Raw genomic sequence first — 72089 nt, forward strand, 5'->3', positions numbered from 1 at the left:
TTTGAACTTTTCAAATTGCACCAGGCAGAAGGAAGCGGAGTCAATAGATGCTCTTTACGCTTGCCATGGAGCCCTTACAAGCACTTGCATGGATGACGACCAGCCCAAGGAAGTTAGAGCTCAATTGATTCAAGGGTGCAGGTCAGCAAACCTGAGATGACTGATACTACGACAATCAGGAATAACACTGAAAGACATGCTGATTTTGGCTCGCACGCATGACCTGTCCAGTGCGAGGGCAAAGGAGATGGGGGTGGCACTCAATAAAGGAGTTGGAAGTGGGTCCTCGCAGAAGTCTCCAACAATAAAAACTGAAGCAGTGGATGCGCTTCGAAGCCGGCCCATGAGCTGCAGACGGAGAACAAATTTGAGCACAGATGCATCGTGTAGGGTCAGTGGCCTAGTAAACCATCCATTAGAAAGATGCCCGGCGACTGACCAAACGTGCTCAGCATGGCACAAACCAACCCACTTTGCGAGAGTCTGCCATGTGACAATCACGAGCACAACGGTACCATCTCCGAGTGGCAGCACGCATGACTTGCAGGTGGCGGGCGGGTGCGGGGGTGAGGGAGGTGCGGGGGCGATGTTGCGCAATGTAAAAAAAATAAATATATACACTTACCTTGCCCCAGGGTCCCACATTTCTGCTCCTTGCTCTTACTCTCCTCGTGGGACAGAAACCCAGGAAGAACAGCCAGGCTCCCGTGACCAATCACAGTGCTACAATGCATCGTTGTGATTGGTAAGCATCCATGATCCCCTGACCAATCACAATGCTGCAATGCAGCGTTGTGATTGGTTTTGAGCATCCTGGTTCGACGCTCAACCAGGGAATAGGGGCCTGGGCTTGTTCTCCATGCAGAATGTAATGCAGCCTGCATGGAGAATGGGGAAAGTGCACATGACTGGTTTGGGCAGCCCGAGAGGGCCGACCAAACAGTCACTGCACACTTAGGAGTGGGCAAACCACTCCTCCCCTGCTCTGTGAGCAGAGCAGCCCCGCCAACCAACCCGCCTGCATAGGAAACATAAAATGATAATAACTGAAAGTTATTATGATTTTATCTTTCCTTTCCACTGCTCAAAAGCAGTGGGGCGACGCTCCTCTGCCATAGCGGAGGAGCCGCCCTGCTGATTGACACTGGGGCCTCTGTAAATGTGATGGCTCACCGGCAGTACCTGCGGTTACATCCACGCCTGCCCCTTAGCCCGTCGCATATCAGAATATATGCCTATGGAGGAAATAAACCATTGGCTCTAGTGGGCATCATGGAAGCGCAAGTCCACCATGGAGACTGAGAAGTAAAGGCATGCTTCCACATCTTGGTAGAAGGAGAAGGCACACTGGTTGGGTGCCACACATCCGAGAATTTGGGCCCCGTGTTTTTTGCCAAGGAAATCCATGCTCTCCAGGTGGATAACATACTGAAACAGTTCACAGAACTATTCATGGGGCTAGGTTGCTGTTAAGCCGCACAGAGACAAAACAATAGAGGTGACTGCTCTAAGACATCGACGTGTGCCGTTTCATCTGCGCCAACAGGTGGATGCGTAGTTGCAGAAGCTGGACAAAATGGATCTGATTGAGAAGGTGTTGGGATCCACCCTGTGGATATCTCTGCTCATGATGATAGAAAAGCCCAAATAGCCATGAGCCATCAGACTGTGCATCGATATGAGGTTACCCAACAAGGCAATTTACAGAGCGTCACATAGCACCAACAATGGATGATATCATTACTGACCTTAATGGGGCAAAATGTTTTTCTAAACTAGATTTAAAGGTCAGTTACCACCAGATGGTGCTCCACCCTGACAGCAGATATATAATGACCTTCTCAAAGCACCTAGGGCTGTGCCGCTATAAGCGAGTGAACTTTGGAATCTCCTCAGTGGCTGAGATTTTCCAAAATACAATAAAAGAGACCTTGTCAGGGTTAAAGGGAGTATTGAATATCAGTGATGATATTCTAATCTTTTTGTTCACCCTAGACGATCACCACGAGTGCTTTAAGACCACCTTACAACGCCTAAAGGAAAGTGGGCTGACATTACATAAAGACAAATGCTCCTTCTTTGAAACAAAAGTGGAATTCTTGGTGTTTGTGTTTTCCTAGGTCGGCCTACAAGTGGATCACAGAAAATCAGCTACCATCAAGGAGGTCCCCGCCTCCAAAAACCCAACAGAGGCCCGCAGTTTTTCAGGCATGATGGAGTACTGTGGGTGGTACCTCCCCAACCTGGCTCCATGGCTGGTGGATGTTAAATGGTCTATATGCCCGTTATTTCCCCCAGGGCCTGGCCAGCTGAAATTGCTTACGAGTTCACAGGGTTTGTGAGGCGTGCTCCCACCATAGCATTTGTAGTCACCAGCTGTGTCATGTTACAGATTCTCCCGCTCGGAACTGAGGGGAGGCATTTCCCTTAGATGGGGAGAGGATGCAGGTGTGGCTGATCTACTGCTGTGTCCCCGTAATGGTGTTTTTACATTAGGGTCATAGGACCACAATATCCTGCTTGCCCAGCATATTTACAGTTTTAATCTTTCCCATTCACACCGCAAATAAAGGGATACATTGGGGTGGATGAAGAATTTTTATTTAATAGTTTATAACCCCCTCCCCTCCCCCAAAAAAAAACACTTCTTCAAAGAGCTCCCTGGAATATGGTAGAGCCCATCCTGATCGTTAGGAGTTAGGATGAACACGATGATGAAGCATTCCACTACTAGAGTGGGTGAGGGTTGTATAAAAAAGGTTTTTCCTTTTCCCACCACTGAGTGCGGTGGAGTATAGGTGTAGTTCAATCTTCTTACCACTTTGCCACCTAAAGAGTAGGATACCATATAGGTGATTGGTTATTGTATAGGGAGTATATATCCTTTCTCCTTCCATTGATGAAATGATCTCTCTACCCTTCTGGGGCCAGGAGTGGCCCTCCTGCTCCTAATTGCTCAAGCTATAAGTGGCATCAACTGACGTTCTGGTATGCGTGACAAAAGACAGCATGCATTGTGTGCAAAAAAAAAAATGATACAGAATCTATCATATAGCTTCATCCTTTTGAAATAGAAACACATTTTGAAACGCTCCAAACTTCCCATTATTTATTTAGTGATAGCACTGGATCTATCAGAAACTTTGAACACAAGATCAAACTCAAACCTAAAGCTGTACCAGTGGTGCCGGTTCCTCTCTGTGTTAGAGATGTTCTCAAAGTTTTGTTGCAGAAATTGACATCTTAAGGCATTAAACAATCTACTAATTCAGCTGAATGGGTTAGACCCATAGTTATTGTTCAAAGAAATTCTGATGAAATCCAGTTATGTGCTGACAACCACACTGCTAACAACAACATTGTGGTTGATTGTTACCCTTTGCCCAAAGTACATGAATTATTAGTCAACTTAGGAAGAGCAAGATTTTCACTCATTGATTTGTGCTCTGCATATCATCAGACCCCCTTAGCAGCAGAATTGCAGGACTTAACCACATTCATAACACCGTTTGGTGCATTCAAATGTTTACGCTTTACATTTGAAATAGCCTCTGTGGCAAGTGTTTTCCAGAAAGGTATGGACACCATTTTGTATGGCATAAATGTAGTCAAGGCCTTCGAGGACAATGTCTTAATTTTTGCACAGAGTGCAGGGCCGGACTGAAAATGCCGGGCACCGGGCAATCCCCCAATAGGCTGCCAGGGGTGGGGGTCATTTTTTTGTCCGGGGGACGGTTTTCTTGATGGGGGCCATTTTTGGTCCGGTCACGTTAAAAATCAGAGAAGTTCACTAAGAGTAGTCAGTCACTACTCTGCGCCTTTCCTCACTCCGTGTAGTGGTAAAAAAAGCACAACTATCATGGAGTGGAGTGGATTCTCTCCTGCAAAAATCCATAAATAATGGAATTGTGCACCATTCAATAGGGGGGGTCTCTGCTGCTGCACTGGTGGTGACATGCACTGCAGTGTGGGGGAATATGACACTATCTTGAACCAGGTCTTTTCAATTTTCAAGGATTTATATATTTATTTATTGAATTTATAAGGCGCGACAGCTACCCAAAAAGAGTTTCTCGGCGCCTGGACGGAACTGGGTGCAGAAAAAAAGTGATGAAAAGAAGTTACTGGTTAAACAACCAGATCTTCAAGGATCTGCGGAAACAGGTGTAAATGGTTAATTTGCGAATAGCGAGAGGGAGAGTGTTCCAGAGGTTTGGACCAAGATATGAAATAGACCTACCACCCATCCTGGCAAGTTTGAACCTGGGTACCGTAAATTTTTCAATAGTAGGGACACAAAGATGACGAGTGGGGACATATGGGCAAACAAGAGAGTGCAGAATATTGTGGTGCAGAACCCCATTTGATCTTAAACATGTAGCTCAGGGCTTTGAATTTTATAAGGTTTTCCACCCTGAGCCAGTGTAGGTCACGGAGATAGCCAGAGATGGGAGTGGTTCTGGGGACTCTGCAAAGAAGTCTTGCTGCAGAGTTCTGAACCAGCTGCAGTCTACTGGTCACAGCCTTATTTGCACCCAGAAAAAGGACATTCCGGTAGTCCAGCCGTGAGGTGATAAGGGCATGGACCACTGTTTTCTGGGTGGCATTAGGTAGCATCCTAAGGATTTTTCTGAGCCATTTTAAGATGGTAAAACAAATGGCTGTGACCTTGACTGCTTGATGATGCATGGTCAAGGAGTCCTCAGTATAAACGCCCTGGTTCCGTACATGGCTAGAGGGCCGCGGAAGAGCACCCATCTCGGCAGGCCAATGTAGCGGGCCCCAAAGACCTTTCTCCTTACCAAGGATTAAGACCTCAGTTTTACCACCGTTTAGTTTCAGATAGTTCTGGTTCATCCATGTTGCAATTCGCCTGAGACCCAGCTGAAGGCAGGATGTGGAGCAAGGGTCAGAACGTGAGAGTGAGAAGATGATCTGAGAGTCATTGGCATAAGCGAAAAGGGTCAGACCGGCTTGTTCGGCAATGTCAGCTAGAGGCCTGACATACAAGTGAAAAAGCGTGGGGCTCAGTATGGAGCCCTGGGGTACCCCATAGGGTGATGGGTGGATATTGGAACTATCTGTAGCAGTTAAAATCTGAAATGTACGGCCTTCCAAAAAAGAGACAATCAGTCCAGGGCTGAGCCACTAATGCCAAAGGACCTCAGTGTGTTGATTAGTATAGGGTGGGAGATATTGTCGAACGCCGCGCTGAGGTCTAGCAATATGAGCGCGATGGTGTCTCCGACATCCAGATGATGACGTAGCATCTCTGAAACCCCCAGCAAAGTAGTTTCTGTGGATAACCCGGTTCTAAACCCAGATTGAGAAGGGTGGAGGATTGTGTTAGTCTCACTCACATGTAGACATCACTCTCAGGTTTGACTAATGTATGTTTTTGGTGCAAGAACTTGACTACTTGGGTCACAGTATCACTTCTGAGGGCATTAAACCCACATTTTTGGTAATTCAAGCAATTCAGGAGGCTATGTCACCTAAGGATAAAGATATCCTTTGCTCTTTTGTTTAGATATTAGTGACTATTAATTCAAGTTCATACTGGGTTATATATTAATTATTTCATGTGTTGCGTGCCCTATTCAAGAAAGGTGTGAAATTTGTTTGGGACAAATATATTATTAATGCTTTTACCAAAATCAAGGGATAACTTCTGCAACTGCGTTTCTCCTTTTTGGTCAGGAAAGCAATGTTTTCTAACAGTTGATGCCAGTCTGGCTCGATTAGGTGCAGTATTGTTCCAATGGATTTAAGGTAAGGAGCAAACTGTGGCTTTTCCATCTTGCTGTTTGAGTTCAGCTGAGTGTAACAATAGTACCATTGAAAGGAAGGCCCTAGCCTGTTGTTGGGCTGTGGAGAAATGTAAAACATTTTTACGGGGTATTAGGTTTGAAATATATACGGATCACGAACCATTGATTTACATGTTGGAAGGTGATGGTGTTGGAAATGTATCTTCGAGACTTATAAGACCTCTCTCGCAGTTACAAGAATAAGTGTTTTACATCAAATATATCCCTGGTGGTAAGAACAGCAGGGTGGACTGCCTTTCCAGAATGCCTCTGGAATCAGACTTGTCAACGGAGGTACTGATGAAGTTGAATATGTGGTGGCTTATGTGGAAGATTTATTTGAAGGTAAAGGAGCCAAATCTATGTCTGATTGGTTGGAAGCTTTGCGTTTGGATGAGGCCTTGAAAAACGTTATCACTTTTGTTAGGTCTGGTTGGCCTGATGAATGGAATCTGGATGTGGATGTGAGACCTGTCGCCAAAGCTTCACCTTCACAGGAATTGTCTATTGATAAGATGTTCCAGTGAGGAATGATTTAAGTATAACCCCAATTTTGCTCTGTGATTCCCTGATTAAACTAGCCCATGCAGGTCATTTGGGTACTGGAAGCACATCTAAAAATCTGACGCAATATTTTTGGTGACCATAATTGGCCAATCAAGTCAGGAATTGGGTTAAAAATTGTAGAATGTGTGTCCTCTGACAAACATTGGAGGACTTTTAAGTCTCCAATGCATTCTGTGCCTTTACCTGGTGGCATTTGGGTTATAGTACCATTGCACTCTGTAGGGCCTTTTGCTATGTTACCTGTGGGAAAGAGGTTTTTATTGGTGTTGATTGCTTACTTTACGAAGTGGGTTTATTTTGAGTTTGTGGTAGCCCCTAAAGCCACTTCTGTAATTAAGTTTCTGGAACGAGCATTTCAGATTGAGGGGGCCCCTAGAGAATTGATTACGGATAACGGAACACATTTTACATCTATCAAATGAGGATGTTTGTTGAGAGTAACTTTATCAAACATCTACGGTAGTGCTGTGTTCGCCCACTTCAAATGGCCTAGTGGAGAGAATGAATACATTTTTTTAAGAAGGTGTTCAAACTGCTGTGGTTATTGGTTTGAATGCAGAGTAATTTTTAAGGCAAAAAGTTTGGATGTATTCTATTACTCCACATAGCATTACTAGTGTTTCTCCATTTAATTTGTTAACTAAAAGATTACCCAGAGTGGATTTATGTCCAGACTGGCTGAGAGATCTTGTTTCCAAAGAGGTTGTTTGTTCTGACAAGGATGTGGCAGATAAGGTGTCATGCAAAGAGAAAGCTTCTAAAAATAATTTTGACAAGAAACACAGAGTTAAAGAGATTCCCATTGACGTTGGTGATTGGGTTCTCATTAGGAAACCTTATAGGATTAAAAAAGGTGAATCAAAGTTCATGTCTCCACTTAAAATGTTGAAAGTGAAATGAATTTGATTTGATGGTTGATGGTGGTGACTTGCTGCATTTTGATGGAACATGATGGTTACATGTCCTTGGCACGATTTCAGATTGCTCCACTGATGTTGAGACAGGCTATCTTTAAATGTTGACGCTTCTACTACTTTAGAGGTTTTTCAAAGGACTTTAGATGGTGAAGGGGTTGTAGGTAATGCTACGGCTGGTCATCAACACGTACCTTAGAGTAGTTGTTTGGAAAATGTTGGCTCTAGGCAAGTTCGAAATATATCTTTACCTGCCTGATTTAAAAACGTTTATTTCCATTAAATGTGTATTTTTTTTTTGTTTTGTTTATTTTGTAAGTGGGAAGATGATGTACAAGAAGTGCATGTTGTGTTGTTTTGACTTTGAGTGTTATTTACTGTATGAATGGTTCCTCGACCTGCACCTTAAGCCTGGTAATGTGCTTGTAGGATAAAAAAATGTAGCTGTCGTCAAGAATTTTCAATTCTATTAAGGACACGGAGGCGAGGATTATGCTTCTCTTTCTTTACTGAAGCAAAATACAGCAGCCAATTAACTTCAAACAGCATAACCCCGGAAAGACTGCCCCTCCATATATGCACCAATCACATTACCCCCACAGGTATAAATGTCCAGGAAACCATTGTCCATCCTCTTTCTTTGCAAACCATTAACTCAGTCCATCAACTTGAACCATTGAACTCAAACTCTGTTGATTAACTCCATTGACACGAACCATAACGACCCAAACTATAACTTCAACGAAGATCCATCTTTCACTTGACCATGACAAAGTTTCTTCCTGACTCTTCAAGTCGCCTTGTTCTGATCTCCTGAAAAGAGAATATAAGTCGTAACATACCAGTATGTGGATACACTTCGATCAATATATATGGGTGGGAAAAAACCCAACATTATTCTAGACATATCTTTAAGACATATATCGCTTTTAGTCATGAATAACCATTAACATATGTTTTACAATTCAGTTCTAGGGTGGGATAATCCTCGCCTCCGTGTCCTTAATAGAACTGAAAATTCTTGACGTGCCAGGTAAAAAATGTTTATTCCTTGTCAGTCCTCTGGGGCTTGGTATTATGCTAGTTTAAACCATAGATGTCACATCAACAATCTAAACCCTTCTTGGGGTCTTTGGCAAATTTCTTCATGAAGGTAGCCATATTGGGCTCTAGTTCTGGGGTGTCTGCCACCTTGCCTAGAAGCGAGGGTCTAGGACATTCGGATTTGAGAGTAGTGTGCACTTCACGCTCAAAACCCTGTCTGAGGTTCTCTTGGACGTAGTGTGCCACCTCTACGCACAGCACCCATTCCTTCAAACTTGGGTGAATTATGTTTTAGGATCAAATAATAGGTTTTTATTAGAGATTTTAGAGCTCACGCTGTGAGTTTTGCGTTTACGCTTTGTTGCTCTATTAGGCACCTTGGTGTCTTGAACAGACTCAGATGTGTACGATGCGGTTAGAGAAGACTCCTCCGCCTCCCTTGGGTTTGAGAGAGAGGAATTACCAGACGGCCCAAAAGGGAGGGAGCCGTCATAGCCGTGGTCATTGAGGACAGTAGATGCCACTTGGGATAAGATTTCAGCTGAGGGGTGGAATGAGGGTTCGCCTATTGCGGCATTAATAGCCTGTTTCCCATAACTTTTTAGGGGTAAAGTAAAGGGTTGCAAAGCTTTTATCAAAGCCCTGTTAACTGATCCCTGAATATGGGTATCCAGGGCTTCTACCAACTGCTCCTCCAGTTGGTGCTCATAGGGCACTCTTCATACTCAGCGTAATCACCATAATCTGTCCCTTGGTCAACCTCCCCGGCGTAGTTCGCCATCTGGTTAGTGGAGGGGCGGAGGAGGTCCAGGGGTGACAAATTTCTTTTAGTCCTAACTAGCTTGGTCCTAAACTTACTGTAACAATTATTCTTTTGTTATATTCTTTTTGTTTGAATGTGGAGGGAGCCACCCCTTAAATACTCCCCGGAGGTAAACCCTTATGCGTTTATTCGCCCCGTCGGGCGTTCAATGGGACCGAGGATCTTGGTAGGCAGGCAGCACATATGCGAGGGGCCGATCAGTAGAGAAAAACCCGATCCTGCTGCTCGCGCATGTGCGTAGACCGTGGCAATAGAAAGGAGACTGCCTCCTTGAGCGCACAGACCGTATGTCATGCCCCTACGCCACAGGCAGCCACCGATACCAGTAGGCAATGAAAATACTGTTGCACACAGTGTCAAATACTTTCAATAAGCATGAAAATAATTGTACCATAAATCATTAACAATAACTATAAGCAATGAAAGTAATGTTGCATGTACTTGAATCGATGCTGAAGCAGCAAAGAAACAGGACGGACTATGGTTTCCTGGACATTTATACCTATGGGGGTAATGTGATCGATGCATACATGGAGGGGCAGTCCTTCCGGGGTTTTGCTGTTTAAAGTTTAATTGGCTGCTGTATTTTGCTTCAGTAAAGAAAGAGAAGCATAATATGAAGCCTCTGTGGACTGACATAGATTTCAATGTTCTGGACTGCTCAGGAATGCTTGGTTCTCAACTACCCCCTTTGGCATTTGTGGAACCTCTGCCTTACTGGACGGTTGCAGGATGTGGGCTCTCCATTTATTATTAATAAATTCTTCTACGTACTGCTGTGCCCTTTTCATCACACTCTCCCAAATCTATGACCAGATGGAGGCAGGTGCAGACTTTTGTCAACGGTATTGTACAATGTTAAAATTATACCCGGTCACACTCTCGTTCTACCTGCAATTCTTTATTTATACTCAAAATTAGATTATGTGTCACCGCAGACCCCTCCGATATGTTTGTGATTCAAGAGTCCATGACTTCCAGAGAGGTGTAATAGTGCTACTTTGCACATTAATGGGGTTAGGCTCGCTACGCCTCTCGGCAGTCCTGCCAAGTATCACGCATCAGATGTGACACTACCGCATTTCAGTGTGGTGTGCCGGATCACCGCACTGAAATGCATTGTCACGCATTTTAATTATGCCACTGACTCTGCTGTAACTAGCGCTGAAAGTAACTGGCAACGCCAGGCTGCTAGCGCCCACCTGCAGCCTGCGCCGGCTCTGCTGCTCTCCGCAGATTTGCCGTCCGGGGCACTGCCACCAGCACAGGCTCAGTACAGTTTGTTAATCTTGTGCACTGCTGCATTGTAATTCCCGCCCGGCGTGGCTGTGTCACTCACTGACTAGAGCCAGGCCAGGCCTGAAGTCACCCGGACAAGGTAGTGCTCTGCCCAATTATACCGAGGCACCAGGGCTGGGCCTGCCCCAGTCGGCCAGTGGCTCTGTGATAACTGGATGTGGCGCCGCCGGGGCAGGGACTATGTGACCTCACCTCCTGGAAAGAAGTGAGGATTCAAGAAGCGAAACTGGGAAGGCGTGCGTGACCGGCAGCTAACTAGATCATGGCCGACTGCCTTACCGCCAGCTCTGGTCAGCTCTGGTGACAGTTTTGGATACCCTACGTTCGCGTGTCGACATGGGAAGAGTGGCATTTCTTGTGCTGCTCGACATGTCGGCCGCGTTCGATACGGTTGACCATGCTGTGCTACTAAGCAGGCTGCAGAGGGCCTGGGTGACCGGTCAGGCCCTGGACTGGTTGTCTTCCTACCTCTGCAATAGGCAACAAGCTGTGGCTTTGCCACCTTTTCGGTCAGCTGTCAAAAAAGTAAATCAGGGCGTGCCTCAGGGCTCGGCTATCAGCCCGATCCTATTTAACCTGTATCTTCGCCCGTTGATAAGATTGATTAAGTCATTCGGCATATCGGTCATCAATTATGCCGATGACACTCAACTTATTTTTTCTTTTGAAGGCGAGGATGCGGTTTCTAGGGAAACATTTCACCGTTGCATGACCTCTACGGCAGACTGGCTGCGCCAGAACTCACTCCAGTTTAATGGATCGAAAACGGAGGTTCTCCATTGCACTTTGGATCGGCTGCCTCGCCCTCTACCTGAGGAGTTCTGGCCTACCTCCATCCTAGGCACTGTGGCGGCTGCTGAGTCTGCGCGCAATCTGGGTGTCATGTTTGGGCCCAACCTTCAGTTGGATGCCTTTGTCAATAAAACCACGGCGACATGCATGCTATTGCTCCGTACATTACGGAAAATTCTTCCGCTATTTCCACCTTCAGCTAGGATTGAAATAGTGCGTAGTATCATTCTCAGTAGGTTAGACTACTGCAACGCACTGCTTCTTGGGGCTCCTAATATTCTGCTCTTGAAGCTGCAGCGGGTTCAGAATATGGCAGCTAAGCTGGCCCTATCTCGTCCTCGCTCTGCTTCTTCTTGCCTTGCACTTTCGGATCTTCATTGGTTGCCGGTTCAGCAACGGATCTGTTTTAAGGCTTCTTGCTTGGTCTTCAGAGCTCTGCATGGTCTGGGTCCAGTGATGTTGCAAGATCTCTTCTCCTGGTACTTAGCCTCTAGAACCCTGAGGTCCTCTTCGGCATTCTTGGTGACGGTCCCCAGGATAAAAAGGGTAAGGATGGGCGGCCGCTCTTTCAGCTTTATGGCTGCCAAACTTTGGAATTCCTTACCGCTATTCCTGAGATGTAGGCAGGATTTGCTGTGTTTTAAAAAGGACCTTAAAAGTCATCTTTTTCCAAGGGCTGTGTATTGTATGTCATATGTAGGTAGTGTTGTGGTCAAGCGCCAGGATACCCTTTGGGTGACAGTTGCGCTCTATAAATATGCGTTACTACTACTACTACCGCCGCGGTGTGGTTCCCAGCTTCCTTGAACACACACACCTGCCTGTCTGAGGTAGCCTGTATCATGCCCAGTGGCCGGCATTGCTGTGGGCGAGGTCCGAGTCGGTTGCGTCTGCTGGACACCTGCACCACTAACAAGCTATTGCCGACCCTTTCAGCGTCACGCCCAGCCTAGCTTAGCCCTGATGACACACAGGCAAGCAGATTAGACACACACGTACGCCTTCACTTTTTTATTAATGTGTTCAAGTTTATTTTATTTAGGCCGGCCAGCCACACCTGGGGGGAAAAACATAATTCCTGATATCAGGCTCCCCCCGGCTTCCGCAACCACGTGTATCCAGTGTCTTCACCAAGCGCGGCCGTTGGAACTATTAGGCAGTCTGAACTGGCATCTTGTTGTTTATGGGGTCACTTGCAAGGGCACCTGGCCGTAGCTGGTTTCCCAGCTTGCCAGCACCTGCCCAACTCGTGTCCGCTCACATAGTTGGAGCTGTAGGCCTTGCAGGCGGGCATGTGTAGCAAAGCGGACATGGTGATGTATCTAGATGATTTTGTGGCATGAACCACGGGAAGTCAGATGAGAGCATATCTTTAACATGGCTCTCATGCTCCTGGCCTCCCCCGCCTCCAGACAACATAATGACTGTCTGTCTGTGATGCTGCTTGCCGCTCTTCTTGTTGTTCACACCCATACATACCTCTTACAGATTTCTTTTATGGCTAAAACTTTGGTTAAACTGTGCCCGCCCTCTGTACTACGTCGTCAGCAGCAAAAGAGAGCCATGCTGCAGCTGGGAGCATCTGCCATCCTGACACTGCAATAATGAAAAGGTCCGTAAAAAAATAATCATGTCCCATTAACAGCAGCACTGTGCATTTGTTCTGAGGTATAGTTTTCACCCTTAGACCAAATATTTACCTCTAATTATATTATTATCCGAATTGAGTTATATTCTTAGTCTTAATGAGCCGCACTCATTTTAATTGGTGACTACTTCTGCAGTCATCAAGAGCCTTTACACATTTTGGGTCTGTAAACGAAAGGAATATTGGTGAAAGCTGTTGTCAAAAGAGATCTCACTTTGCACTTCAGTCTATGGGTTATGAGAAAGGCTGAATACAAGAATAAGTTATGAAAAAATGAAACTTGCATGAAAAAAGATATTAGGAGCTGTCTTTAATTCGTTACTAAGTGTTACATATAAGGCAACGAAACATTACTCATTAAATACCCTTAAAGCCTATAAATCGCACACATGAGCAAACTGAAAACCTGGCAGCTCTGTCCATACCAGCCACAAAGCAGAGCACCCACCCCTAACTAAAACAACTACTGAAACTACAGAAAAAACACTGGCTGGTGAGATCCAGGCAGAGAAAGGCACAGCAGAGTTACCACAGGGCTCTTTCTGTCACCGCTAAACAACATCCTGTTGCTTCCTCCAGCGGCAATTGCTCCGACCAACTGCCATCACCAGTCAACCCGGTGTACTCTATATCAATAGTGCACAATCTGCATGGTGCGGCTAAGATAATGTTCTGAGCAGCTGCAGTGCCTGCCTGCCCTTCATTACCGAGGACTGCAGTCACACATTCTGTCTACCATTGGTGTCCTTCCATTTCTGGTGCTTTGCAGCAGTTTTAAGATATTCTTAAGAGTTTTTCTTTGCTTAGTGGGAAGTCATTGCTAATATTTGTATGTTTCCTTCGTCTCCATTGCTTGCTTTTACTTGTGAGTAAGTGTCACTCATAGTTCTTGAAATGTCACTCATAATTGCACTGAAACTATGAAAATGTCTCACATAGCAATCTGAAACCTTGGCACTCGGCAAGCCCTCATTAGGGCTTTCAGAGCCTTGCAGCCTCGTGAGTCATATTCGGGAGTCATATTAGGGCTTTCAGAGCCTTGCAGCCTCGTGAGTCATTGTCAAAAGAGAAGTGCGGAAGTTCGGAAAAGGGACTACACGTGCACACTATACCCGAGCAGCAAGGAACCATAATCACGGAACTGAATGCGCATGCGCGCGTGAGGCTCCTATCCCTTGATGCAATAAACATGAAGCACGTTGACGGACGTCATAGCTATGGGATTTGCTGTCTTTGCGTTCTTCCCAGTACGATGCCATCCGGCAGCCGACTCTCATTGGTTGGCAGTTGTTGTATGAGTTCCTCCGTGGACCTATAGTATGCGCCTTCGTGGCTACCGGTGTTACTGTCAAAAGTAGGTGTTTGAGTGACAGACTGCTACCCCAGTCGTGTTAACATGCGTGTCCCAAGATACGCCTGCTTGCTGAATCGACGAATGAGGATACCCTGTTGAAAGCGGGCGGGCTCTGATTTGCTTCCGGAAACTCCTCCCAGTTACCGGTGTCGCCCTGTGATTGGTCGGTTCTTGTTGAGGGAAGTGTGCTGCCAGTCTCATTCCGTTGCCGCCGTGCACCGTCTGATGGGCTGCGACATGGCGGCTCCCGTTGGAGCCCTCGGCATGCTGCTGTCGCTGCTCCTTTGCCTGGGCCCCGTCCGTGCCTCCGACTCTTACGAGTACGTGACCTGCGGGTCAGTCATCAAACTGCTGAACCAGCGGCACGGAGTGCGGCTGCACTCCCACGACGTCAAGTACGGCTCAGGTGAGTGGCACGCGGAGAGAGGGCCCCACGCCGGGCACGGGAGGTGTGGGGGCGTGAGGGCACCTAGATGGAAGAACGGGGATCGCGGGGGGCAGGGACAGAGAAGTAGGGGCGTCTTGTGACAGAAAGGAAGTGGTCCTGTTTTACAGCACAGCTAACTGACGTGTACCACTTCGAGCCCTGGACGAGGAAAGAATGAATTTCATTTAATTGATGCTGGAATTCTTGATGCCTGAACACCGTAGAGGAGGAGAGGACGATTGTGGCTTTTAACAGTTCTAACTTCCTATAGGTAGTCCCTCACACTCACGCCTTTCTTGCTGAAGGTTGTTTCAGGTTTCTATTTTACCAAACTGCCTTCCAGGATATGTTTCGATAGTGTAGTTTTTTTTCTGGAGGCCTCCAAATAGAAATTATTGGTGAACTGCTCTGCATTCTGTCTTGATAGTTATGGGCAACAATTAAGAGGCAGGACTGAGCAGGAAAATACACATGTGTATGTTTTGGTAGTTCCTCATCATGGATGTTCATCATAGTCGACCCATACACTGTGTTTAGGGAACATTGAGGGGGTTGGGGTGCGCAGGGCATTATGAGTAATTCCTTAATGAGGCACAGTAGTAATGGCCCCTGCAGCATATGCCTATATTCTCTCTTAATCGTTGGGAAATGTTACAAGCTACTTTGGATGAAAGGCAACATATAGAGAACAGAAAAAAGTATAAGCATTTAATGACATGACCTCTTCAAATGTTGTTTTTCATCTTTTATTTTCTGCTATGTACAGTATGCAGATGACAAAACCAGCCAACGCGTTTCACCCAAAAATGGGCTTTTTCAGGGCAAAGGAATAGTTGGCGATGAAAAAATCCGTCATGTGTGGGTTAAGATGCGGCGACAACTGTTGTTTCTGAGTAGAGAGAAACTAAGGTCTCGAGTAGATGGGGGATTCTCACAGAGTAAACCAGAATCCCATAAAAACCGCTACGTGTCGTTGGAGCCGTGTCCGGAGGCCGTCTTTTAGGCAGTGGAACATTAAAGTTATTTATGTGTTAAATGAATGACTTGCATACCACCAGCCTTTAAATGTTCTATGGCCATTGATGGGCACTAGACAACATTACAAATGTTAGGAAATCCAAGAACTGTAACCATGGTGACAAATGCTTCCCATACCAGAGGGAGTATTCATCTAAACCAATGAAGGCGAGGCTACAGGAATCAATAACAAAATGCAACCAGAGACATACATCTGTTAGAAGTAAAAGCAGTGTTTGTTGCAATAACACCAAATCTATTTTTTTTTTTAAACAAGCCAGGGAGAACAAAGAGTTACGGACTGTCAAAGGTAGCTTATGGCATTTTTTTTTTTTGGTATAACAATTTTTATTGCAAAAGGCATAGCATACACAGCTGGTTAGTGCCTATAACCCTGGGGCCGGCAGCGAGTAGTAATCATAGAAAATACAGAATTGTACACAGCCTGCTTGCCGACATCCCGGAGGTTAGGCGGCGATCACAGATCATGACATAATGATAAGACCTGGAACACGATCAGAAGACAATAAAGTTAAGCATTTGTTTAGTTTTTTTCTGTTTTTTCAAACCAACTACAGTCACATAATGCAAACATACAAAAGATAAAAAGAGCAGAGTCATAAATTAGTCACTATTGGTGTAGCAAGTAGGGATCAACATCGCCATGCAGACACATCAGCAATTAACGCAGGAGTCGTCCCACAGGTCCAGCACGTGACATAGCTAATTCAGCAGTTGGAGAATCACACAGTTCACCCCTGTATGCGTTCCAGTGGCCCCACTTCCTGTCCCACACCTTAGGGCAACCCCGTATCTTGTACACAGTCTTTTCTGCAACCATGCATCGGTCCATTTCAGCCACCCACCCCACCACCAGAGGTCTGTCATGGGAGCCCCATTTCATTGCGATGGAGTGTTTAGCCAGCAGGAATCCCAGAGCTGCCCACTGCAGTTCCTGAACATTGAGGTCGTTGGTCTCCCATATATCTATAATACATGGCCTAGGCGACCGTGGCAGTGGCTTGCCCAAAGAGTCGCCCATCTTCTGGAGAACACGGCCCCAAAACTGCTGCACCCTCGGGCAGTCCCACAGAATGTGAAAAAAGGTGCCAGGTAAGTGACAGCCTCGAAGGCACAGCGGGTCAGGGCGCCGCCCAATTTTCGCCCAAAGTGAGAGCGGACATGTATGCCCTATACAGGACCTTCAACTGGATCAGACGAAACCTATGGCAGATAGCCGCTTGCCTAGGGGACATGAGAGCCGAACGCCAGTCTTCCTCATCTAGGGGGCCTAGGTCCGCCTCCCATTTGGTCCGCAGTGACGGGAAGGAGTTGGGGAGATTATTGCACAGTTTGCGATAGGTGTAGGAGATAGCCTTCTCGGGGAGCGGTTCAGATAACAATCTATCCTCTAGGGGTGAAATGGGAGGGATCGAGGAGAGATCTGGAATGGCGGTCTGGACGGCATGTAAAATTTGCAGATAGCGAAAAAATTCGGTGGAAGCTAGGGAAATTTAGTCTGGAGGGCGCCAAAGGACAGGATGGAGCCCTTGTGAACAAGGACTCCCATCTCAGGCTTATGGCATTTTTAAATAGGAAAGTCGAAAACCACTTTAACATGTATTAGTGAACTTATCAGGGGGGTGAAATGTAGAAGCATACAGGTTCAGTGGAGAAAATGGCATATTTCACAAGTGAGCTCAATTTGCGGTTCTTTAAAAGGTTTTCCAGAGCATGGAGAACCTTGCACAGACATCTATTTACGAGCAATACAAAATTCCAAACTTTGCCCGTAGGTATTTACACTCTCAGGCTCGGGAGAACGCACTCTTCTTGATCTATTGGTTTGGCATATTTGCTTACGATTTCCTCTCAATTCCAGTGCTGCATCTATCATCATCAGATAATACACGGTCTCATACATGACCTTAATTCGGATTGAATTGGTACCCCAAAGGGCCCTGTTGGGTATATGGGGCCCTCAGACCTCACGAGATACAAGACGATTTTGGTGAACATGGGGTATGTGGTGGCGAAACGGAACATTGCTCAGAAGTGGGGATGTGAGACATCGCCATCGTTCAGGAAATGGGAAGTAGGTATGAAATGAAAAACTATTGGAAAATAGGTCTCTAAGGGCAGGAGCTGCGAGGAAAAAAGTAGGAGACGATTTGAGTGATCCCAAATACAGGAGCTATAGAGGAATAGGAGGGTGAATATTGGATAACATGCTATAAGTAGCACAGAGGGAAGAAGGATGGATGATGGGATGGCACACCTCAGGTTTAGCGTATAATGAAAATCTAAAATGAGACCACATGTAAATGGGTGACTTTATCATGAACGGGGGGTTTAAGGGAGAGTGAAATTACCAGAATCGTACTGTTTGCATAATGATCTGCTGATGTGTTAATGTGGTGCTCATACACTTGCTGCTCGTTATATATGGAGCCGAAACGTCATGCGTCAGACTCTGTGTCATTAAAGAAGAGTTGCACTTAACTGGTCCGTGTCCGAGGTTTCTGTGCAGCGCTGCGAGTAGGCGAGAGGCTGCCTGTGAAACGCGGTAAACGGTGATATATATACACACACACACACACAAACAACAGTAACCCACTTGAATCAAACACAAACTGGGATGAAAGGTTACCAGCCTTTAATGAAAAGGTATGGACACAGTTCAACATGCCAGTAGATTAAAAACAGCCTTTTTTCAGCCTAACGCTTTTCGAGTATTCTCTTCTTCAGAGGCTTGGCGTAAAGTACATGCTTTGGCGAACACTCTCCGCCATTATATATGCATAATGATACGCCCTCATTGGGGCTGCTCAAATGAGACCGTGTTCAGGCATTATGGAAGTTGACCACCCCAGGATCAAAGGGGGCCACGAGGATTGGATTCACCGCCTTCAACGTGGAGCTGGTATGCAGGATTGAGGACCCTTACACCTGCTGGGGCTCACTCTGAGCCTGTATGGTTACAAAGCAGTTATGACAGTGCGCTGGGAAAACAGTTGGATTATGAATACTTCAACTCCCATAATGCCTGAACGCCGTCTCATTTGTGCAGCCCCAATGGGGGTGTGTCATTATGCATATATAATGGGGGAGAGTGTTTGCCAAAGCACGTACCTTCGCCAAGCCTCTGAAGAAGAGAATACTCGAAACGCATCAGGCTGAAATAAGGCTGTTTTCAATCTACTGGCATGTTGAACTGTGTCCATACCTTTTCATTAAAGGCTGGTGACCTTTCATCCCAGTTTGTGTGCATCTCAAGTGGGTTGCCGTCCAGGTAAATTACGCAAGTGTTGCTTGTTGCTTGTTGGTTAAAGAACTTTTGTTGAACGTGCATTGCATGTGTTTCTTTTCATCCAGAGAAGACCAAGCAGATCAGTTTGTAAAGTAAACAGTAAAAACAACAGTGGGTGAAAGCCCACAAGATGACCTGAATATTCCTCTCTTCTCCTCTGTCAAGCGCAGAGCTCGGTAAGACCCAGGCACTAGTCCACACTTTGCAGCTGTGCTGAGCGATGTGGGTGAGGAGATCTATGAAACTTTTTTATCCAGTTACCCAGCTAGTCACACAGGGTACTCCAGTTAGAAACACTAGAACTTGTAGACCTAATTGTTTTTGCTTCTTTTGTTTTTTGAACTAGGAAGTGGGCAGCAGTCTGTTACTGGTGTTGAAGCCTCTGATGATGCCAACAGCTATTGGAGAATTCGAGGGAAAATAGATGGTGCCTGCTTCAGAGGAACCCCTATTAAATGTGGGCAGGCAATACGTTTAACACATGTTAATACAGGGAAGAACCTGCATACGCACCACTTCTCTTCGCCACTGTCCAACAATCAGGTGAGATATCTATTTCAACAAACACTAGACCCTCTGTGTGCACATGCACTACTTCTCCCTGCTCGAGTCGGGTAGGTTATCAAACAGAAGGGCTTGTTTGCCCACAAACCACCAGTGCTACATCTGCAGCCCGCCTTGATGCATTCAATAACAATGCAAGGCAGCTGGGATCAGCAGAGGTACAGAGGAGATTGCTGTAAGCTCTTTTTAGCCTTTGTTCCCTTCATGCTTCTATTTCATGCATCCTGTACTTTACACACTGTTCTTTTCCTAAGCCGTCTGTCTCCCTTTCCTTGCCACGACAGGTCCTGAAATATTGAGGTGTCTTTCCCCTCTGTGCTGTTCTGCTATGCTTACCCCCAAGTGTGTGTACCTGTTCTTTAATGTTGTTCTCCCCCATGTCAAGGCCATACTCCCCTTCATTGCACTACTCTGCCCTTGATGCAGTCTGTACAAGGTTCGCTTTACTCTCCATCCCTAGTTTTGTCTTTCACTGCTTTCTTAAATCTTGCAGAGAAGTTGAGAAAACAAAGATAAATATTTAGAGTTTGTTTGTGTCATAGACCTGGAAGACCATTCTCTCCATGTTCCAGTTGCCAAAAAACGAAGTTCTACTGTGCCTGAAACTATATGAGCTATAGTGGCTCAAATTGTCTGTGTGTAAAGCCTCTTGTTTGGTTCCCTAAGCAATCCACTTTAATGGTCCAGTGTGTTTGAAGGGCAGGTTTTCATCTTATTGCCCTTCTTGTACTTTATGCGCGTCCAATCAAGCTTTGCTTAACATTCCCAGAATCAAGAAGTGTTGCATGAGTGGTACCGGTTTCTTTCCACTACCAGTCGAATACGCTTTTTTTTAAAAAAAAAATCAGGCATACTCAATCCTAGACTTTTTGGGAATTATTACATTACTGGATGCTGGCTTTTGTGTTAACTTTAGGTAGGGTTTTAACACAGCAGTAACAAACATACAGAGTCTGGATATGTAATTCAACTTTGACCAACCCAAAGTTTCTATGGTCCCGAAATGTACTACTTTGGGGCACAGACAGACACAAACCAAGATTATTATTTTTTTGCTTTGCAGGGAGACACCGTTTTCTATTCACAACAATTGTTGCACCTTTTGTAAAGCCTTGTCTGATTGTTTATCAGATCTTCTTTTCACTGTACAGCGTTCTACCCTTTGTAATGTTCTGCCTTTCCCATTTAGTGTATTCAGAATACCCAATAGGAGGCTTATGAGAACTCTGCCAGAGTGTATCGAGGACCAGTGGAGTTGGCGCTTGGGGAACTCAGAAGGCACATTAATGCTTTTTGTGGCCACTCTGCAATAGTTCTTGTGGTGGCCAAAAGACTGGAGAGTAATGAAATATTTTCCAGTTTCAAATGCTGTTTGCATCTAATACCATGGTTATGAATGCATACCTGCTAAAATGGGGTGTTCAATTGACCATGCTTTAGATTCAAGAGACCTGGTTACCTATGCTGACATGCAGGGCCGTTCATATTCCTTAAAGGCCTTTAATGTTTATTTTGAAGACAATACAGCTAACAGCAGTGACGATTAATTACCTAAACGGGTTAGGAGAAACGAGATGTCAGACACACTAGGGATGTTTGGGCCTTCTGTGCTAATATAAACTATGCATAACATTTCATTAAAACATGTTAATTTGAAGAATCCAGTCCATCTTTGTCATTGAAGTAATACTGAATTTCTGCTTTCATCAATCCATATTGCCTCAACCCATCCCTTTTTTTCTTCTTTCTTTTAAATCCTGCCTCCCATGCAGAACAGGCACATCACACTGGCAGTGAATAGGGCTCTTCGCTTTTACATAGACAGCTTAACAGGTTTTGCTTGGGTCAAGATGGCTGCCCTTTGTGGACAGCAGAGGCTATTCCTTGCACTGGCTATCATACCTTGCATTAGTTACTAAATTCAGCCTCGCTTGGGGTTGGAGTACCACTGTATGGTTGCTTTTCTTCTCTCTCTGACATCATGGTTTTATTTCACATGTCAACCTCGGACAATATCTTTAATACTATCCTTTTCTCGGAAGCCACCTGTTCCCCGGGTGTGGTGCTTGCTGGTTTCCTGCTCTCAGGATTCACCAACAACCTTACTTCCACAGCCCCTACAGTTGCCATCGGAGTCCTCCTTGTTGCTGCCCAGAAAGCACGTTTCCAATTTTTCTGAAGCACTATACTGTGACTCTATAAAGAAATTATTTAGCCTTATTTTCTCTGTCAGTACTGGAACTCGTATTGAGCCTTTCAAACAACCTAAAAAAAGATCTTGAAGTGCAATATAAATGTTTTCTGAAGAGAATCTGAAGCAATTACCCAACCATTAAAACATTAAAGGCTGGTGCCACTTCTTCACCCATCTCCTACTAATCTGAAGGTGGGATCAATCCTGAGGGAATGGGTAGATTGGAAAAAATAGCCCCAGCCCCATTTCAGTCAAAATGTAGATTAGGAACAATTCTAGGGAAGGAAGGGGTCAGGTTCAAGTTCTGAAACACTTGCCGCACCACTAAGAGAGCCTTGCTCCTGGCTTCCACCCTGACATCCCTAGTTTTGGCCAAGACTATACAAACATTCTGCAAGTTACTTTTCTGGGACCATAACTAGTGAAATTAACTGAGTGACTAGACAAGCTGTAGGAGGGACAGGACGGACAAGGGAACTGATGTCTGGCTACACGCCAAAATAGTTTCCCATGCACAAGTAATTATCTTGATTCAAAAGGAAAACCCAGGGCCTCTAAGCCTGCAGTTGTTAGTCTAATCTAAAATAGTACAGTATCCCAGTGGTCAAGGAAGGAGATAGTGGCAAAATTGTGGACTGTTACGTTTCCTGAGTTGCTTACCTGGACTTTCTACTGGGAAATAGAGCAACTAAACTTCCTTCCTGTTTAGTCCCAATAATACCTCTGCCCATTATCATCTACCTGGTTAGCTTCTTCTGAGGGACCTCCTATTACTCAAGTAAGCTCACCACCTCCTTTTTGAGCAAGTTCCCAGTAATTTCTCCCTGAATCATCTACCTGCATTATCTCTCTCTTACTCTAGTCTCCAAACATAATATTTGCCTTGAAGCTGTTGGAAGTCTTCTGACATTTTTTAAAGACATGTTTTGATCCCTTATCTACCCTACTTGACCAAATGCATCAGCGACATCCAGCCAAGTTCAAAATAATGTAGAAACCATGTTCTTATTTTGGTGCCTCATCCATCTGGCACAGGCTTGTGATAAACTGTCATGTAAGCATGGCATTTTTAAGCACAAGCAGAGGTCCACTTACAAATGTTTGAGAGTCTCTTCTGCCCTTTTTGTTCCCTTGCTTTAAAAAATGTCCATGTAAGAACAGACACTTAGGGCCTCATTTTGGTCTGACCACCAACAGCCCCTCGGTCCAACCACTGGATTACAATGCCGGCAGTTGGATCCATAGTGGTCTCTCCCTCTCCCTCTCTCCCCCTCTCTCCCTCCCTCTCTCCCTCTCTCCCTCCCTCTCTCCCCCTCCCCCCTCCAAGCTGGAAGCATGAAAGGGTTGTGGCGTCTCGCGGGCAGAGGACAGCAGATTGAAGAGATTGTAGTCGAGGGTGTCAGTGGGTGGTGAAGGAGTAAGTATTGAAATGTGGTTTGCAAGTGGCATCTACATACAGTATTGGAATAAGCCAAAGCAGACTCTTCTCCATCAAAGAATGTTATAGGTGGTATTATTTTGATATTCAGAGTCAGTTGTTGCCGCGCTTTTTTTGATATATCATAAATGATTCCCTAGGTAAACTGCATTGTGTTTGAACATCTGTGGCCTGAAAAAACCAAATAAGCGCTAGTAGGTCCTCCTCCATCTTAATTATTTTTTACAATTATGATATTCTTCTTCTGTGGGAAACTCACCTATTCTATGAAGAGAGGTTGCTATTAAAGCTGTGACAAGTAAAAAAAACATCTGGGTGACCTCACAAACTTTAAATATGAGAGATCCCAGAATTTTAGTATTTCATCAACAAGAGAATTCTTCCTCCAGGTACTCGACAGATCCTGGTGGGTCATTTAGCAGTGTTGCAATCATGGGAAATTCTTTTTTCTGTCCACACATCCTATTGATGTCATTCTAAGCTTTTGTCGATGATCTTATTGATGGATCTTGTCATTTTCAAGGAGGCCATTAAATGAGGAGGAGCTTCAATGTAATTCTTGAGCTGGTTCACAACAGAACCTCTCTTAATAAGCAGAGCCATGGCCAAAATAGTCATAATGAGCAGAGGCATGGCCAAGAAGACGTTTCTACCTTTGAAAATATTCCGTTTAATATGTCTAGCAAGCCAAATTCTGAGTAAGTGTGTCTACTTTTCACATCTTCATGACACCCATTCGAGAATTTATATTATTTTAATGACTGAGGAAATAGTGATTTTTTTTGCAGATATCACAATTGCAAATCATGTAGTGGTCTGCTTGTGTCATTCATTGGCCTATCTTTTAAAGCAATATGATGGTCCGTTACAGCCTTTCAGAAAACAGACCATTGTTTGTGCATAGAACCTAGTCCGTTTATCTCCACTAATCTCTGTATTTCTGAGATAATCATAGTATCTACGATATATTAAAAACTGTGGTCCGTGGTCACTATTTATTCATCCATAAAATATGGGATGCAGTTCTTTCCCATTGAACACAACTAATTAATTTTGTTACAAATACGGTATTCAGCATTTCTGGAGAGCCAGCAGTTACCAGCTGCACGTTCAGTTATTTATCCTACTTAGATTTGTGCCCATTTGCCAGCAGAGTACATTGAGGATGAGAAAGGAATAGAAGAATATGGACTGTTCCCCACTCAGGCTGTGTCCTGAGCTTTTGCACGGATGTAAATAATATGGAGCACCACTCGATTTCTCCTGAGAGCAGGCAAAACCTCAAAGTTGTTTGCTTCATACCACATCCCTTACTATCAGATAAACAAAGGAGATTTTATTCTACTCTATGAGCCCACAATGTGCCTCAGGTCTTGGAATCCTGTCACCCCATTTCCCTCTTGAACATAGATTGGAACAATATCACCAAGGTAATGACTAATTGTAGTTTGTTGCTTACCACGTACTGACCCATCCTTAAGTGTGCTAGTTGTTTTATATTTTATCTTGAATAATTTGAGTGTTTTTGTAAAGCACATTGAATCTTTGAGGTTGCTCACAACTTTTAGGGAAAAGGAATCAGACGTACACTGTTTCGATTGCCATGCTTGTTCATTAAGAGACTGGTAGGGTAAAGTTAGCGCTCAGCGCTAGGCCCCTGAAGTGTGGCTCCACTGTAACACTGAGCCTCACTAAGAAACCTTAAACCGTTCCCAAGTTAATGGGGATATTGCCAGCTAAGTATACGAACAGACGTATAAGAGTGTGAAAGTCTAACGGTATACGTGGAGGAGTATTGTGGGAGAATTGAATTGAATATAAGATTTGTAGAGCGCGAACTTAGCCCAAGGGCATCAAGGCGCTAACGACTGAACAACATGCAGGCAGAAAAGGCACACTCGGACAGACATCTAGGGGAACAACCAGGTCTTTAGCAGTTTGGCTGCAGCAATTGAAAAGGATCTCCTGGCCCATCTCCTCCTTTTAAACCTAGGAACAGTAAGAAGATGTTTGCTTGCTGACCTGAGATTCATAGTGGGGACATAATGGCGAAATAGGGCTTTAATACCATCAGGACCAAGGCCATAGTAAGGATTATGAGTGAGGCAGAGGGTTTTGAACATGATGCTGCGGTCCATCGGGAGCCAGTACAGAGAAAGAAGAGAGGCAGAGACTGAATGGTGTTTAGGCAAGTCAATCACCAGCCAGGCTGCAGCATTTTGCATCAGCTGCAGGCTTATTTGTTAATGCCCAAAGAAGGGGCATTACAATAATCCAATCTGGGCAATATTACAGCAATGACAAATTGTTTGCGTGCCGTAAGCGAAAGGGACTGCAAGATCTTCCTTATAAGCCTTATTAGCTTCAAGCTTCTTTCGTGTTGCCTATCGCCGGGGTTCCGCGACCCGGCGATAGGTAACATGAAAGAAGCTTGAAGCAGCTTGCTGTTTTCCCGTGAGCATCACGGCTCGACTTACCTCGTTTATATACGGGTAACGCTATCAGCGAATTGCCATTTTTCAGATCCTATTATAATTTGGATGCCATGAATAGAAAATAGCACAGTGGAACCGTACAATTTTATTGAATCCTGCGTGAGCACATTGGGTTCCATAAGTATTATATTTTAAAGCCTTCTGCATGGTTTTGGGAGGTATGCGGACAGCCAGACTTTACCGCAAACTGTAAGGGACTATCTCAAGATACTGCCCTCATCTATACAGAAGTTATTATCAAGGGGTGTGTATTTTCTTTTGACCCCCTTGACATGACAGAATATTCTTGACAAAGATGGTATAAACTGCTGAATACATCGAAACGCGTTGACGCACTTTCAAAGTACAATTCAAGATTCCAGCACTTGTGTTGAAATACAGATTTTATCTTTGTATATGACAAAGTGTATGCATAGGATTTCGAATGTACACATTGTATTGAACAATTTTTATGTTGTACATGTTTCTGTCTGTCGTTCCGATTATGCGGGTCATAATTGATTATGTACTAGTTCAATTTTAGTTGTGAATTTTATACTCTGTACATGTATCTGTGATTTGATTTTAGGATATACATTAGTTGTATTTTTAATTTTACGTGTGAATTTTTTATATTTGTAATAAAAAACACAAAAATATTTTTTACATATAGTTTTATTTTGATTGTTTTTATATTTTTGAACTGTGGATTGGTATCAAGGGAACTTTTGCTTACATAGGTGGTGGAACCTCAATTCCCTTGATATAATTAAGGGGTACCTCTCTCTTTTCATACATTCAATATCTACAGATACTTGACTCTTTGGAGGGTAAATTATTGAGCATACAATATAATGCTGACCATTTGATTCTTGCTAAATTAAGGGGGATAAAGGGTGTCAATTGGAAAAGGAAACACACATATAGAACATAAGGGTAGTTTTGGAGGCAGGCTAATGGATCCTTCTGAGTTTTGAGAAGTGGAAACATTTCTATGGTACTACGCTTTCAATTGGTTTTGATTCTTTGCCACGGTCAGTCTTTTATATCACGTTTGGTGCACCTTTGATTAATATTCTATGATTAAGATGCCATGGGGCAGAGGAAAGCTGATGGTATATAATCTCAAGCTGTAGGCTTCTGGGAGGATTTTGGAGAGGTACTTGTGATTTAATTTTAATGAATGTCAGAGCTTCTTGTATTGCTTTATTGGTGCTTTAGAAAACCTCAAATGTTAATGGGTTACTGGCATAACCTTGTGTTTATTGGTTCATGACCCCCACTGGCTATAATCACCAAAAAGGAAAACACTTATTCACTTTTGTTTATTCAGTATAAAAATGAAATATAGAATGTTTCTAGAACAGATTGAATATGTTGCATACATAATGGCAATATGGAGAAGTTCAAAAGGAACAAGGGGGAACAAATCTTTGACTTGAATGTGCCTGGGTACCAGGGACAAAAAATTTCTACTAACAATTTTAACAGTTAAATCACGGTTTTAGCTTGGGAAGAGAGCACAAAGACTATTTTGTGAAGTGGAGGGATAAAATAATTGACCAGATCTCTCAATTTGTGTACTTAAGTAATAAATCATTTTACCGCGTTTTAAAAAGAAATGTGAATGAATTGAAATATGTAGTCTAAATGTAAACTATTTGAAACCCCTAAGGTACATTAAATAAACAGGGTGTCCCACCTTTTATGTGCTGGCAAAATGTGTTTTATGTCATTAAATGAATACATAATTTTTGAAAGGGCGAAAACTGTAATAAATTAAGTTGGACGTCCACAACCACTGGTCCTTCCACAACAAATGGTAATTTCTATCTTGAAAATTGTAAACCGACTGACCACACTCATACCCTTAACCATATCAATTCTCCTCTTGCATGCAAAAATTGTTGAGATTCATCAGAAACTGATTCAATACGACCTAACAAGACAACGCTCCTAAATGCAATTTTCTGTTCAGTACTGTAGTACTGTATCACTGTACGTTATCTTGACCATCAAATGGCATTTCAGTCCTGACCTTCATGCTTCTTGGCTGCTGTTATGATCATATTAGTATAACTAGCAGCCCGTCTTGACGTTGTCCGGGAGCAATCCGGCTTCTGGGCCCCCTCCCGCCCCGACGTTGTCTCAGGCTTCAGGGCCCCCGGCCGCCCCGACGTTGTCCGTAGGTCCCCCGGAGCGCACCCGCCACTTTCAGAGCCCCCAATGAGCCGCACACGGGCCGCTTCACCTAGCTTCACCTACCTCAGCCGCCGCTCCTCCCCGCCTGTCCGCCGCTCCTCACCGCCTGTCCGCCACTCCTCCCCGCCTGTCCGCCACTCCTCCCCGCCGCTCCTCCCCGCCTGTCCGCCACTCCTGTCCGCCGCTCCTGTCCGCCGCTCCTCACCGCTCCTCCCCGCGCTCCTCACCGCTCCTCCCCGCCACTCCTCCCCGCGCTCATGTCCGACGCTGCTCCTCGCGCTCCTGTACGCCGCTCCTCCCCACGCTCCTGATGTCAGCACGCACATCGGGGCCGGCGCTACTTCCAAGGGACTACTTTTTTTTTTTAATCGTAAATATTTTAAAGAACGTATATTTTATTTTTTTGTATAGCCTATGTCCATCTGCAGACCTTGACAATTACAACGATGTATTGGGTGTTTGGTTTGGCGCTGTGGTTCCCGAGTTTACCCGCCTCAAAGGTTCAAAGTTCTTTCTTTATAATAGTAGTATAGATTTCTATCATCGATTTGTTCCCTAATGCAGATGGCCTGGACTGTAACAATATCAGGCCCATGTCCAACATTCCCACCGTGGCGAAGATCCTATAGAAATGTGCTCTGGTCCAACTTTGCAAACATATCGCTCAATTTCAACTTCTAGACCAATTCCAACCTGGCTTCGGCCAAGGCCACTCCACCAAATCAGCACTCATGCACATGTCAAAGACTCTCTAAAAATACTGGATAAAACTAAAGTGTGCCTTCTCATTTTCCTTGACCGATCTTCTGAGGTTGGTACTGTTTAATTCGATAGTTTACTAGATTTACTTGGGCATAGGATGGGGCTGTCAGGAATTGTACTAAACTGGTTCACTTCATTCCTCCACAACAGATCCCAAAGAGTTAAGGTGAATAAATCCCTTTCCGTCGCAATAGCCTTCACCCCAGGGTTTCCACAAGGGTCCTCTCTTTCACCTAATCTCTTCAACCACTTCATTGAGCCTCTAGCAGAATCCTTGAAAGCCTCCACCATTCTATATCACTTGTAAGCAGACGACTCCCAACTATATCTGAAAATCTCCTCCCCTGATGAAATCAGGTCCCTCAATGTAACTATAAAATACTCAAAATTGGCTAATGCATAACCATCTCAAACTAAATGCTATCATAACAGAATTCCTCCTCATCCTCCCACCTAACTACAAACCCAAGATTGTTTTATGGATGAAGCATATATCTGCCCTCAGCTGCTCTCCTCACATTATTGATTCAGCGACATCTCTAGGGATAACATTAGGCAATTATTTGAACATGAAGGATCACAAGAGTGCTGCCACCAAAGGAGCAAACAACCAAATGAACATTCTAAGGAAATTAAAACATTTCCTCCCTCATGACCATTTCAGATCAGAGGTCCAAGCCATAGTTCTTCCTATATAGGATTATGGAAGTGCAACTCTTTGTGGACTTCCTAGATCCATGTTGGCGCCTCTAAGGGCCTAGCTTAATGCTGTTGCCAGACTCGTTCATGGAACTAAAAGACCGCTTGGGTCATGTTCTCGCTTTATAAAACTTCCAATATCCAAACTATGTTGCTGCAGTTCCAAACCAACCAAACCTTGGTAGACAGTACTTTCATGCGGCTACTAGGAATGAGGGCGTCATGTATTGCAATAGTGCCTCATGCAACTCTACACATGCGTCCACTACAAGAATGCTTAGCACGTCAGTGGAATCCGTCACAGGGTCAGTTAACAGACCTAGTGTTGGTAGACAGCCGCACCCATTGCTCTCTGCAGTGGTGGAACCCACACAATTTATTAAAAGGGTGGCCTTTCATCGACCCTGTTACACAAGTCGTGCTAACCGCAGACTCCTCTCTCATGACTTGGGGAGCACATATCCATCTTTACACAATTCAGGGTCTCAGGGACGACAAACACAAACTACTCCTCATCAACTATCTAGAGCTTTTAGCAGTATTTCTAGCAAAGAAAGCTTTTCAGTCTCGTCTCACAGACAGAGTTGTTCTAGTCCGCACGGACATGACAGCAATGTACAATGTACAAAAGCATGGGGGGGCCACACTGTCTCCAACTCTCTCACACAACTTGGAAATGAGCAATACATCACAAGATTCACGTTCTGGCAGAACACCTCCCAGTAAACCATCAAATTGCCTACCTCCTTAGCAGAAGGAGACAACAAATAAACGAGTGCGAACTTCATCTCCAAGTTCTCCTTCCATACTTTCAACAATGGGGATATCCTCCAATAGATCTGTTTGCCGCAGCAGACAATGCATAATGAGCAAACTTCGCCTCCGGGTTCCCACACCCTCTATCCAAAGGCAATGCCCTATGGATGAATTGGTCAGGGATATTTGCCTAGGCTTTTCCACCTCTCCCTCTCCTTCCATTTCTGGTTTGGAGGCTCAGGCAAACATCCCTCACACTGATTCTAGTAGCTCCCGTATGGGCCTGTCAGCCTTAGTACACCACCCTTTTAGAGCTCTCAGTAGTTCCACATCAAAAACTAGATCTCACCTCCAGTCTCCTCATTCAGAACCTTGAAGAAATCAAGCATCCAAATCCCAAGGAGCTCAACTTAGCAATTTGGCTCCTGAAGTCAAAGAGTTTGGATATTTAAATATGCCACCAGACTGTATGACTATTTTGAAGGAAGCAAGAAAACCAACTACCAGAGCTTGCTATGCAGCAAAATTTGTTGCCTACTGTAATAACACAATTCTACCTCTAGATGCTTCCGTTCAGAACATTGTTTGTTACCTTCTGCACTTACAGCAATCTGGGCTAGCTTAAACATCAATTCAGTTGCATCTAGCAGCAGTAGCTACATATTTGCAAAACAGACAGCATTTGTCTTTGTTCAAAGTTCCTGGCATTAAAGCCTTTATGGAAGGCTTAAAGAGAGTTATACCACCAAGAATCCCCCCCGGCACCAGTGTGGTATCTTAATGTTGTACTTACAATACTTGTGGGTTCACCCTTTGAACCACCTCAAGTGTCCTTTACAGTTTCTCTGGTGGGAGGTTGCATTCCTCATTGCATTTACTTCATTAAGGAGTGTTGCTGAGCTACAAGAATTAACCTTAGAAGAACCCTTCTTTCAACTCCATAAAGACAGGGTCGTTCTTCGCACCAATCCCAGATTCCTTCCCAAAGTAGTTTCTGCTTTCCATATTAACCAATCAGTTGAGCTACCTGTGTTCTTTCCTCAACCTGATTCAGTAGCAGAACGGGCTCTTCACACACTTGACATCAGAAGAGCTCTATTGTGTTATATTGAAAGACAAAAGACTTTCGTAAAACAAAGCAACTGTTTCATTTACACTACCTCATAAGGGCAGTCCTATTTCTAAATCTGGCATTTCAAGATGGATTGTGAAGTGCATTCAAACTTGCTAAGCAAAAGCTAAAAGAACTTTATACGCCCTAGAGCGCATTAGAGGGTATAGATGGGGATGTTACCGAAAAAGGCTATAGATGCCCCTAATTTGCAAGTAGAATGCACTAGACAAAGTAGCGTTGCTCTGAGAATTTTGATGACTGACTCCTCAACCCGTTACACAATTCCCATAGCCAAATTTTTGGTGGATGTGGTGCATAAGATCCAAATCTGCTGCTAACAATAGCAATTAATTATTATTTAGTGTACTTATAGAGCGCAGTCCTGTCACCCAAAGGGCATCCTGGCGCTTTCAACTTCAGCAGTTGCACTATTCGCTTACTCATTAAGTGTGTAAAGTCAATGGCTATCAACATTGGCACCACTGTGGTTTGTCTGGGTTGTCAGTAGAATGCTCTTTATGAGCATGTTTCACATAGCCATTGTAATTTTCACAATATTTAACTCTTGCTGGCCACTAATCTATCAACGATATGAGGAGCCTTCTTCATCATTTGATGTGGCGGACCCCACACTCTTCCCCCCCCCCTCCCCGCCAGAACGGGCAGACATTACACCACCTCTTAGAAACCTTTATACATTCAAGTCTCGCCCGATATATCCTGCTATTACGGTGGTAGTAGCACACTCTCCTATACGCAGCCCAGCTCCAGAATATTACAATGTCTTTTTTTTTTTATTTTTTTTTTTTTAACCTTCCTACAATGATAGCCTCTTAATTTCTTTGTTTGCGGTAGATTGTTAGGAGATGTTTATTAGAAAATGAATGTCTTATTGGTGCACTTTCATCCTCTCTCCTTCCATTCTATGGTACAGTATTACTGTTGGGGATCGTAGAGACTGTGCATTGGTTTTCATTGCGCCTTCTGACGATACATATGTCATGTATAAGAAAACTATATGCGACCAACGATATTGATGCATGGAACTAACAAATACCATTACATGTCGGAGACCACGCTGCAGAAATAACAATAGATCATGGTACTGCACAGATTGCCGATTATCGAACTTGGATGTGGGAGTTGCAGGGTGCATTGTCTAGACTTCTGCGAAATGTAATGATAATCTGCACATAGATGTCACATGGTTGTGCGGAGTAGTCCTTCATGTTATTTTTTACTTTGCCTAAGTTGTACTGTATGCAGGGTGTCATGTGAAGGAAAACAATGTATAGTAAGAAGTGATGATATCAAAGAAATCAAAAACCAATAAAGATATAAAAAAAATGAGTAGTCTCTTTCATAGTGCCTGGAAATATCGAAATTACAATAATCAGGGCTTTGTCTTGAGCTCCACATGGGGCGATATCTGTATGCTATTGTTTATCCTGAGCTTTGGTGCTGCTTATCCACCTGAAATATTGATCTCTCCAACCTTATTGGTGTTTTAATCTATATGTTTTGATTTTATTTAACTGGTTTCTGCTAAAAATGATTGCTGATGTTTGTAAGATCTATTAGCTGCTTCCCTCTGTGTTGTGGTCCCCATACTATTTTAATTGTTTTATTGTGTATATCTATCTTGCTCCAATCCGCAATTTTTTTAATGTGCTGTAGTGAGGTTCTCCCTTTAACTAGAAGGACCTTTCCATTCTCTCATGTACATGGCATGGCAACGACAAGCTTACTTTATTACCAGACTTTTACTAAAGACCTTTTAGTACAACCTAGTTATTTCAGCTCTATTGGCCATAGTGGCTTTAAGTTGGCCTCTATTGGCTGCTGTTCATTTAGTTCCCCTTCAAATTTTCTGTTTCTAGCTTTCTGAATATTTTCAGAGTATCCATCACAGCAATGTTTTTGCCACATGTTACTTTCTTGAAAGCCTCCCGACCTCACAATAAGCATATACTGCAATATTCTGCAGTATATGCTTCCATTTACATTTTGAGAATCTCGTCTCAAGAGAAATAAATAATTTGCCAACGACCCCACACTCTGTCTCAGTTGCTTATTGATTTGTATTGTGCTTGGTACTTGACCTGAGACAGTTATTAACCATAGGCTAACTTTCAGAATTGGGATTATGGGTGGGAGAGCATTACTTTCCTAAAATATAGTCTATTCTCAAATGTGCTCTATAAGAGAAGTGTATTCTGTGTATTCTCTATTGTGTTCTTGCTGAATTTATCTCAGCCATATGGAGTTTAGAATGATGTTGATCTTGTTTGAGAAGATGGTTACCTCTCTTCACTCGACCAGGCAGATCTATTAAGTTCCCTATCCCATACTGTATTGAAAACTTCTGTACTTCTAATTTCTTCACGGGCGAAGCTACAGCGCTAAGAAAGTCTACTAAAAACATTCCTGCCGTGCAATTGGGAAATACCCTGTGGCTAATGTTGAATGAGGTTCATCAGGAAGCTTCCTTTGTCTTTCTTGTTCTTGAGAATTTGGAGGGGTGAATCTTTGAGAATAAAAATAGCCCCACATTATGATTCCATTGCCAATGAGCATAGCGCTGTATGGTGTTAGTGTTTTGTTTAATTATATACTAGCCTGTTATAAATGGATTGTCTCCTGTGAACAAATTTCCTTGGGTCACTCGTCTAATACCGCAGATAAGCAAGTCCGTATTTTTAGCCAGATGCTTCTGAACCTTTGTAAATCCTATGCATCATGCACTAGACTTCGAAGTCTGGGCTTTGCTTGCTGTAGAGCCATAACGCTGTTTTCTCATCATAAACGATTGTCAAACTTTTTCATTATCAAACATTCTCAAAATCCTGTGATTTAAATAAGCTGCTATTTGTTAATGGCAGCCTTAACACTAAATAGGAGCAGTCTATTTCAGTGGTCTAATTCATGAGAGTATGCAGCCTGACACAACTCTGAAAAATAAGTTCTTTGAGCAGAAATGGGATGCTTCTTCGTCACTTGCTGCCTGTGAAAGCATGAGGACGACACTAAGTTAATCCGTGCTGCAAGGGAAATGCTCTTACCGATAAGTGCGCCTGACAATTTAGCCACATCTTGAATGGGAGAAGTTCTCAGTTGTGCAGTCCATATGAATTTACGCTACCAATCCTCCTTGTCACCAGTTGCAGTTCACTTCTGTTTTATTACGTTCAATTTGAGGATACCATTATTCATTCATCTTTGGATGCCCAAAAGCCAGTTGTTGCAATTGCTTAGGAAGCCTGGAGCATTCTGACCTGAACAAACAATTGTTAGATTATAGTTGGCTTTAGGACACAGTAGAGCTACTATAATATCCAGTGAGCTAAGTTAATGGATGGACATGGATGTTATTAAACTCCAATAAGAGTCCAGGACTTTGTTGAACTCCACACTGTACCTGGTAGTTGCAAAAAGATGGCAAGAACAGGATCTGTATGTAATCCCTTAAGAAAGAAGCCAAACCAGATGGCCAAAAACAAGAGAGGAACATTTCCCTGTTCTAGAGATTGGTATGGTCCATGGTTTGACATGCAGTAGAGAGGTTTAACAATATACACCTGCTCTGTCCTCACTAGCTGAAATGCTCTTTATTAAATCAATAGCCAGCATCACTGTGGTTTCTCTTCCCCATCCTGGGGCAGTAGCCTAGCTGCCAAGGGTCCAAGGTGTCAAAGTCCTCAAGATGGGTGGATCAGAGTGTATTCCTTATTCTATGTGACTGATCTGTCTTAAGTATTTGGAATCAAAACGGTGTGTGACATGGGACTATATACTCAGGGGAGACATTTGTATACTGACACCAATCTGGCTGCCAAAATTAAAAATAGAATTTGTAAGGTGGGGGGGGTGTGTGTGTGTGTGTGTCTGTCTGTCTGTCTGTCTGTCTGTCTGTCTGCCTGCCTGCCTGCCTGCCTGCCTGCCTGCCATCATAGAAGTATATTATTGAGCTTATAGTTAGATAGAACGGCCATACAAACTACTGCTTCTGTCGTCATTTTATATGGGGTGTCTAAAAGTGATAGAATCTTAATAGTTAAATTTATGAAGCTGGCATTGCTTATTTTTGATATAGTGGATGACAATTGTGACTAATAGTTCTCTGAATAGCTTCAACTGTATTTTTGTGGGTACTCTTTTGTCTTAGGACTGTTTTATATGTTGTTTTACAGGCAATTAAGTATTAAATAATATTAATGATTGACTTGTGAGGATATGTTTTAATCTAATTAATTGTAACGTTATATTTATGGTAAAACGAATGGAAAGTTGTTATTTATAATTTATTAGGTGAAACCTTTGGATGTGTTTATTAGCTACAACTATAGGTACAACTTCTGATTAATTCAGTTATAATGTTTGTAAATTCTTAGGGCCGATTTCAGATATTTAGGGAAAGGTATTGTGCCTGTGATGGTTTGAGACTGTAAATGATGTGTTGTTTTTCTAAGTAGTAAAGACTCACAGAGGACTACATACACTGACAAAGAGGATCAGAGCTGTTGCACCTTGAGCAGTTTCTAGAGCCCAGTGTATGAACTTTAAAGTTGTAAGCTATAGATCTTAATCAACCCAGGTTACATTGATCTTGGAGAGACAACGAGAACGTCCTGATTACGCTTCACCTTTATCATTCTGAGTTATTTCCTGCAGTGAAAGGCACAACCTGAAGGTGCTGTCATGAAATATGGAAGTAGTTTTAATAGTAAACATCAACAGGTCTGTGGGAATGTGTTGAAGGCAAAATGTTTTCTTTGCTTCTGATCTGGTGCGTGAGTTTATTGCCTATATTAATGATGATGTTCTTTTGCGTCTACAGGAAGTCAGTGCCTTTGGTGACAATGGGGAAGGAGATGACCTTGACTCCTGGACTGTACAGTGCAGCGACACATACTGGGAACGCGAAGAAGCTGTGCGCTTCAAGCATATAGGGACGGACGTGTACTTGACCATTACAGGGGAACAATACAGCCACCCCATCAGGGGGCAGAGAGAGGTCCATGGGATGTCTACACCAAATGCAAACAACTACTGGAAAGTGATGGAAGGGGTCTTCATCAAGCCAAGCACTGAACCTGGGGCTGGGAAACACGACGAGCTCTGAGCACAACACAGTATGGCATTGGAGATACTTTTTTGCGGTTCCATGTTCATGGCTCTGTCACTGACCCCTCTTTCAATAGACTTCTACGTTCGAGGACTTGCAGCACACGTTCAAATGTGCCAGGAGAGGAAGACACAAATTCTTCAGTGGGGGGTTTTTGTAGCTAAAAAAAACTTTCTTGTGAAAATAGTTCAGAATTCGTTGGTGGTGGAGTTATGAAATTAATTACCCAGAGAATTCCAAATGTGAATTGAGAACAAAACGCCTGTTTTCTAAAGTCCAGGCTGCAATAAAACAAATGGACATGTTATTTTTAACCCGTTTTTTTAGATTGCTTCATGTATGAGTAAAATGGAATCGGTAATATGATTTCAGCTGTTAAGCGGGTTAATTATCCAAAATAACAAGAGCCCTGGGAAAGTCTTCAAAAAATGAGAAAATGTTTGTTCATCTGAGGTAGCATATGTTGACATTTGAAAGACTGCAAGAACCTGAAAGCCCCGTGCCCACTTGACAAGCACTCCTGCTTGTAATTTATGAAGGCAGTTGAGTTTTTATGGACTGGCATTTCGCAAATTGCACAACGCCTCCTGTTGGATAATGTAAATAGGCAGGACAGGTTGATTTCTAATTTTCTGCTACGTTTCACTTGAAGTGAGGCATAAGTGGGAACAAGTGCACTTTTCCACATCTCTGCCTAACAATTTAGCAAGTGTCCCAAGTTATTTTCGTGTTGGTGAATTCCACGCAGCATTTGTATATATTGGATTCTTCTGTCCATTAAATAGAGAAGTATGATTTGAATGGACTTTTCATTTCCGTGTATAAAGAATACATCTTGTGTTCCTTGTCCTTAATTTCAGCCATAGGCATGATTAACCATTCTTTCCTTGATACTCAAGCTTCATACTTGCTGGACTTCTAGCAAGTGACTTGGATCCTAACATATAGCGGTCACCCTGTCCCATTCCTGACCTGTTTCTGAGAGTCGCCTTTTGCTTTAAGGGAGTAGGTCATATGGAGTCTGAGATTAAGCTGTAAGACTGTCCCAGCTTTCAGGAGATGTGTGGCCAGGTGTATAAATATCTTGACTAAGAATGCTGGTCGCAAAATGCGACCAATATTTTTGCAACCAGTGAAGATTTGTAAGAACTGACCTGTTACTAGTAGGTCAGTTCCTGAAATTCCAAATCCTAGTGGGCCGTAGTCTGACCTACCGTGTGAATATTAATGAGAGAGTTTTCAAAATGTGACTCATAACGATTGGAGGCCATCACAGGATGGTGGCCTGCTTTGGTCAGCTGACCACCGTGCCTGTGATTACTTTTAAAAAAAGCATTTTTTTTAATGCAGCCCATTTTCCTTCAGGGGAATGGGTTTGTATTTAAAAGAATAAATAAATATATATATATATATATATATATATATATATATATACACATATATATATATACATATATATTTCGACAACGGAGCTGCTCGTACGCGGCCTCTCACTTCGCGGTGCCAGTGCCAGCAATGGTAGCAGCAACCATCCAGTAATCCATAAATACACCATTCCACAATCCTGAATGAACAGCGGCACACCAAGTGATTACCACCAAGATTTTAATGTGCAAAATAATGCATTTCAGCTATGAAGCCTTTGTCAAGTTTACACAATGTGCTCCACTCACCAAAAAAATACGCTGACACCCAATAGAAATAGAGAAAACACTCCGCAATGATCGTTGTTCATTTGCAATGGTACTGAAAGTAATTCATTTCAATTAAAAATTTAAATAAATATGAAAACAATTCTTATTAAATAATGAATCCACATTGCATAATTCATCGTTTGCAGTTAGGCAGCATATAATAAGTGCTTGATTCGTTTGTGATGAAGTGTATATGAATAAATGAAGGAAAAACAATGACACTGCAGAATTTGGACCTAACGAGAACACTCGCACCCTTATGTTTAACACATAATAATGTGTAAAGAGGGCATATAGGCATGGTCATAACTCCAGCAAGACACATCTTGAAATCTAGGCTCTAGGTGGAAAAAAATGAGATTGCCCAGCTGGTGGTTACAAATGTGCATATACTTCTACCATGACAGACTACCCTCAGTTTCTGCCGTTAACTGCTCCCATGAAATGAGACTAGCGCCATCCCATAACTGCCCCAATGATTGATATCTGCTTTGATTAGTGCTATTCTCAGCTTATCCTACAAAAATTATGGGGTACCTGGGAAATTCCAAACTGGGGCAATAATCAACTGATAGGACTTTCCTCATGCGGTACCATACCTCCAAAAATGCCCTCAACACTTGCAACCGAGCCTTCTTGAAATACTTCTGGTCCCCAAACTTATACATAAAGTCTTCCTGTCCAATCATACTCAGCAAACATGCATATGTCCTACCTCTACTAGAATCGTCAGGGAACCCCAGTAACATTCTGCAATTCCTGAATTGAAAAAAAAGATAATACAGATAGACACTCAGTCTTGGTCATTTAGAGGCAGATGAAACTCTCTATCTGCCCCTGTATTGTATCGAAGCTACCCCTAGGAGACGACAGAGGGATATTATCGAACTAGAAGATCAATTTAGGGAGAAGAATCAAATTCACTAAGTTCGCCCTACCATAAAGTGTTAGAGGACGACGCCCCCACCTCGATAATAACACCTCAATCTCCGTCCTTAACCGCTTCAAGTTACACTCTGGTACCATATCTAACATCCGTAGAACTGGGAGTCTGTTATAGCCTCAGTCTTCTGTGGGTTTTTTGTATACAAAATAATATTGTACGCATAGAGGTCCAGCTTAATCTTATAATCTTGTGATTCAAAAGGCTCCGTTCCTTTAGCCTCCCTTAATGCCTGCGCCAGTGGCACTTTATCAAAAAAGAGTGCGGATAATGGGCCACCCTGATGTGTCCCTTGCAAGATGTTAGCTTTCTTAGTAAGGCCTCCATTTACCAATATTTGTGCTTCTGGTGATGTATATAGAGCCTCCCTGTTTTTGAAGTCTACGGCATTGATGCCAGCAGCGCAACATCTTTGGTGGAAAGGGCCTGAACGGAACACACGACCTGATAAACCCATGGTGGACCTATAAACAGAGAGTTGTCACCTTTGTAATATTCATTTAAGCTTGTAGCTGCACTTAACTGGATTGAAGTTAGGACACATTAATAGAATGTCTTTCTTTTACAGGTTGGAATTAACATAAAGGTCTTTGAAACTACGCAAGACCACTGGGTATAACCGTGAGTTGTACCTTCTGTTATAATATTCCACAGGTTAGGGTGCGGCTTAGCGTGTGCACACCACCGTGGAATTTTTTCTGGGTCCTGACGAATAATTTGCTAATAATGCGTTTAAGCAGAAACATGTTGACCATTTCTTAAAATTCTGAATGCCACCAGCCCCTTTATAGGACTGATTTACATCCATTTCACGTTTTTTATTAGTATTTGGGCAGCCTTTAATAAATTATTGGACGGGCTAGTCCCAAACACTTTTTAATCATCACTTTGACATTTCACTATCTATGCACACATGTATCTAACATCCTGCTCCGCTGTAAGTCAGGCGTGGAAGCACACCAGGGAAGCATTCGGCTTCTCTGGTGGAACCCTTTGATTAAGCATGTCACCGACCAGGTCGGTGAGTGAGGGTTCTTTTAAAAACCTTCTTGGTGCCTTTTTTTCTCTTTAACTTTTTAGAACAACCATTTTATGGTTCTTTCTGAGTCACTTTTGTTGTTGAGTATGAGATTACAGGGGGTATAAGAGTGCCTTTCTTCCCTCTCTCTTGTTGTTTAAAGTAGGACCACTAAACAGCTCATTCCCAAAAGATGCGTTTCGTGCAGTGCTATAATGTGAGCCGGCAATTCTTCAAGTACGGACAGACAAGCTCTATTTTCTTCTGCCTCGAAGGCCGTTAACATTCATGACAAAATCACCACCCACCTACCTGTGCTCATTTGATCTATGTCAACTCTGACTCGACTGCTGCGTGACATCCACAAGGACATTTTTCACCATTCACCTTTTTTTTGTCCCCCCCCCCCCCGGTTTTAACTCTCTAAAACCCCCTCCCTGTGAATCTTCCTCAGTAACTCTCCCTGTGTAAGTAACAGCATGCCGCTATGCCATTTCGAGCTCCACCTTCAGATGAAAAAAAACAAATGTTTCAGCAACAACTGTGCCCAAACCACCTCTACCCATAAAAAAAGCTAAAAAGAAAGCTGTGAGAAATGGAAAAACAAAATCCAATACAGGTAAATTTGGTCGACCCAAAAGAAAACACACAAGGAAAAGTAGAGCGCATGGGAGAGCAACAAAGATCATGACAAGGAAAACACAGAGTTTAGCCTCTGGAAGAGTCTGCATCTTCCAGATGAGGTCTTCCGCCTGCTCAATGCACCTGACATTATGCATTTGATTGTCCCACATAACTTTGAGCGTGGCCGGAATCCTAAGCTGGACCTTCACTCCCCGTTTCTGCATTTCCCCGTCTTATTATTTATTTATTCAATTTATAAAGCGCACTATCACCTTGCAGGCATCCTGGTGCTAAAGTAGCTCAAGGGAAGAGTGAGTCAGTAGTAGGGTCCGGCCACTAGGTCTTGGGGAACAGCCAGGTTTTTACACTTTTTCTGACGGAAAGGAGCTCCCTGATTTACCTAATTTCCCAAGGTAGTCTATTCCCCAATTTAGTCGCTGCCACCCCAAAGGATCTGCCCCCTGACCTAACCGTTCTAAATTTAGGAACCTTCACCAATCTCGCTGACGAGGAGCGCAGCATTCTTGTGTGGACGTACCAATCTATTTTTTTTTCGCATACGCACAGGTACTATCCCATGAAGGGCTTTAAAAACAAGGCAGAGAGATTTAAATTGCACTCTGTCTCAGGGGAAGCCAATGAAGATCTGCCGGAGCTGCAGAGGCAGAAGAACTTCTCGGCCACCCTAAGATTAGTTTGGCTGCTGCTGACTGGATCCTTTGCAGTTTGTCCAACAGGAAGTTAGGAGATTCAAGCAAGAGAGCGTTACAGTAGTCAAGCCTATTAAGGAAAGGTAAAGAACCTGGGGATTATAGTAGATGACCAGCTTTCCCTGTCCGACCAGGTAAATAGTATTACGTCTTCCTGCTTCTATATGATCAAGATTCTTAGGAAAATTCTTCCCTTTATTCCGATGTCTCTCAGGAAAAGGGTAGTCACTGCACTGATCCTGTCGAAAATCGACTATTGCAACTCATTATGACTTGGTGCCAAAAAAAGTGTCCTACACAAACGGCAGATTTTACAGAATGCAGCTGCGCGCCTACTGTTGAACCTACCTAAATTTAGTCCCATCAGCCTGGCGATTCGAGAGCAACTTCACTGGCTCCCGATTACTGCTAGAATTAAATGTAAGTCGATGTGTATTCTACACAAGGCCCTATACAGTAATGGACCAAGACAAATTAGACAATATGTTGAGTGCTATGTTCCATCAAGAAATCTTCGTTCCGCCTCTGCATCCTTGTTAAGAGTCCCTAGGATAAGAACGTTGAAATGGGGTGGCAGAAGTTTCCAATATCTAGCCCCTAAGTTATGGAATTCTATGCCCCTACATCTTAGAACTCAAAAAAGCTTATCCCAATTTAGGCGGGATCTTAAAACCTGGCTGTTTTAATATTTAGCTGCACTTTTCTGTTTCATTCCCTCTTCCTTGTACCTTGTGTTTTGGATAGTCCAGCACTAAGACGCCATTGGCATACACGCGCTTTATAAAAACCCTCATTTCATTTCAAGAATCGTACTTGCTACTTGGGCATGTACCTGAGAAGGTAGTAACGGGAAAACTTTTCACAGGGATCTGATGATCGCAAAACAAGAGGCCGTTGTTTTAGTGACCTGAGCTTCCAGAGTAAGCTTATCTTCAAATATAATGCCCAGATTACAGACAGTTGTTGCCGGCTGAACTGCGGACGAAGTTCCCGGAGGCCAAAAATTGCAGGGAAGAAGAGGAGAGATCCTATTTGCAGTGCAAAAGATCACCTCCGTCTTTCATACATTAAATTGTAAAGAATTATCCTGCAGCAAGCTGGCCGTGTCCTGCAGACAGTTGTGAAACGCCTCCACTGTTATCGAATTCTCACTCTCAAAGGAGAGGATCATCTGCTGGTCATCGGCATAATTTATGATGTCAATATTGTATGCCTTGATGACAGCAATCAGAGGTATTAAATACACATTAAATAAAATAGGGCTGATTGGCGATCCCTGAGGAACACCATGCAACACGTTGGAGAAGGCAGATTGGAAGGGGGGAAGGCACACCGCCTGCTGTCTATGCTGCAAAAAGGATAGAAACGCAAGGCAGAGCCTTTCACCCCGATCTCGCTCAATCTTCTCAGCAGGATCTCATGGTTGAACGTATCAAAGGCGGCAGACATGTCGAGCAAAATCAATGCAGCTGCCTGACCCCTGTCTGCCCGCCTCTGAAGCTCATCCATGACGGTCAACAAAGCCGTCTCGGTCCCGTGAGCTGGCCGAAATCCAAACTGGACCTCCTCCAGCAAATTGTGTTCTAGGTATGAAGACAGAGTGATACTCCCAGCCTGTTCTACGATTTTAGCAGGGAACGGCAGCAAGGAAATAGGCCTATAATTTTTTGAACATTCAGGATCAAGAAAGGCTTCTTCAATAAAGGAGAAACAGCTTGCTTCCACTGTGGGGGAACTACACCACTGATTAGTGACTGGTTACAAATCAGACGCAGAGAAGGGAACAGTTCTTCCTTGTACTCCTTCCAGATCTATTGTGGTACCGGGTCCAGGGGTGATCCAGTGAAGATACCCTGTGCCAAACTGCTGAACTTGACAACTAGGGCTGATGTCCACCTCCTCTGAGTCGCCTACCTCTTGCGCTACAGTGCACTCAGCCGCCAGAACTATGTTCCCTGCTGCTTGCTGGCCACCCTCAAGATCCTCAATAATCAGCTGGATCTTTTCCCAAAAACACCTGGCCAGGTTCTCACAAAGTTCTAGTGAGGGGGCTATTACATTCTTGGAGCAGTCAGGACTGGTAAGACTATTCAAAATGTTAAAAATGCTTCTAGAGCTATTGGAAGCATTGCAAATTACGGAGGAGAAATAGTCTGCTTTAGCCCTTCTAATCTCGTTCTTATACTCCATGATTTTTATTTTCCACAGCAACCTGTCAGTCTCATAGCCTCGCCGCCATCTCCTCTCAGCCTGTTTACACATTAACTTAAGATCTGTTAATGTGGTGTTATACCAAGGGGCAGAATTTCTGCCTTTACACCTGTGGTTTTTCAGAGGGGCACAGGAGTCCAGCGTAGAGGTGATTTGTTGGCATAGTGAGGCGTAATTTTCCGTAACTTGCATATCAGAAGAGAAGCAATCCCCGACCTTGAACACAGTGCCGGAGCACCTCAAGCGTGTCGGAGCCTTCCAGTCTCTGCTGGTATATTCAGTCAAGGTGCGTGAGACCTGAGTATTAAGCTCAGCAAAGAATTTTATCAAGAAATGATCCGTCCAATCCATCGGCAAAATTTCGCCAATATGCAGAAGGCGGGGTTTGGAGAAAATAAGGTCAAGGAGATGCCCAGCCTTATGAGTGGCCCTAGAGACCTGCTGGTGGAGGCCCAGACCTTCACATGAGTGAAGTAAATTCTGGAGCCCAGGGTCGAGAGAACCGTTTAGCCACAGATTAAAATCCCCCAAAATTACTAATTTGTGGTGAGTGGCTGCCATATTAGTGAGGGTATTTAGCAATGAGTGTTGCTGCTGAGTACTAAAGGCCCCGGGAGGCCTATATCAAATGATCCCTGTGAAAACAAGATCAGAATCATTTTTTATAGTCCGTCCCAATAGTTCCACACCAGTGACCACATCCATGTCAATGGTCCCTATCTTCCAGGTATCTTTAAAGATTACTCCAACTCCACCCCCCCCTCCCATTTGATCTGGGTTGGTGGTGGATTTTGTAACCTGGCGGACAAGCCCAACCAAGATCGACCTCACAATCAGGGCTGGTCCAGGTTTCTGGCATAAACAGCATGTCGAGCTCATGTGAAAGCAGCAACAGCTGGATTTCTGCACTGTGCTTAGGCAGGGACCTCCCATTGAGGAGCGCACATGCTAGCAACCTTTTGTTAAGAAAATCTCCAAGGGTGGCTGCCGATTCAAGGAGCCTAATAGTCCCTTTATCAGCTTGGGACTCACCTAGATGGAAAAGTGACTCACTGGAATATCTAATGAGGCCTTATTCCCGACTAAGGTCCCCCCCCCCCCCGAGGCCCAAACAGGCAGCATGGCTGGCGCTGAGTGCTTCCTTGGCGCGGACGGGCGCAGACGGGCCAGCTGCGCGCTCGCACCATCAGGAAATTTATGGCGCCCTGCGCGAGTGTCCCGAGCAGCTAGAGCGTCAACCCACTCTCCTCCCAAAATGGCGGGTCTGCTCGCACGGACGTACCCCGCCGACCCTGAGATGGAGGAGGATCTTCTCGCCTAACTCCCACTGCTGCTCTGTGGCTCTACATATGTCTGATCTAATAGGCTGTGTAACCCCGTCCGTTTCCAACTTTGTTTGTTTTAATGCTCCGCCCAAGATCTGCTCCTTTATATTATACAATAAGAAGTTGATCAACATCTTTTCTAGGCTTACTTCACCCCACTGACTGTTTGAAGCGGGTACTTGTGGATCCTACGTATCTCTTTTTCCAGATCCACCTCTGGATTACCTGAGGAGTAAATCTCAAAACCCTTTAGATTACTGCCCTCTAGCATCTGAGGAACATTAAAGATCCTCAGATTGTTCCTCCTGGAGTGATTTTCTAATCGTTCTAAGTCCTCCTCTAAGGTTCGGCTCTGTGATTTAAGAATCTTTAAATCAACCGAGTTTCTCTTGACCTCATGGTCCAGCCATTCGATATTGACCTCAAGGACTTTGGTCCTCTCGCAGACGTCGTCCAAATTCACCTCAAGGGCATTACATCCTTCCCGGATGTCTCTCTGATTAATTTCCGACGTGGCAAAGCCTTTCTGCATGTCTTGATGCAAACCCAGCAAGATTTGTGGAGTACCAGGGCTTTCTGCTTGGGTCGCTGGAGGTGTTGTGAAAGTCTCTACTTCAGTCTGGGCCTGAGCCAGAACCTTATGGTCCTGTATGGTTAGAGGCTTACCATACAGGTCCAGCTCTTCCTCTCTTCCCTACTTAGTGGCTGATACGAGTTTGCTGTTGGGATGCCAAGCCCCATCCCGTCACAAAACTCTGAGAGGGGAGAATTAAATGCACATGACCATGTGGCTCTGTTGGTGTTCACATGGTTTCTTGCCCAAGTATGGTTCTAGGAGCATCGACACATGTGTGGTAGGGGGCACTTTTGTTTGAGAAATCTTGAATTGGCTCCTTCATCTGTTCTCCCCCAGCCTCTTTTGATCTCCTTTATTTCTTGCCATTATCATAATAAATGAGCTGACAGATTGGGTATTCTTGGGGTTCATAGAGGCAAAATCCAGAGATAGCCTTTTTTCTATACTGCTTTCCAACATGCGGTCTCCGGCTCTTCCTCTTCCACTACGCCCTTCCTCACGAACAACACCCTTTGAAGAGGATCTTGCGATTCCTGCCCCAGTTGCCGTTTTGTCAGGTCCAGTCTGGTAGGTGGGCAACCTTAACGTCAGTCTCTTTCCTCCACCATGCCTTTGAGCTAGTGATGGCCCACCAGTAACCCGGGATCTTGTCAGGTACTCCCTCGCACCACTGCCCTTTCCTACAGTTCCAGATATGGCATACACCCACTGTGGGGGTCTTGCCTATCTGAAATGCGATGACCCATCCTGCCCAACTAGCCTCCCCAGCGTCCAGGGTCACATCACCCCGTCATGTAGCGAATGGTTCCAGCGTGGGACGAGGGATTCACCACTCCCTCCTTCTGTCTAGTAGCGCTAGCAACACCAGCCTGATGAGCAAGCCAACCATGAAACCTTGCATTGCCTCTTCCTACGATAGCACTGGGTTGACAGTACACTCCGTTGTCAACGTTGCTCCTCTGCCACACAACTCAATCAGGAAAAGAAAAGGGAAATTCCTGTGGGCATGTATCACCCTCTCCTACCCAGTGGTGGCTCCTCGGCTAAGGTGGAGGAGCATTGCCTCACTGCTTCTAGCAGGAAAAGAAAGAAAACATAAAATGATAATGACGTAATGTTATTATCATTTTATTTTGTCCTGCTGGGGCAGCATGTGTGAGGGGGCGAATCAGGGCTACAGATCAGGGGAGGAGTGGCAGAACCCTCCTTAAGTGCGCAATGACTGTTTGGTCGGCCCTCTCAGGCCGCCCAAAACAGTCATGCGCACTGTCCTTGTTCTCCATTCAGGCTGCATTACAGCCTGCGTGGTGAGAACATGCCCACCCCTTCATCCCCTGGCTGAGCCCCGTGTCACGGCAATCAGGCCAATCACAGGTCAGGAGAGCCTGTGTGCCGGGTGCTTCCTGTTCCTCTAGTTGACAATAGCAGAAGCAGAAATGCCGGACCGGCGGGAAGCTAAGTGTTTTATTTTATTGTAACCCGTGCACCCCCTATCGAACACCCCCGCCTGCCCCACCACCCGCAAGCAATGCATGCCGCTGCTGCTCCAAAAAATAAAATTACATTTCCTGTGGATCACCGTGCCATTGTAGCCCATGAGCTACAGAAAACATCTAGTCTCCCGAGGTAAGGCACTGTATCAAATCCCCAGCTTGAGCTCGCAACCGGCGTTGAGGCCGCCATGTTCCCCCGCAACCTCAAAGCAAAACCGGCTCACTGAATTCTATCATATTGGAGGCACAAAATATAGGATGAGTATTCCAAAGTTTCTCTTCAGCAATGGTCACCCTTCTAATTTGGGCTTCAGTGGTGGTGTGAAGTTTTGCACTATGTTGAAAACTTCAGAGATAGTTATTGTATCATGCCTTGTTTTCTACATATCGTACAGGGTTGAATGCTGGTGAACACCTGCTTCCTCTGATGAATTCTGACTTGTAGTGACGAGAACACTGATACAGATGAGTGACAGTCCACCAAACTGTTGTTACAGTTAAATAAGATGCGTTTACTTTCTTGATGATTTGCTACTTGGTTTGCATGCTCTTTCCCTATATCAACTTTGCGTGTTCCTGCCACCCGGTGGCGGGACTGAAAAGTACTCTACCTATATCTGATATATGACGGTTTTGCATGTCTGTACAGTGCATGCGGGTGTCATAGTGGCACTCCCCCTTCACTCTGTCTATGCATAAACTTACCAGTTTGCTTTTGTGAAAAGGCAGGGAAAGCTTGTCAGTTTTCGGTCAATGTCTGGTAAAGAGTTTATATAACGTTTATCCTAGAGTTACATCCTGGCTCTTTGCCATATTTAAGTTTGTGGATTTCAAAGTGTTTCATATGAGAACGCGAGCTGCTAACATATGTCAGCTTAGGCATACTGGCTGTGCAGAACCCAATGGCTAAATTTAGCACCTCTTCCTGAGCCTTGAGAGAAAAGTGTCAGCATTACACATACATGTGTGGAGAATTCCATCAATGCCACATTCGCCCTATGCCCAGGCACTGGATGGCGAATGGGCCCCCACAGAGTATAGCAAAGGATAATATGCAATGTTTTTCATCTGACAAGAGTAGCATTAGCAGCTGCTTGGCTGGCATCATTGTCTCCAAAAGAGAAGAATAGTTGGCAATTAGTATGCAGATCTATGGTTCTGTCAAATTAGAAGTAGAAAGTGGACTTGACATCCAGATAGTGTGATGTTTCCTCAGTTACTGAGGCATGGGGAAGAGGAAAATCTGGGAGAAAGAGAATGAGAGAGCATTATCGGTCAGATGGGTCTTTATCAGTTACTTTGAAAAAAGGTGGGCTGTTTTGGCGCCCCTCCCGCCCTTTCCTCCTTAAAACTCGCGCATTTCCACACTTGCCGCTGACTGCTAGTGCGAGTGTGAGTATGTTAACGTCCTGAGGCGGAAAGCCGGGACCGTACATTTTAAAACTCTGCGACTGCTGCTTTGTTTTTACCTGAATTTAATTTTATAATTGATTGCATTACCTGCCGGTTTTTACCCTGTGTCACTTTTTAACATCTGTGGTGCTGTTCTGTGCACTCGTGGCAAAACCGAGCACTGGAGGCAGCTCTCCTCCAGAGGTAACGCCATCTTGGGTCGGGAGACGGACGAGCAGTCTAGTGCTCCGCCCCTCCCGCCCTTTCCTCCTTAATGGCCCCCTCACTAGGAAGCGCAGCGGACGAGCGCAGCGGGCGTGCCGGCGGCGCGCCGAAGGCTCGCCAGAGGCGAGCCCGTCTGCGCCGGACCCGCGCCTAGGGCCAGCCCCCCTGCCTCGCACACCTTCCATCCTACCCCCAAACGTCGATACGATAGAGAAACGCTGTGGGCGCTAAACAAAAAGCCCGCCACAGAGGGCTGCGAAGTAAGGAAACCAGGACATAAAGCCCAATTTCATCTCTCGTTTTGCGCCAACTGTCGGCAAACCCTGCCCAAATCTCTCTGGCAACCAATTGCATCTCAAAAGTACCATAAACACATCCCGCCTAAGGGAAAAAACTCCCCGGTCAAATGCCTGCTGCTTAACACAAGATCCCTAGTCAAACATAGTTTGGAGATAGCAGAAGCTATCCAAGAGGAGGACATTAAGATCGCATTTATCACGGAGTCATGGACGGATGCAGCATCAGGGCCAGACATAGTCAAAGCAACCCCCCAGGACTATGCGTGCCACACCCAAAATAGGGACAAAAGAAGAGGGGGTGGTTTAGCGATCATCTATCAGAACAGCATCAGAGGCTCTTTTCAACCCGGTCCCGCTGGCCTTAATGAATCGCTGCTTTTCAACCTCACGCTCTCAGATCATCAGTCCTTTAGTGGCAGTCTGATCTACAGACCCCCAGGTGGGAAAGCCCAATTTTTCACAGGATTAAATAGGGCACTCGAAGCCGCAGCATCTGCACAAATGTTCACCCTTTTGGGCGATTTTAACTTTCACTTGGAATGTGACGCTGACGTAAACTCCCGGGAGCTAATCGACCTTCTGGGGGGGATTGATATGACGCAACGGGTATTGGACCCTACACACAAAGCAGGACATACCCTAGACGGGATTTTTACAAATCATCCCAACCTAAAAGTTATATCGGTTCTCCCAGTATCATGGTCGGATCACTCCGCAATTCACTTCACCATATCCCTCATCACCCCTATGAAACCTCTTAATACAAAAAACGCCCCGAGACAGGTCAGAAAATGGAAGAACATCAAAGGGGACAAGCTGGAAAATACGCTAGCAAACTCCCTGACCCCGCTCCCTGACAATGTAGAGGAAGCGGCCATGTGCTATACAGCCTGGCTGGACCATGCCTGCTCGCTTTTGGCCCCCCCTAAAATTACCCATTCCACCCGGGCTTCTCCAGCAGCTCCCTGGTTTACAGACCAAATCAGGGAACACAAAACACGGTGTAAAAAATTGGAGAGAATCTGGCGAACAAACTACAGCGAGGCAGACAAACAAACTCTTAATTTGGAACAAAGAAGCTACAGTGAAAGAATTTTGCAAGCAAAAAAGGCTTTCCTAACTAAACAGATAAGGGAAGCCAGCAACACCTCCAAAAAATTATTTCAAACGGTTTCACTTCTAGCCAATCCTAAAGCCACAGAAATTCCCCCCAGTCTTCCGCTCTGTGAAAACCTGGCTAGCTTCTTTCGAGAAAAGGTAGAAAACATCTTCTTTTCACTAGACAGTCGAGTCATGACACCCCCCTCGAGGGAGGGCCTGGAGACCCTAGGCCCTTCAGCCAGACTTCAACAATTCCAGCCCATCACTGAAAAGGAAGTGGTTACGCGCCTTTTAAAAATAAAATCAGGCTCGCCTCATGACCCCTGTCCCTCTGGCATAGCCAAACTAGCCCCAGATGCCATTGCAAGTGGACTTACTCCACTTTTCAATCAGATGCTGGAGAAAGGAGAATATCCCTCCGTAGGGAAGCGAGCATCCATCCTGCCATTACTAAAAAAACCTAACCAAGACATCACCAACTTGAATAATTATCGGCCGATAGCACGACTTCCTCTCCCCGCAAAAATTATCGAAGGCAGCCTTAACTCACAACTTAGCGCCTTTTTAAACACAGGGGATTACCTTGACCCTTCACAACACGGGTTTCGGGCAGAGCACAGCACGGAATCCGCCCTGATTAAATCAGTGGAGGACATCAGGCAGGTGATGGACGCAGGAGGCAGAGCGGCCCTGATCCTGCTGGATCTCTCCGCGGCCTTTGATACGGTCCACCACAAACTGTTGGTGGACCGGCTGAGGGCCTGTGGAATCCAGGGAAAGGCACTCAACATCTTACAGGCCTTCCTGGCCGACAGAACCCAGGTAGTGGCCCTAGGAGACTACGAATCCCACCCGTTTGTGCTGCCTTGTGGAGTCCCCCAGGGGTCTTCGCTCAGCCCTACCCTTTTTAATGTCTATTTTGCATCCCTAGCCCTGGTGATACGTTCATTTGGCTTTCATCTCACAGCATATGCAGACGACACTCAGATAGTGGTGTCACTCTTACCAGGAAATGTTGAAGATACAGCAGACAGATTTAAAAACTGCATGCGTGAGGTGGACTGCTGGATGGCACAAAACTGCCTAAAACTTAATTCCACGAAAACAGAAGTACTGCTCTTCGGAGCTACGGATAACTTCTGGTCCCCGAGCTGGTGGCCAGATGAAATGGGTCCTCTCCCTTCCCCGGTGGACAAAGTAAAAAACCTGGGCATTCTAGTGGACAATTCCTTGTCCTTTAAACCCCAGGTTAATGCACTCTCCTCCTCCTTGCATTATGTTCTTAAAACCATCAGAAAAATTCTTCCCTATGTGGAGAGGGAACATAGGAAAACCATTGTTACAGGTCTAGCTCTCTCCCGCTTAGACTATTGTAACAGCCTGATGCTAAACGCCCAGCAGAGCGTCCTTAATAAACTACAACTACTACAGAACGCAGCTGCCCGCCTGATTACTGACACCCCCAAATTCGCATCTATCAGTCAGGACTTGGTGACTCTACACTGGCTACCTGTCCGCAAGCGAATTGTTTTTAAGGCACTATGCATGGTTTTTAAAGCCCTACATGAAATGGGCCCCAGATATATGAAACTGCTCTTTCGATGGCATATACCGGCAAGAACACTGAGATCAGGGGAACAGGCCCTGGTCACGGTCCCCAGAACTAAAAGAGCTCGCTGGGGAGGCAGAAGTTTCTCCCTTGGGGCTGCCGAGGCCTGGAATAAACTTCCGCTCAGGCTTAGACAATCCCAGGACCTGATGGTGTTCAGGAGAGAGCTCAAAACCTGGCTCTTTACCCACTAAGCCCATCTACTCATTCCAGCACCAGCAGTCAGCGCCAGGACACCTCCGGTTAACAGAGCGCTCTATAAATGTGAAAATAAAATAAATAAATAAAATAAATCCCCAGTTGCGGTTAAGTCTTGACAGTTATACACCAGTTTGAGTCTGATGTCGCATAAACACATAATATAATCCACTGAGTTGGCTTGTTGGTTGATAATCTTCTCTAGTTCTCAGTGGTATAATTTAAGTCTTGTGTTCTTTTAATGAGTTGTGGTGGAGGATTCATTGCACCCTCCAAGAATTCCAGACATGCCTAGTTATGCATATGTTAGCTTCTAAGCAACCATGTACTCTAGTTACACGAGCTTAGGTAGAGGTGCAGACACAGCTTTACATGGACAGTTGGCCTTTTCTCTGAGTAAGGTGGATGTCAGCCTTTTGAAGCAGGCTGAGCTGGTCTGAAAACAAGGCATGGTGAGGCCATGTTGGTGCCACGACTATAAATCCTGGTAATTTGGCAGAGAGATTTGGCGATCACAATAGATGATGTTATGTGGCAATACTGCTGCACGAGCAGCAAGAGGCTATCATTGAATGGTAGACACCATCTGATTCACTTTAACTTTCTGCAAAGAGTGTACTACACTCCGGAAAGACTACATCGATATGGTCTTAGGCACACTTCGGAGTGTGAGAGATGCCATTCGCCTAACGCAGACTTCATACACTTGGTGTGGGGTTGCCCTAGAATACGTACATTCTGGAAGGAGGTTTTTGCGGAAATGGGCGAAATTCTAGAAACAGAATTGCCAATGGACCCGGCCCTTGCGCTGATTGGACACTCCAGGAATCTACCGGTAGCAGTGAGACGATTGACAGACATGGGCATGTTGCTAGCTCGCCGAACGGTAGCGCAATGTTGGATGAGGGGCCCACTGCCCACGAAGAGACGATGGGCACGAGACATGTTGTATTGCTGCACGCAAACGGAGCACTATAGTGAGTTGCTCCCCCCCTACGAGTCGCCCGAAGAATTTCTGGAGTTTATATCGGGTTTTTAGGAGTGCTGGGGAGGGTGCCACTAGCACACAGGCTTCTGAACAGGGCAGTACGGAGTAGATACGGCACAAATCACTGACTATACCCCTCTCACAACAGAATGATCCCGAAGCTAGACAACATGGGCGGGTTTGCAGTACCCCGTGTCAGGGTGAGCTGGGTTGAGGTGACACATTCTTGCTCTATCCGGGCGGGCATACAATAGAGGCTGGGACCATGGGGTGGGCAGGTCACGCAGCTGGATTAGTGGTAGGCAGGCAACTTAGGAACTAGACGATCAAGCAGGGATAGTTCACGGGGGGGGGGGTTTCTTACTTCCGTTCAGGGTGGGGTGGGACAGTTCCTGTTGGGTATACACAGATAGGGTTGACACAGTTTAACACAAAAGAGGAAAAGCAGGCACTGTAGCTATCATTCTTCCAGCCCACACTACACGAGGTTCAGGTCCTTTGGTTTATCTGCCACGCAGTTGTTCATCATTACAGCACTGTATCTGTTGTGACAAGCTTACTTATGGAACAGGTTTTGGAACGCCGCCGGACCTCAGGGTTGTCGGCATATTGGCTGTGTAATAGTGGACTGCTCCGCAGCCCGGCCTCTTAGGTATGGCGCTGCCGTATGAATCCTGGTAATTCAGAAGTCAGCGGGAAGGCATATAAAACTCCCTGTCCAGTCCTTATGAAGGGTTTCCCCCGATCATTAGAAGACAAATCGAACTTTCCATCCCCTCACACGCCTATACACTTTAACACCGCATTCCCCCCTGCTTTACTGGATGGTCCCTTTGATGCATGGCGGGAGGGGGGTTGTCTTATGATTTCCCACTTGTTTGATAAGGGAAAACTCCTCACGTTCCAGGAATGCAAGGCACAGTATGCATTAACTGATAAAGAAGAATACCACTACTTGCAGATAAAACATTGGGTACAGCTTCCCCTGGTGTAGCAGGCTGCTACCAGGGAATTGCTTCCTATAGAGAGGTACGCACAATCGGGGTCCTCTTCCAAGGGGTGTATTTCCTTGTATGCTCTTATCCAAGCGTTGAGCCCCAGGTCAACGCCGCGCTTCAAACTTTTTGGGAACAATTTGAGGGATGCCCCGTTGGAAGATAAGCAGTGGGAATACTTGGGCAGGGATATAGCAAAATTCAATCGTTCCATGTACCTCCGGGAAGCCCACTATAAAATCATGTACGACTGGTACCTGTACCCTCAGAAGCTCCATATGATTTTTCCAGGATCCTCTGATAGGTGCTGGAAGGGTTGTGGGCTTTTAGGCGATTTCAGACATATTTGGTGGGATTGACCTGTCATCAAGCCTTTTTGGAAGGAGATCCTGTAACAAATAAAACTTATCGTGGGCTACCCCTGTTAGGGGTGTTTCTCTTGCTACTGGTCGTCCTGTGTAATCCTGTGGTACATAGACTCAGTTTTAGTCCTGTGGATCTCTATGAATTATTAATCATTTGTTGATTGCATTTGAATTACTTCTGGAATTAACATTAATCTAGGGGTAATATAATTTGCAGAGATTCATATTTGCTTTTGACAATGCTTGTTGATTTGTAGTCTAAGCAATCTGTTTATTGTGCTGTCCCAGTTTAAGAGTGTGAGCCCATAATGAGAGAGCTTGCGCTAGTCCGCGCGACAAAAACTATTTAAGGGTTCCCTTGCCAACGGCTCAATGCTTCGTCTCGTTGAAGTCAAGACGAGCGCATCTGTTTCAGGAGCCGATCGTGAGAAACCGTTTCCTCAACCAACCCCTTTACCCTCTTCACAGAAGTGAGACTAAATCTGTTTAATTCCAATTTAAACTTCTGTCCCTTATTGCGCCCTGGTTTCCAGTTTGTTTACTTTCTTCAATCGTTTCCTGTCCGACGGAAAAAGACTCGAGGAATCCTGCAGTGAAAACTGCGTAGACGGACGTCGTCATTCTTTCCTCTTTGGGAAGTAGCAGTTCGAGACTCCTGTTCGCCGCGGAGCTACTACGAATACTAAGGACAGTAAGATTAATTTAATTTAAGCACAGAGAATAAACGTTTTTCGGTAGCGTTTAAGAGGAACTTTCAATTCACCGAACTATGGACTCTCAGTGCCAAGTTATTTGCCGATAGACTTGATAGCTTAAGTTTTGAAACAAGCCTTGGCAAAGTCAAAGGAACAAAAGAGTGTTAACAGAATAATTTTGTGTTTAGAACATGTTTTGCTGGGGGTTCGGGACCCACTCCTTCGAAGACAGACACAGAGTGACAAATCTGTACTATGGCTATGCTTGGGGGTGCGACAATGGCAGTTGCCGCGGCTTGGAAGAGGCCGGAGGCCCCATCCCTAACCCAGTGGCATGCTCGATTGTGGCGGGCTTTGGAGCGCATGACTGACATCGTTGAGGACACCAGGAAAGGGTATGATTATATATGGTCTCCACTGGTCAGATACCTTTCGGAGGGGCTCCCATTGACAGCTTGTAATCCGAGGTTTAGGGCCCTCCATCTATTCCTAATCTAATTAATCACCATCATAGAGAGCTAGCACTGCTATGCTGCACATCGGGTTATAGACTTCAATTCCCCATTCCTCACACTCATTTCTTTTCTCTTTTCATTTACATCATAACATCTTAGTTCAAGTTATTCCTTTTTCCTTTCTTTTTTTCTCTTAGGTATAGGTAAGTTTCCTTTTCATGTTACTCTCAAGTGAGGGTGAAAGATTTTCAGCTTCCAATACTGGTTTTGCGACCTGTCCGGTTGAAACTGTGTCATATATTTAGTCTCTCCGGTTCTAAATTCTCTAAATTGGCTACCATATGAAGCTAGAATTCAACTGAAGAGTGCCTGCCTTTCACACAAAGCCCTCCACTTCAAAACCCCTACCTACCTCGCACAAAAACTAAAACTATCTGGAGGAGGTAGATCGACAAGGAGTGCTAATTCCCTCCTCCTGGAACCACGGACCTTCCGCAAAAAAAGAACTTGCCACCGAACTTTCTCTGGAGTTGCTCCAAAAATCTGGAACTCGCTTCCACCCGAAATTCGGATGATCTCTTCCAAGACCGCCTTCAAATTGGAAGCAAAGAAATTCCTCATGAAGAAGTTCTTACCTTAATAGGAGGGACATTATATATACCTTTCTTGTACATTATTTTCCGCCCGAAAGATGTCGTTTATTGTATTGTATGATTCACCCTTGTATATGATTTTTCTTCCCCAGCGATCGTGCACCCAGGATTAAATGTTTATTAGCGGCTTACCACTTGATTCAATGCTTATAAGCCCCATATAACTCATGTTTAGATTCTACTATATTGTTGACTATTATTCATGCTTGATTATTCACTTAATACGCCTTCTAATGGGAAGCAAAGAAATTCTTCATGAAGATATTCTTACCTTAATAGGAGGGACATTATATATACCTTTCTTGTACTTTATTTTCCGCCTGAAAGGTGTCATTCATTGTATAGTATGATTCACCCTTGTATATGATTTTTCTTCCCCAGCGCGCGTGTACCCATGATTGTAAATGTTTATCGGCTGCTTACCACTTGATTCAATGCTTAGTATAAGCCCCATATAACTCACTTTTAGATTTTACTATATTGTTGACTACTATTCATGTTTGATTATTCACTTAATACCCTTATATCACCACGCCACTTCATATAGCCCCTTTTTCCTCTCTGGACTATATTTGATTTGTAATGCGTGAACTATTGATCTTATGTTTATTTTACTACCCATGTTTGACTCAAGTTCTGATTGTTACCTTCCCTACAACTGTAAAGCGCTCTGATATCCTTCGGGATCTAGTCCGCGCTATATAAAACTTTATAAATAAATAAGGGGTAAATTGAAGCTCTTATGAGTGTTATGTATATCTAGACGGATGATACTTCTGAAATTTGTTGCATTTATACCGCTTTTGTTGCACTCTCTGAGGTAAAATTTCAATAAAAACATTTTGACACAGAAGACAAATCGGTTGCAAATGTTACTCAAGTGAGTGGCAAAGACTTCTCTGGTTGGGTAACACTCAACTTGAAAATGGGGTGAAGAACTGGACTACCACTCCTGGTCTGTGGGAGATGCCTGCTCAGGAGGTCCATTGTTGTAGTGTTGATCTCTGTCATGTGAGAGACTGGTAAGCACAGTAGGTCAATTTACACAGAGTTCATTGCCATATTGCATAGATGCAGGGACTTGGTTTCCTTTACTTAATCATGTAGAAGACTGCTGTGATATTGTCTTTGTAAATCACCTTCACTCTGGATATTGACACCAAAAGAAAGCGCCAGTGCCTTTATTTGGAGGGATAACCCTGACTTGCACCACAAGCCACGGATGGAGAGGTCCTGCAGCACACGTACAACTCGACCAATATGTTGAGGAGTTGATGGTGACCCCACGCTGGCAAAGGCACATCCAGTTAAAAGTTATGAACATTTGTCCACAACTCAAGGTTGGTGAGTGGTTATCCAACAGATGGTCCTAGGGTTTTAGTGGTTAGAACTCCAGGGAACAGATGGTGTCTGGCATGGAGTCTCCCTGTGTATGTAATTACCAGGATGTCAGTCCCATTGGCCATGAGTGGCTGATGGATGCCACCCTCTTTGGAGATGGAAAACACTTTGCCAGGATGATGTCCGGATGAACTGAATCATCTTGTAGGTCACCAGGGGGAATTCGAAGGTGTCTCACAGAGAACACAGGGTTGCATAGTGGGCTGAGGCAACCTCCCAAGACTCCTGCAGTTAAGAGTGCACCAGAACTGCTCTTTGGCAGTCATTCTCCACACCATTGACTTTCAAAAGACATTTGATGGGACTGATTCTTCTGCGTTTATGATTGGACATCCCTTGGACACTAGTGGAGCCTTACTTTTTTTTCGAGATCTGTGGGGCTAACTTGTTGGTGGCTTATACCTTTCCTATTTCTTGTGGCGCTTGTATGTTGTGGGACAAATAATGCATGCAAATATTAGGTGAGTCAGGCATTTTACGCCATTATATATTGCATTTTAAAAAACTTTTCAAACTTTTCTACAGCCAACAGTGAATCTGTAGCTGCATGTTGAGGATGAGGCTGTAAGAGCAGTTACACCATGGGGATCCTCGGGGATAGAATAAGAGCGTGATCATCATTGCATGCTATCAAATTTATACACCTTACGATAACCAACAAGATGCCAGAAGCTGCAGACGGAATGAAAATACTGTTTAACAACAGAGTATGCTCGATGAGTTGCAAAATAAAGTAGAGAGCAGAATGGAGTATGCATAAAAGGTGACAGTTAAAATAATTAATTTGGATGCAAAACTTGTCGAGTGCAATCTGAGAGAACAGGGTAATAGGGCAAGGTGAGAAGATGGTGCTTGGAAGAGGGGCTAAGTAGGAAGAATTACTAGTAAAAGACAAGAACAGCAAGGGGAAGACAGAAGTAGATTAGGTAAAAAGGTTGTCTGATAAGTGTGATGCATAGATTCAAGTATGACGTGTTCTGTGTATGCTTTGTTTATATGTTAAGGCTAAAAATCTTCATGTTCGACCTATCTGGAAAAGTAACAAGTCTCTTTATCTAATTTCGATTGCAAGCAAATTCTTTTTACAATACTGAAGAAGGTTTAAATTGCTTCTGTTTTTTTGGGGTTTGAATTTCGTGCACTCCAGGGATTCTGTAGACTTCTTTTTATGGTTAATAGGCATTCAGGTCTCTTTCGGAATAATGTATCTAAATGCATCAATTGTAAATGTTATTCTTGCTTCAAGCAGAAGCCATAGTAAGTCTTAGAGAGCTGGGGTGATTTCTTTATTGCAGACAGACGTCTGGACACTGTGTACAGCACTGCCTTAATGGGGTTCAACTAATTGAATGGAGCACTGATTAGAATCGAATTTCCATAATCAGATGTTGGACAATGGTCCTGAAAGAGTTTTATTTTCATGATCACAAATAGGGTGGCTCTGCCTTTAGGCTGCGTTCTTTAGTGTGCCAGGCCATGATTGATTGAAATCAAGTCACGTGCCCTGTAATTTTACCTTGGATGACAGCAGAAGAAAAGCCTTCAGAAGTGAATGCAGAGTCATGCTTGTTTCATTTTTTTATCCTGTTGGTGCTTGATTAAGGGCCATATGTATCAAGCAGAATTGCATTCGCAAACGCCGAAATTCACAGAATTTCGGCGTTTGCGATTACAATTTTGCCAAATGGTATGTGTGAGGCAAATCTGCATGCAAAATAAGGAATCGCAAAATTTGCGATTCCTTATTTTGCAATTGCATTTAAGGAATCGCAAATTTTGCGATTCTTTAAATGCAATGTAAGAAGCACCAAAAAAGTGCAATTTGGCCTTAAGGAATCGCAAATTACCACCAACTGCAAGTTGGTGGTAATTTGCGATTTCTTAGAAAAATGCACTTTTTGCATTTTTCAAAGTGCAATGTGAAGCACATACATGCCCTTCCGGCATGTATGTGCGCCACATGTTCACCCAAGCTTATTTCAGGGGTGCAAATGGGTGTCCTTTTGACACCCCTGCACCCTTGAAATTGCATTCTCAATTTGCGATTCGCTAATCGCAAATTGAGAATGTCTTCACAATGAATGGGGAGGTATTCCTTAATTGCGAATCGCAATTTGAGATTCACAATTAAGGAATATGTAGGATTCGCAAAATGTATTGCAAATCCTACATACATAGCATTTTGTGATTCTCAAATAGCGATTCGCATAAAATCGCTATTTGAGAATCGCAAATGAAGATGTTGATACATATGGCCCCAAGAGAGATCCTGTTTTCTGTGGACATAGTTTAAATAAATATTCACCATCTAGTTTTGAATCTTCTCCAGACATGCTTTCGTAAAGCTTGTATGGAAGATACTTTCAGAGGTAACCGGGTTAGTTTCCATATTGATGGATGGCTGCCGAGCCTAGACAAACGTCATTGATTCTTTAACAAGGAAGCGAACTAGCTCAATACTACACCCCCAATATGTATGTGGTGCTCCAAAATCTATAAGAACAGGCTGTGATTGATTCTTTCAAATGGCCCTGGCAACTCCAAGTGGCCTATCAAGTAGGCAGCCTGTTTGCTCTTTCCTCCGCTTGCTCTATGAGAGCTAACTGCGTGTGGCTGTTTTCTCAGTTGTACCTGGTACAGCCGGGAGCCGGGAGCCGGGAGCCGGGAGCGACCTACCCAAGGGTAGGTCGCTCCCCCTGCCTCGTGCAGCGCCACCAGTGCTCTGCGCCATCTGCCAGTTTTTTGCACTCTCTTCTCTCTCCAAGATTCCCCTTCGTTTTTGACCTCTCTCTGTGCCTCTGTTCACCCTCCTTTCTCTCCACAGATTCCCCTTCGTTTTTTGACCTCTCTGTGTGCCTCTGTTCACCCTCTTTTCTCTCCACAGATTCCCCTTCGTTTTTTGACCTCTCTGTGTGCCTCTGTTCACCCTCTTTTTTCTCCACAGATTCCCCTTCGTTTTTTGACCTCTCTGTGTGCCTCTGTTCACCCTCTTTTCTCTCCACAGATTCCCCTTCGTTTTTTGACCTCTCTGTGTGCCTCTGTTCACCCTCTTTTTTTCTCCACAGATTCCCCTTCGTTTTTAGGTCTCGCCTGTCGATGCGCATGCGCATCGAGCTTGCGAGACTATGGGGGCTTAAACAGTCTTTAACCAACTTGCAAGGAATCGTGGCGATTCCTTGCAGTGCCCGTGAAATTCAAGCTCAATGCGCATGCGCATTGAGCTTAAAAGCGCGTGCACATGCCCCCAGCCGCCTGCCTTGCATGTATTTTCCCTCAGGCGCACTCCTCCCACACCCCCGCTCCGCCCCCTCCCCTGCCTGCCGTGTCGCATTTCTTCAGTTCCCTCAGCCGCACTCCAGGCCCCTGCTGCTTTCACACCCTCTCCCCGCTCCGCCCCCTCCCCTGCCCGCCGTGTCGCATTTCTCCTCCCCCCTCCCCTTCTCTGCCTTCCCTCCGTCTTGTCTCTTTTGGTCTTATTCTTGTTTTAACTTTTTTTTCATCTTGGTTTGCCTTTCTTCACTTTCTACTGCAGTAACACACTCAGTTTGTCCCTTCACGCGACAGCATCTCTCAAATTGCAGTAAGTCTACAGCGGGTTCTTTTTGATGCTCTACTTCGTTGCAGTTTGTATTTTAAATTTGCACACTTTTGATGCGGCCGCTGCTTTCACTTTCGCGTGCACAGGGACGAGTCCTCTTCACATCCACCCCCTACAAGTGGTGCCTCCCGCTCACGTGCTGCTGGGTGGCTCTTGTTTACCCCACACTACCCAACCCCCCATCTTCGGGCCACTGCACTGTCTCGCCCGCCAGATTTGCATTTTGCCTAGCACCCTCGCCTTCAGTTCTCGTTGACAGTAAATAATAAAGCGTTTCCGCTATGCCGGCTCTGCAATGCAGGGCCATGAACCATGTATGATAACATCACCCAAAGTCGCCATTCACATACCGTCTATACTACCGACTTTCAAAGGCCCTCATGCTTGTCTGGCTCCTCCCTAAGAAAAGCAATCCAGAAGTACAACTCTGAATCAAAGACTCTCTGCCTCATCACCATTTGCCAGCATGCGGAGACTTCAAAGACTTCAAGCTGTGGCCATAATCAGGCCCCCTGCTTGCCATAACCCCTCCCTTTTCCCCCTCCCTCCTGGACAGCCTCGCTCTCCCAAGCACCTCGCTTAGGCACATACATGCACCACTCACGTGCTCCCCACCCCCCTCCTCCCCCGATCACTTTCACGTCCGTCCGTCTCCCTAGATATAACACAATTACACGCAAAACTGAAAATGTACAGCTCAGCTGTTGATCTCCCAACTCAATGCCGTATGTGCGACATCAAAGAGTTTAAATACCTATATTCCAAGTGCTACTGTTAATGCAGGTTAAGTGAAACTACTAGTTGTTTTGAAACTGGCATAATAAACTCATGTTTTAAAAATATTATTTTAATCTGTGCCAATTGATTGTAGTTTGCACTCGCCACAGGCAGCACAGTCACACACCCAATGCCACTCACACACGCAACGCCACTCACACACGCAACGCCACTCACACACGCAACTCATCCACGCAACCCCACTCACACACGCAATGCCACTCACACACGCAACGCCACTCACACATGCAACGCCACTCACACACGCAACGCCACTCACACACGCAACGCCACTCATCGACGCAACGCCACTCACACACGCAACGCCACTCACACACGCAATGCCACTCACACATGCAATGCCACTCACACACGCAACGGCACTCACACACGCAACACCACTCAAACACGCAACGCCACTCACACACGCCACTCATCCACGCAACGCCACTCATCCACGCAACGCCACTCATCCACGCAACGCCACTCATCCACGCAACGCCACTCACACACGCAACGCCACTCATCGACGCAACGCCATTCATCGACGCAACGCCACTCACACACGCAACGCCACTCACACACGCAACGCCACTCACACACGCAACGCCACTCACACACGCAACGCCACTCACACACGCAACGCCACTCACACACGCCACTCATCCACGCAACGCCACTCATCCACGCAACGCCACTCATCCACGCAACGCCACTCATCCACGCAACGCCACTCATCCATTTGCAAAACGAAAAAGGTCAAACTCTTCTATTGCGAGACCTATTGCATTTTCAATGCTTGTTTGACCTGTCTGTGTGCCTCTGTTCATCCTCTTTTCTCTCCACAGATTCCCCTTCGTTTTTTGACCTCTCTGTGTGCCTCTGCTCACCCTCTTTTTTTCTCCACAGATTCCCCCCTCACTCTTTTCCCGTCCCCCCTGCCACCCTTTCCTGCCATTTTGCCCGCAAATCGGTCTCTTCCTCGCCTACCCTCCCGCCGCCCACCTCCCAGCTGACCCCTCCTCCCCCAGATACCCATAAATGGAGGCCGCTGCGAGGCCGCGCAGCGGACGCGCGCAGCGGGCACGCCTAAGGCAAGCCCGTCTGCGCCCGTCCATGCCTGGACCGCGCCCAGCACCAGGACCCCTAGCCCCCACCGACGCAAGACGACTCGACAAACCTACGACGCAGCAGCCCTCAACGCACTCAATACAGGCCGGAAGCCCACCTGCTGCCGAGCCGCCCCGAAACGCTTCCACGGACCCTTCACCTGCCTCCGAACATGCACCGCGCCCGCCAAGCCAAGCACCATCAGCAACCACCTCAAGTGCATCCTGCTCAACACCCGCTCCGTCCACAGACACGCCGTCGAAATCTGGAACCTGCTCGACACTACATCACCAGACGTCGCCTTCCTCACTGAAACATGGATGAACGCCTCCTCAGCCCCCGCCATCGCCATCGCCATTCCGGATGGATACAAGATCATCAGGAAGGACCGCGTCATTCAGACGGGAGGAGGCATCGCCATCGTCCACAAGAACACCATCCGCATCACGACCGACGACGCCGATGACACCTACACCGCCGCCGAACACCTCCACTTCCAGATCCACACCAACCCAAAGACGACCCTCAGAGGAACCCTCCTCTACAGACCCCCAGGACCACGCACACAATTCTGCGAAGACATCACGGACTTCATCAGCCCACACGCCCTCCCCTCCGCCGACTACATCCTCCTAGGGGACCTCAACTTCCACCTGGAGAACAACAAGGACTGCAACACCGTCACCCTGCTGGACAACCTCGCCAACCTCGGACTCAAGCAACTGGTCAACACCCCCACCCACTATGCCGGCCACACGCTCGACCCCGTCTTTTCATCCAGCAAGCTCATCGCCTTCAGCCACTCCACCGGACTTCACTGGACCGACCACAGCTGCGTCCACTTCAGCTTCAGAAAAACCACCACCCACCACCACCCGAAACAGGTTCCTCACAGGAGCTGGAGCAAGATCACCGCCGACCAGCTCACCGCCTCCCTCAGCCAGAACCCACCTACCAGCACACCGGACCCCAACGAAGCAGCCCGCAACTTCACGCAATGGCTGACCGCCTGCGCCGACGACCTCGCACCACTGAAGAACCCCCCCAGCAAACCCAGAAGCAAGAAGGCCCCCTGGTTCACGAGATGAACTCAAGGACTCCAAGAAGACCTGCCGCACCCTCGAGAAAGCCTGGCTCCTCGACCGGACCACTGACAACATGACCGCCCTCAAACACGCGACCCGCAAGCACCACCAGCTCATCCGCACCACCAAGAAGAAATCACTGAAGGATCGACTGGACAACAACGCCCACGACAGCAAGAAACTCTTCAGCATCGTCAAGGAGTTCTCCAACCCCAGAACCAGCAACAACGACATCACCCCTTCACAAGATCTCTGTGACTCCCTCGCCTCGTTCTTCCACCACAAGATTGCCGACATCCACAACAGCTTTGGCACATCATCCTCGCACCCAACCGTCGAACCAACGCACCCCACCGCCACCCTCCACACCTGGACCGCAGTGACCACCGAAGACACAGCCCGCACGATGAACACCATCCACTCCGGATCTCCGACTGACCCCTGCCCCCACCACATCTTCAACAAAGCCGTCTCCACCATCGCACCCCAACTCCGAGACGTCATCAACACCTCCTTCGACACCGCCACCTTCCCGGAGAGCTGGAAGCATGCCGAGCTCAGCGCCCTACTGAAGAAACCAACAGCGGACCCCACCGACCTCAAGAACTTCCGCCCCATCTCGCTCCTCCCTTTTCCTGCCAAAGTCATCGAGAAGACCGTCAACAGACAGCTGGCCGCCTTCCTCGAGACGAATGGATCCCTCGACCCCTCGCAAACCGGTTTCAGAGCCAACCACAGCACCGAGACCGCCCTCATCGCAGCCACCGACGACATCCGAGCCCTGCTCGACAACGGGGAAACAGCGGCACTCATCCTCCTGGACCTCTCTGCAGCGTTCGACACTGTCTGCCACCGCACCCTAGTCCAGCGCCTCAGCAACACAGGCATCCAAGAGAAGGCACTGAAGTGGATCATCTCGTTCCTAGCTGGAAGAACACAGAGAGTCCGCCTCCCCCCGTTTCGTTCCGAGGCCACCGAAGTCATCTGCGGCGTCCCGCAAGGATCATCACTAAGCCCCACCCTCTTCAACGTCTACATGAGTCCCCTCGCAGCCATCGCACGCCGACACAACCTCAACATCATCTCCTATGCCGACGACACCCAGCTGATCCTCTCCCTCACCAGAGACCCCGACACCGCCAGAACCAGCCTCCACGAAGGGATGAAAGACGTCGCCGAGTGGATGAAGAACAGCCGCTTGAAACTGAACTCAGACAAGACGGAAGTCCTCATCCTTGGACCATCACCCTCCGCCTGGAACGACTCCTGGTGGCCCCCCGCCCTGGGCACCGCTCCCAAGCCAACAGACCACACACGCAACCTGGGCTTCATCCTGGACTCCTCCCTCTCCATGACCAGACAAATCAACGCCGTCTCCTCTTCATGCTTTCACACCCTCCGCATGCTCCGCAAGATCTTCCGATGGATCCCGATCGAAACCAGGAAGACGGTCACCAGCCGACTGGACTACGGAAACACCCTCTACGCCGGAACCACAGCCAAGCTACAAAAAAGACTACAACGCATCCAGAACGCCTCCGCCCGACTCATCCTAGACATCCCTCGACGCAGCCACATCTCCGGCCACCTGAGGAACCTGCACTGGCTCCCCGTCAACAAGCGGATCACATTCACGCTCCTCACCCACGCACACAAGTCTCTCCACGACCTGGGCCCCAAGTACCTCAACGATCGCCTGACCTTCTACACGCCCACCCGCCAGCTACGATCCGCTAGCCTCGCCCTCGCCGCCGTACCACGCATCCGAAGAGCCACCGCCGGAGGCAGATCCTTCTCCTACCTAGCGGCCAAGACATGGAACTCCCTCCCCATCCACCTTCGGCTGACCCAGGACCACCTCGCCTTCAGAAGACAACTCAAGACCTGGCTGTTCGAGCAGTAGCGGCCCCCTTCCCCCAAGCGCCTTGAGACCCTTCCGGGTGAGTAGCGCGCTATACAAGTGATATGATATGATTGATTGATTGATTCATTCATTCATTCACATATATGGAGGCACAATGAGTCATTGAACCTGCCTTAAACATGCTTGGACTGTTACAGGGACTACTATCTGAAGGACCTAGGCTCACCTCCATGATGCAGAGTTCTGAAGTCACTTGGGCAAACCATGACTTTATTCCTTGGCTAGAAGCAGGGAAGGAGAATTGCGCAACCTCCCAGTAAAATGGGCCTGCAACGACATGGCCAGAAGGAAAGAAGGGTACAATGCTGCACTGCAAGAGTGCCTTGGTGCCCATGTATCCAGGCGAAGAGCTGAACTTGGCAGTGCAGTGGAGCTCTCAGGTGTTTAGCGCCACCGCAGTAGATCATAACCATTGGATCTAGCTGCAACAGATTATTCCCGGGGTAAAAAAGAGAAAAAGCCTTGCATGCAGTTATTTTCACCTTTTCAGGGTTGACGAAGAGTAAGGGTGATGTCCACATGGGAGGTCAGTATGGGTGCCTTGCTACCTTACTGGCAGTAAAGCTGAATGATACAGCACGCCCTGGCAAGGACTGGTATTTGCATTTTGACTCTTCTTTCTAATAGTGCAAGGGTCAGTGACATGCATGGCTGGAAGGTGGAGAGTTGTAGTATAAGCTGGAAAGAAATGATAGCAGGAAAAAGAGTAAAAATGATGGAAAGATTCAAGAAGCATTGAGGTCCATGCCCAGGAATTAGGAAGTGGCTGAAGACCGAAGACTCCAGTTCAAATCCACATTGTTTTGTGATAAAAGTGAAAAGGCAGAAACTCATATAAACGCAAGGAAGGATTGTGCCCTGCATGACACACTTGAATACACGGAACTCGGCCCCAAACCTTTGAATTAACACCTCTAGGTGATGTTGTCCACAAGGCTGAGACTAGGAATAAGCCAGGATGTAAGACAATGTTGCACTCGCATCTGCAATTTTGGTAATTGAGCTCAGCTCAGCTCAGCTCAGCCTTGAGCTCAGTCCACTGATTTTCACCATTATAAATCTGCCTAGATAAAGGGGTGTTCTTAGGTTGCTGAAGTGTGTCTTGCTTCTCTGTCTGAAAGCGATGCTGCTGTACTCTGTGTAGTGTCTGGCTGAATACAAATACACGCAGACACGGGGTGATAGGTTACAGCTCCTTTATTCCTGTCCTGCCTTGTCGTGGGCTAACGGCTAACTGCTGTCCCTAGCCCCAGCTCCTCCCTTTCCACCCGCCCTCGTCCCCACTTCGGGCATGTCCTAGTGCCTGACTGCTGTGGTCACTGCGGACATCATTACATCTCCTCCCTCTGTAAACAAGCACAAAAAAAACAAAAACAAACAACACACAACACAGCAAACAGTTTGCACTCCTTCTTTCTAGTCGTCAACTGTCTCTGCTAATAGTTCTTTAATCAGGCGAGACGGTTTTGTGATGACCCGTCTGGGGCGCGACTGGAGGGCAGGAATGTCATGCTCGCGCTCGTCAGTGGTTTCTATCAGTGCCTGACTGCGACTGGGTAGTGTCTCTGGTTCTCTTTTCTCTACTCTTGGTTCAGTCAGTAGTTCCTTGACATTGGGGCTACACTTCTTAAAGTGCGTCACATTATGGGTAATTCGTCTTCCGTCGGCCTCCGCAGTGATCATAGTTCCGTTTCGTTGTATCACTTTCAGAGGCACCTCATGATATGGGGAATCAGTCTTTCGTCTTTGTTCTTGCCGCGCCAGCACCCAGTCTCCTTCGTGGATTTGAGTGGGAGCCGCATGTCGCCGTTCATCCGCATAGTCCTTCATCTTTTCTTTCTTTATAATATCCATGGCCACCATCTCCTCATGGTCAGAGTCGGGATATTGTTCACTCGCTGCGGGACTCATCATTGGCAGCCTTGTCCACACTGGTCGTCCTAACATGATGGTGACAGGACACTTGCCTGTGGTGGAGTGTGGCGTGTTTCGGTAGGCTCGTAGTACCTCGTTCAGTGCTGTCTGAATGTTCTTCCGGGTGAGTTCCGCTTGCTGAATGGCTCTCTTGATCGTGGTCATGAAGCGTTTGACCATTCCGTTCGCCTGAGGCCATAAAGGTGTGATCTTCCGGTGCTTGAAATTGAGATGTTGCGCAAAATCAGCGAAGTCATGGCTGTTGAATGGAGGCCCGTTGTCTGACTTCACCACTTGAGGAATGCCCCACGCAGCAAAAACCTCTTCTAAGATCGGTATGGTGCTAGATGCTTTCGTGGATGTGCATAGTTGCGCGAAGGGGAATCGGGAGTATTCGTCCATGATGACCAGGACATATTCGCCCGACTTGATTGGCCCAAAGAAGTCAATGGCAATGTGTTCCCAGACACCCTCCGGTAGTGGAGACATTTGTAGTGGTGCAGGGGGGTCTGGACGGCTCACCAGTTGACATTGTGGGGAGTCTTTCAGTGATGTTTCCACCATCAGGTCCAGCGTTGGAAACCAGACTCTTTCACGGAGTGCTCTTTTCGTGGCTACAATGCCCCTGTGTCCTTCGTGCGCTAGGTTTATAACCCCTTGTCTAAGCTGTCGTGGGACCACAATTCGGGTGTCTCTTAGGATGAGACCATTTGTTGCTATTGACAGTTCATCGTGGACATGTTTGAAGGCTGCCATCTCTTGGTCGTTGTGTTCACTGCTTTGGGAGTGTCGCCAGCTGTTGGTTTGGATCCGACGTTTCACTTCTTGGAGGGTGACATCAGCATGTGTCGCTTCACATATGGTTTCCAGCGGAACAGCCGGAGGTCTAGCTTGGTCGACTACGAAGTGAATGTACTCGTCTGCGATTGATTGTTCTGATTTGCTGGATCTGGTGGGGTGTCGTGACATGTAATCTGCGGGGTTTGCAGCTTTTCCAGGCTTGTGTATGATGGTGTATGTGTATTCTTGTAGCCTGAGGCCCCACCGTTCTATCCGTGGTGGCATTTTTGCTCGAGGGTTTCCGAAAATTGTGGTCAGGGCCTGATGGTCCGTGACTAGGGTGAAGTGTTTTCCAAAGATGAATATGTGGAAGTGTTTGCATGCCCATACCACAGCCAGGCTTTCCTTTTCTGGCTGGGAGTATGCTTTCTCCGTGTCATTTAGACTCCTGCTGGCGTATGCTACAATGTGTTGCTGGTCTTCTGCTCTGTCGTATTGTGCTAGGATGGCTCCTAGTCCTACGGGGCTGGCATCTACTGTTATTTCAGTTTTTCTTTTTTGGTTTGAAGTAGGCCAAGTTTTTGGCCGACTCCACAGCTTTCTTGATCTCTCTGAACGCCTCTTCACATTGGGTGGACCACTGAAATGGCTGTCCTTGTTTAGTGAGCATTCTCAGGGGGTGACTTATTGTGGCATAGTCTGGTATATATCTGGAGCAGTAGCTGGCCATGCCTTGGAACGATCGTACGTCGCCAACGTCATCTGGGCTCGGTGTGTCATTTCGCGCTGCTACCTTTTCCGGGTCTGGTTTCATACCACGTCCAGAGAATATGTGTCCAAAGAATTTCAGTGTTGGCTTGTGGAATTTGCACTTGTCCTTGTTGAGTGTGAGGTTTGCTTCCATTAGTGCATTACAGACACGATCTAGCGCCCTGTCATGTTCTTGGGTGGTCGCTCCATATACTAAGATGTCATCACTGTAGTTTAGTACATGAGGGATATGATGAATTGTTCTCCTGATTGTTTCTTGGAATATTTCTGCTGCCGAGGACACCCCAAAACGTAACCTTTTATCTCGGAACAGCCCTAGATGCGTCGAGAATGTCGTGATATATCTTGACTGCTCATGCAGTTCTAGTTGGTGATATCCTTTGTTGAGGTCTAGTTTCGAAAATTTCTTGGCTCCGTTGAGTGACGTGATCATGTCACTGATGTGGGGGCCTGGATGTCTCTCTCTCTCTATTGCCGTGTTGGGCGCTCTCATGTCCACACACAGACGTACTCGGCAGGCTTCTCCCTTCTTTGGGACTACCATAACCGGGGAGACCCATGGTGTAGGTCCATCCGTTCTCTCTATGATATCAGCCTCTAGTAGTTCTTGCAGCTCTTTTTCCACGGCTTCTTGCAGGTGAAATGGTATTTTTCTATGGTGTTGCGCCACCGGGGATATGTGTTCATTGATATGGAGTCGTATTTGATAGTTTTTCATTTTTCCAAGGCCTTGGAAAAGCTTGGGGAATTTTTTAATGATGTCTTGTTCGTCGTCCACCTTGTATAACAGGTTGATCAATTTTAGTCGTCCTGCCGTGGGCAAGCTTAGGAGGCAGTCTGCCTCAGGTCCCTCGATTACATGAATGTATGCTTGTATCGTGTGATCTTGGTATGACAGATCAGTTGCAAACTTCCCAAGACACAGTAGTGGTTTCTTAGACATCCACGTATATACTTGCACGTGGGCATTGACTAGTTTGGGAGGCGGCCTCATTCTTCGATATTCTGCCACAGGTAGGTAGTTTAGCGACGCCCCGCTGTCTAGCACGAACTTGGTAGGATGCGACCCAATTCGGATGTCTAGCCGGGGATATTCCTTCATCCGATCCGGATCCACCACAAAGTAGATATACTCGTTTTGGTCTTGTGTGATAGGTGAGAGGGATCTGGATTCTCTGGATGATGACCGTCGAGATTGATATGTCTGGCAGGAGCGACAGCTGGATTGCGACGACCCCGTGGATGAGTCTCGTCTGTCTTGGACTGCTCTGACATGATGACAACTGTCTGAGGGATGATGTTGTCGAGGCTGCCCCCGTTGATCACTCTTGTGCAATGTCCCGCACATACTTTCAAAGTGATTCTCTCTACCACACTTCCGGCATTGTTGTCCTAGCACTGGGCATGCGTCTGCATGCGGGAAGTCGTAGCCGCATCGGTAGCATTTCATTTGTCTGTCTGATCGTCTCTTGGTGTGACTTGTGCTTTTGTGTCCATTACTTGACTGGTGGTATTGTTTCTTTGATCTGGAGGAGCGAACTTGAGGTGGGGACCTCCCATGCGCTTGTCGGGACTGCACCCTGAATGCTTGTTCCCGTCTCTCACTTCTCCCAGCTTCCATTTTTATTGCATGTTCATCAGCTTGCTCATCTCCTCTCGTCATTTCTTCTATCTCATCCAGCGAGTAGCTTTTCTTGAGCAGTTTGCGTCTCCGCGGTTCTGAGAGACAACCTTCTATAATCCGTAGTCTAAGGGCGTCGTCAGTGGAGAACTTGTCAAAGTCACAATATTTCGCTAAACGTCTCAGGCGCGTGACGAATATACTCATTTGTTCACCTTTCTCTTGGGCAGCCAGGTTGAAGGTGTACCGCTCATAGTCAACGTTCCTTTTGTGCAGGATTTTGCGATTTAGTGCTTCACAGACTTTTTCGTAGGACCCAGTAGATTCAGTAGGTAGTTCTTTTATGACTTGTCCAACTTCTTTGCCGATCAGGTTCTTGAGTGCAAGCAGTTTTTCTTCGGCCTCTGATACTTTCGACCCTTTCATGAAGTCCTCGAAATCTTCTATCCATTCTTGCCATCGCATGCCCATACCCCTGCCATATTCAAGAGCGAGGGGCTCGGGGCGGCGCAGGAATGAAGCCCCCAGCATACTTATGTGAGCTGGGTCCACCATTGTGCTCTTCTTCAGTTCTTGAATGCTCTTACCGTCTCTTTCTCGTTATTCGTTGCACTCACCAGTGCTTGTTTACTGTGTTCGTTGCACTCGCCAGTGATTGTTTGTTGTCTTCGTTGCACTCGCCAGTGCTTGTTTACTGTCTTCGTTGCACTCGCCAGTGCTTGTTTGTTTTCTTCGTTGCACTCGCCAGTGCTTGTTTACTATGTTTGTTGCACTCGTCACTGCTTGTTTGCAGTTTCAGGTCTTCTGCCTGACTTCAAAATGGCCTCCGATGGTCCCTCGCAGGGGATTGTACACTGCTGCCCCCTATAGGTATAACAGAGAAATGCTCTGTAACCAAAGCTTAAAGACCAATAATGCACAGTGTGCCCAACCTTCTTACAGGACATAGTATGTCCTTTCAGAAGACCCCTCACTCACCAACCTAGTTGGTGACATGCTTCATCATCGGGGTCCCACCCCGCAGGCCGAGTGCCAGCAGGGTGTGCTTCGACACCTGACTACAGTGGAGCGGGTAATTTTGTCTTTTTTATATGTGCAGTGATACTAAAAGGTGATCAGTGATTTAAAAAGGGGCCAATACTACTCACTCCTAGACTTTATTCCTGAGTGATTGGACACCCTAAAGATAGAACTGTGACACCTAT

General features: G+C 45.7%; 1 protein-coding gene across 1 annotated transcript; it reads left to right on the forward strand.

Moving 5' to 3' along the window:
• Positions 1-14411: 14411 nt before the first annotated feature.
• On the forward strand, positions 14412-37134 carry SDF2L1 (stromal cell derived factor 2 like 1). Its single transcript, XM_078667878.1, has 3 exons — positions 14412-14657; positions 19352-19548; positions 36046-37134. The coding sequence occupies exons 1-3, from the start codon at positions 14477-14479 to the stop codon at positions 36328-36330; spliced, it is 663 nt and encodes a 220-aa protein (XP_078524004.1). The 5' UTR covers positions 14412-14476; the 3' UTR covers positions 36331-37134.
• Positions 37135-72089: the final 34955 nt, after the last annotated feature.

Source organism: Lissotriton helveticus, chromosome 11 (genome assembly GCF_964261635.1).
Source record: "Lissotriton helveticus chromosome 11, aLisHel1.1, whole genome shotgun sequence".
Taxonomy (NCBI): domain Eukaryota; kingdom Metazoa; phylum Chordata; class Amphibia; order Caudata; family Salamandridae; genus Lissotriton; species Lissotriton helveticus.

Bases quoted from the DNA above. Each gene is read 5' to 3' on its own strand.
- SDF2L1 (XM_078667878.1), top strand. From the start codon at position 14,477: ATGGGCTGCGACATGGCGGCTCCCGTTGGAGCCCTCGGCATGCTGCTG. The intron at 14,658-19,351 runs GTGAGTGGCACG...TTTTTGAACTAG, and splicing joins CGACGTCAAGTACGGCTCAG to GAAGTGGGCAGCAGTCTGTT. The intron at 19,549-36,045 runs GTGAGATATCTA...TTGCGTCTACAG, and splicing joins CGCCACTGTCCAACAATCAG to GAAGTCAGTGCCTTTGGTGA.